The 72089-nt window shown below is 37.6% G+C and overlaps 4 protein-coding genes across 16 annotated transcripts; 2 read left to right on the forward strand and 2 right to left on the reverse strand.

Annotated features, from left to right (window-relative positions):
• Window positions 1-13440: 13440 nt before the first annotated feature.
• On the reverse strand, window positions 13441-15412 carry LOC140842963 (reticulon-like protein B2). Its single transcript, XM_073211175.1, has 6 exons — window positions 15373-15412; window positions 14946-15098; window positions 14370-14550; window positions 14053-14194; window positions 13908-13977; window positions 13441-13751 (listed from the first exon to the last, which is right to left on the reverse strand). The coding sequence occupies exons 1-6, from the start codon at window positions 15410-15412 to the stop codon at window positions 13579-13581; spliced, it is 759 nt and encodes a 252-aa protein (XP_073067276.1). The 3' UTR covers window positions 13441-13578.
• Window positions 15413-25174: 9762 nt separating this feature from the next.
• On the reverse strand, window positions 25175-27464 carry LOC140803185 (calcium uniporter protein 5, mitochondrial-like). Its single transcript, XM_073158904.1, has 2 exons — window positions 26904-27464; window positions 25175-25986 (listed from the first exon to the last, which is right to left on the reverse strand). Exons 1-2 carry the CDS (start codon window positions 27315-27317, stop codon window positions 25501-25503), a joined length of 900 nt encoding a protein of 299 aa, XP_073015005.1. The 5' UTR covers window positions 27318-27464; the 3' UTR covers window positions 25175-25500.
• A 1043-nt stretch (window positions 27465-28507) lies between these two features.
• Window positions 28508-29692, forward strand: LOC140842964 (uncharacterized). Its single transcript, XM_073211176.1, has one exon. The coding sequence runs from the start codon at window positions 28508-28510 to the stop codon at window positions 29690-29692; it is 1185 nt and encodes a 394-aa protein (XP_073067277.1).
• A 2278-nt stretch (window positions 29693-31970) lies between these two features.
• On the forward strand, window positions 31971-48072 carry LOC140803186 (uncharacterized). Of its 13 annotated transcripts, none has more exons than XR_012111794.1 (9): window positions 31971-32140; window positions 32259-32670; window positions 32749-32824; window positions 32923-33053; window positions 33156-33226; window positions 33326-33407; window positions 46362-46407; window positions 47525-47569; window positions 47690-48072. XR_012111794.1 is itself a non-coding variant. In XM_073158911.1 (8 exons), the coding sequence occupies exons 2-7, from the start codon at window positions 32365-32367 to the stop codon at window positions 46380-46382; spliced, it is 687 nt and encodes a 228-aa protein (XP_073015012.1). In that variant the 5' UTR covers window positions 31971-32140; window positions 32259-32364; the 3' UTR covers window positions 46383-46407; window positions 46984-48072. The 13 variants fall into 13 exon arrangements, 9 of the variants coding, with proteins under 9 accessions (XP_073015012.1, XP_073015014.1, XP_073015015.1 ...); XR_012111796.1 differs by having other exon boundaries at window positions 47794-48072; XR_012111793.1 differs by having other exon boundaries at window positions 46362-47569.
• The last annotated feature ends 24017 nt before the right edge of the window (window positions 48073-72089 follow it).

Consider the following 72089-nt stretch of genomic DNA (forward strand, 5'->3'; position numbering starts at 1 on the left):
CATTAGTTTGCTCCACTAACTGATTGTCAAGATTTGCTTCCAATTCAGCTGGTTGACCCAATATCTCAGGTTCAGGTGTATGAAAGATATTCTGATTATTACGACTTTCGTCTGAGTCATCATCTTCCAGACTGATATCTGTAAATAGATCAGCTAGCTCAACTTGATCAGTTGGCTTATCGATTAGTGCAGTTTCATCAAAATCAACATGTGCAGATTCTTCAACATTTAAGGTTTTCTTATTAAATACTCTGTAAGCTATGCTAACTGATGAATATCCAAGGAATATTCCTTCTGCTGATTTGACATCGAATGCTTTTAGATAATTTTTACCATTGTTATGAATAAAACATCTACAGCCAAATATTTTGAAGTAAGTGATTATGCTTTTTCTTCCATGCCAGATCTCATATGGTGTTTTCATGTGATTTTTATTAATCATTGATCTGTTCTGAGTGTAGCATGCAGTGTTTACTGCTTCAGCCCAAAATCTTTGAGAAATACCAGAATCAGCAAGCATTGTTCTAGCAGCTTCTTTAAGAGTCCGATTCCTTCTCTCAGCTACACCGTTTTGTTGAGGTGTTCTTGCTGCTGAGAGCTCATGCTTGATTCCAGTATTTTCTAAAAAGTTTGAAAGTGTTTGATTGATGAATTCAATTCCTCGATCAGATCTGATTCGATCAATCCCAACTGATTTTTCATTTAAAAGTCTTTTGAAGAGTTTAATCAGTTGTGCAGCAGTATGGTCTTTGGATTTGAGAAATATAACCCAAGTAAATCTTGAAAAGTCATCAACGACCACCAAGGTGTATTTCATTCCCCCTAAGCTCATGACTGGTATTGGACCAAAGAGATCCATGTGCAATAATTCTAAGCATCGGGATGAAGATTTACAGCCTTTGTTTTTGAAAGAGGATCGAACTTGTTTTCCATACTGACATGCTGAACAAAGTTTTTCTTTTGAAAAATTTATTTTGGGCAAACCAGTTACAAGTTCATGCTTACTCAGATAGGCAAGAGATTTAAAATTTAAATGATTTAACCTTTTATGCCACAACCAGTTTTGAGATGATTTAGAGGCAATAAAACATACTGGTTTATAAGGTTGATCATTCCAGCTGACTTTGTAAGTGTTTCCACACCTTTTGCCAGTTAGAATAATCTCTTCAGTTGAGTTTTTGACTGAACAAGAGTGTTTGTCAAACTGAACTGAGAATCCATTATCGCATAACTGACTAATGCTTATCAGATTATACTTAAGATTTTCGACTAATAAAATATCATTAATGGTGAAGTTACCATGGATAAGCTTACCCTTACCCACAGTTTTACCTTTGGAATTATCCCCAAAACTGATGTTTGGACCAGTGTATTTGACCAGTTGAGATAATAAATTTGAATCTCCTGTCATGTGTCGTGAACATCCACTGTCCAGATACCATATTGAACCAATGCTTGTACCTACTATCTGCATTTAAACACAAAATAAGATTTTGGTACCCTTTTCTATTTGGGTCCAAAGTTGATTAGTCCTTTAGGAATCCAGACTTGAATCAGTCTAACTGACCGTCCTGTTGCTGTATTCCATATGGTCCTTCCCTGTCTGTGTGTGCTTGGTGTATGGTGTGTGGATGATACGACATGTGTTTTGTCCTTTTTCAACTGATTGTTCAGCCGATATCTTTTCTGAACTGGTTTACTGTTGTAGTAGTTTGAGTAGCCATATGAATATTTTCTGCTGAGAGTTTTTGGTTGTTGATTCCATGAGTCAGTCTTACCCTTCGGATTATACCCAATCCCACATCTCATGCCTTTATTCATATTCTGAGATGGTTGTTCAATCAGTTTACTCGACTCTTTTTGATCTTGTACCATAACTGATTTTACAAAGTGAATATATTTCCCTTTGTTCATATTCAGTTTTGGTTGAGTATCTTGGGAGGACGAATCATCTTTACTACAGAATCCTAAACCAGTTTTATCATCAACTGATTTCTGAGAGTTCTGTATATTAGTTAAAGCTTTAGATGATTTGTTCCAAACTTGAATAAGCTCATTGAGCTTTGTATTTTCAAGCGACAAATTCTGAATCATTAATTGATTCCTGCTTCTTTCAATACTGAGTTCAGCAATCTCCCTTCTCAGACTCAACATTTCAACTGATTCATCAGTTTTTGTTTTATCGTCTTTGGGATCATCTTGCTTTGCTCTGTATTTTTCAAATGATAAAGCAAGCTTTTGATACTCACTGATCATGTCATGAAGAGTTGAGATGAGTTCTTCTCTTGTAAAATCAATTGAGCTAAAATCAAATACCTGCTCATAGCTTGATTGATCTTCTATGTTATCAGCCATTAGACATGTTACTTATTCCTCATCCTCACTTGAACTGCAAGAACTTTCTGGTTCTGACTCTTCGCTGTCAGTTTCTGCCCATTTGGCTTTGCTATCTTCAGCTAGGAGTACTTCATGTTTCTTTCTGTAAGGCTTCTTTTCGTCCTTAGATCTCCTCTTGTGCTCATACACTTTCTTCTTTCTTTTAGTTGAGATTTGATTGTCCTTTTTAGGCTTGGGACAGTTAGCAATAAAGTGACCAGATTTGCCACAGTTGAAACATACATTAGACTCTTCTTTGGAGTTGTTTCTTTGATAATTCTTCTGAAAATTTCCTTGATTTTTCCTCATGAATCTTCCAAATTTCTTAATGAATAGTGACATGGCATCGTTGCTCAGTTGATCAGCAGTTTTCTCAACTGAACCAGTTGATTCATTTCTAATAGCAGTCAAAGCAGTAGTTGCTGCTGGGGTAGATGGTTCTCCTTCTCGAGTTTGAAGTTCAAACTCATATGCTTTTAGATCAGCAAATAAATCATGAAGTTCAACTTTGTTAAGATCTTTGGATTCCCTCATTGCCATAGTTTTGACATCCCATTCTTTGGGAAGTCCTCTGATTACTTTCAACCCTACTTCTTTATTTGTATACACTTTCCCAAGTGCATTCAGTTCGTTGATGATACAGCTGGTTCTTTCATCATATTCATGCATTGTTTCTCCCATCTTCATTCTGATGTTGTCGAACTTCTGCACAGCAACTGAAAGTTTGTTTTCTTTGGTTTGTTCATTGCCTTCGCAAAGTTGAATTAACTTCTCCCAAATTTCTTTGTCGGTTTTGCACATTTTGATCTTACTGAACGTTACTTTGTCCAGTGTCTTATACAATATGTCTTTTGCAACGTTGTCTAGATTTGCCTTTCTCTTGTCCTCTGTAGTCCACTCATCTCTAGGCTTTTCAATTCGGTGAGGTGCCCCTTCAGTGATAGCAACAGCTGTGTTTGCTTTCAAAATTTTCATGGGTCCGTCAGTTATAACCTACCACATGTCATCGTCTTGTGCAGCTAGATGAGCCTGCATTCTGATTTTCCAATCATCAAAATCTTCTCTGGAGAACTTTGGAATCTTATTGAATGAGGACATAGTGATTAGATTGAGTATAGATAGTCTTTGATAGGATATGCCTCGCTCTGATACCACTTGTTAGGATCGGTTATTGACTAAGGAGTGTTTAGAAGGGGGGGTTGAATAAACACTTCTAGGAATTTAAATGTTCTTCGAAAAAGGTAGTTCAGCTTTGTTACAAACTGAACTAAGTATCCCGTCGGTCAATATCAATCAGTTAAACTGAATAAGCAGTTGTGGAAAATAAACTGATTGAAAGATAGAATATCTAACTGAAAATGAAAAGCTGAAGTAAAGACAACACAATCTGTTTCTGGATGTTCGGAGAATTGAATAACTCCTACGTCACCCCTTATATCTCAAGGATAGGATATTCACTAAAAGACTTTGATCGAGTACAACACTTGTACAGACCCTCTTCAGTTAGGACTTATCTATTGCCTGAACTGAAACTCTTAGTATAATACAATGATCTCTGTAAGTAACTGAACTTAGCACTTATTAAATTATCAATATTACAGAGTGCTAGTTTGCTCAACGTGTAGCCTTGATTGCTACGAATAGATCTAATAAGTGTAGGCTGAGATTTTGACAGAGTAATAGCAAGTTTGAGATTAATGGATCGTGTCTTCTGTCAACTGCTCTTTAGTCATATTTATAGACTTATCTTTCAACGGTAATTTTGAATTTTCGTATCCGTTGATTGCCACCTCATCATTTCTTAGACAATGTTCTTGATTGCCGCTTCTTCATTGATTGTAAGACGGCGTATTAATCTCAATAGCCGAAATACGTTGTTCTATGTAGTGCGGCTTTCCATATTCAGTTGCTGTCTGATATTTCTATCTGTCTATTGAATGATCTTTCCTGAGGTATCTTCAGTTGAGAAGCTTTAATGCTTTCGGCTGAATGTTTTAACTGATCAGTTCTCAACTGATCAGTTTGTGTCAACTGATTTCAGTTGAATGTCCAGCTGCCGAATTTGCTTTCATGTATTAGTTGATTTAATCGATTGATTTATGTTTTGTCAAACTCCAGAATTTAGTTTCCAACAAAATACTTATTTTGAGATTTATGCGATATTGCTTGTGGTCAATTCACTATGATGGGAGCATTATTTTATACGGTCGCCAGTGACCGATCAGTTCAGTTTGGTACCACCCGGTCGCCAGTGACCGGCCAACTCAGTTCAGTTTTACACTCCCCGGTAGCCAGTTACCGACCAGTTTGCATGATTATTTTAAAGTTATTTCTTTGAAGTTAATTATTTTATTATTATTATTTCATGCAGTAGTTTGATTTTTAGCATTTAAGTTATTTCAATGAGGCCGGACTGGAGTTGGAGCTTTGAGATAGAATTTAAGATTTGATAAATATTTCCTGACTTTATTTTAGCTAGCAAGTAAGTTCATTTAAGTTCAAAATGGATTTTAAAGAATTATTTAAGTTACTTGAGGTGAATAAGAAATAAGCTCATTTAAGTTACTTAATTAAGGGGTTAGCTCACTAAATTAATTAAAGGATAAGTGAGGCTTTTAAGGATTATAAATTTACTAGCTAGATAACATTTTTCCCTTCCCTTTAATTGTTAAATTTCGGCCACCCCTTTGTTGATCAAATAATTCATTTGCCAACTCATCCTTTGACCAATTCTTTGTCATCTTCTAGTATGCTAACCTTTTCAATTAGTAATCAACCTTAATTAATTAATGTTAAAACATTATCCTAGTCTAGATGAGCATGTAGAATCGGTCATTGCACCACCATAATCCCTCCAAGGATATTTGATAGCAAACCACAATTCAAATTTCAAAATGAGGGAGACTTGGTCTTTATTTGTCCCTTATATTTTGCACCCATCACCCTCACTCCCCTAACCATTTCCCCACCTCCCTAATCTCGAAAATTCAGAGTGTTTTCAGAGTAAAAAACGTGAGAATTCAGTGGGTGGTAGGAGAGAAAAATCGAGTGCAAGAAAGATAGAAAAGAAAGCGTTCCACTCCTCCGCTCCGTGTCGTCGTCGTTTCGTTCGTTTTCTTTCGAAACGAAACCAGGCATGTCTAGATTTCTTTCAAACCTCAATCAAGTCATATTATCAATTATTTTTCAGTATATGATCATGTTTTATCAAGCAAAAACCGAGATACATGTCAAAACATTTTGAAACAACACATGCAGAATTTTCGATTTTTCCTTGGCAAGCTTCACGGTTTCTTTTGGTTTGTGAGTTTCAGGTATTGGATCGACTCCAGGCTCCCAAGGCGACTTATATACATGTAATAGGATGCATTAGGACCACATTTGTCCATCGGTTTCACCCCATGCTCGCTGGAAAGCAAGAAATGACAGCAACACCATTTGTGTCCCTTTTTGAGTTCGAAAATTCAGTTTGGTTGTCAAGGAGGAAGGATCTGACCTTGGCTGCCCCAAGGGCATATAGCCATGGTTAGATCACTTCCCTAGCATGTCTAAGACGTGACCAAGTTGCCCTTTTGGTGGCTTGGTCCATGGCTCATCGGTTTTTACGCAAAACATCAAAACAGTCCAGTCCCCTTCTCGCCCCTTCGGTTGGACAGCACTTGTGCTTCGGGTTTGGTTGGTTTGGTATGGATCTTGTTCGGTCTATGGCCCTTAGCCACGGTTCATACCATGCCCCTAGATGTCTAGATTGTGCCATGGTCAACCAAATGGCCACTGGAATGACGCAAGACATCGATCTAAGCAAAACACTACACACGCATGCACGTTGGTTCTCGGTTGGAGTTTCGGTTGAGTTGGCTGGCCTAGGGCCCTTAGCCATGGTTCAAATCACTCCTTGGGATCTTGGTAAGAGTCTCTGGTCAGTGGTTCACGCCCCCAATGGCCGGTAGTCTCGCAAACAACACAAGTTACACGATTGTACAGTTGCTGGAATTTTACAGCAAGTTGCTGTGTCGGTTCGGTGGCTTGTTCGAGTTCTCGTTTGGCTTTTAGCCTATGGCCTTGGACTGGACAGTGTCCCTTTGAGTTGGGAAGGTCGTGTTTTTGACCGTTCGCGATTGGGATCATTTTTGAGGTCGTACGAGAATTTACGGTGCGATGTGCCAAATTGACTCTCGAAAGAGCGTTTCATGTTTTGGCCTCCATTCCACCTAGATTTCGACCCTATCATTTTAGGAGCATTATTTTATGATTTTCAGCGTATTTTAATCATGACTATACTTCGGTTCAGTGTCGGTTCAGGTTGGCTCGGAGTCATGATTAAATACGAAGTCATTAGGCATCATATTCGCATCTTTTGAACGTAAATTGCATAGTTGGTCAAGTTTAGGCTATTGCATATTTTTCATGGCACAGTTAGGTTGCAACGAGCCTGGAGACGATCCAATCCAATCCAGTTGGTAACATATACAGGAATTTTCATTATGCCAGTTAATTATTTTACGTGCATTAAATAGAAAATGATTATTTTTGAGATTTATGCGATATGGCTTGTGGTTCATTCACTATGTGGCAGTATTATTTTATACGGTCGCCAGTGACCGATTAGTAAAGTTTGGTACCACCCGGTCGCCAGTGACCGGCCAGCTCAGTTCAGTTTCAGACTCCCCGGTAGCCAGTTACCGATCAGTTCAGCTTAGTGCAGGGGCCACAGGCGTAAAACATAATCTCAACAAAAAATTTTACCAGTATTTCAGTACAGGGCTCCAAGGAGCAAACATTTTTACTGTGATTTTCAGTTCAGTTATGCACGTATTATAATTGCTCAGTACAGATTATTTTCAGCATGCCTCATGACATGATATTTTATCCCATGCATATTTTACTTCAGTTTTTACTCGTTACCTGCAATATTTGCATGCTGAGTCTTTAGGCTCACTAGACTTGATTGTTGTAGGTACTGATGAGGCCAGGGCCGAGGGCGGGGACCAGTGAGCCAGCTTGGGTCGGCAGTAGTGGCACCCTAGGACCTCAGCGCAGCAGTTGTTATTTTTCCGCAAACAATTTTATCAGCCGTTGGATATTTTTAAATTGGCATTGTTGGCAAACTTTATTTTCTTCCGCTGCAACATTTTGAAACATTGAACTTGATTTTTAGTGATTTTATGAATAAGGCCATTTAAGTTCTTTTAAAAAGAAAATTTTTAATTTTCCGCAAATTTTCAAGCTAGCAGTTTTAGGGCCTTTACAGTTACCGAAGTAGGTTTTAACTCGCCTAGATTGAGTTCTTGATAAACTGAATATGGAAGTAAATTTACACTAGCTCCAAGGTCAAGCAATGCTTTTTTAATTTTTCGTTCTCCAATAATACAAGAAATAGTAGGACAACCAGGTTCTTTGTATTTCAAAGTATTATTATTTTGAATGATTGCACTTACTTGTTCGGCTAAAAATGCTTTTTTTTTCACATTCAATTTTCTTTTCACAGTGCACAAGTCTTTCAAAAATTTGACATATGATGGTACCTGTTTTATTGCATCTAATAAAGGAATATTAACTTTTACTTGTTTAAAAATATAATATATATATCAGAATTCGAATTTGATTTTTTTGTATTTTTCAATGCATGAGGGAATGGTGGTGACACAGTCTGCTGAACCTCCTCTTCGCAAGTTATGGGTTCCACTTCCTTACCCTTTGAAGTTGATTTATCATCATCTTCACAAGGTTCAAGAATGGATTTTTCCACAACCTTACCACTTCGAAGGGTAATAACAGATTTTACCTGATCCATCGGTTGAGTTCCAGAAGTTCCAGTTTGTGAATGATGATCCTTGGGATTAGGCAGAGGTTGTGAAGGAAATTTACCTTTTTCATGAACATTAAGTGCAGATGCAAATTTAGCAAGAGTATCTTTCAAATCTGTCATGGTTTGAGCAGTTTGAGTATTGATAGACTCTTCCTTTGCAATGAAAGAATTCAATGTTTCTTCCAAATTTCTTTTAGGTGGAGGAACATAAGGTGTATAATTTTGAAAATTTTGTTGATTTTGGAAATGTGGTTGTGAAAATTGTGCAGCATTATCAGTCCTCCAACTAAAATTTGGATGATTTCGCCAACGTGGATTGTAATTTTGAGAAAATGGTTCAAAATTTGGCCTTTTGAAATTGTTCAAAACATTGGCTTGTTCATGGAGACATTCTTTAAAAGAGGGCAAAGTGGGACAATTTTTTGTAAAATGATCACTTGTATCACAGATGTGACACGCAATTTCTTGAATAGATTTTAATTGACCATTCTTTTTCAATTCAAGTGCCTCAACTTTTCTTGCCAAAGAGGTAAATCTAGCTTGAAGATCAGGTTCATCTTTGAGAGTGTACATACCTCCACCAGATGTAGGAGATTGAATCTTGTTTGATGGTTCGATTGTGCCTATAGTGTTCCAATTTTGAGCATTTTCAGCTAATGAATCGAGATACTCAATTGCCTCGTTTGGATCTTTATCTTCAAATGTTCTATTACACATAAATTCAACCATTTGCCTATCTTTAGGTGTTAAGCCTTCATAAAATTGAGAAACAACCCTCCAAATTTCAAAACCATGATGTGGACAAAGATTAAGCAATTCTTTGTATATATCCCAACACTGATAAAAAGTTTCTCCTTGTTTTTGAGTGAAAGTGATGATTTGCCTTTTGAAAGAATTTGTTCTATGCGATGGAAAAAACTTTTTCAAAAATTGTTGTTGCAATTCATCCCAAGTTCGAATGGATCCTGATCTAAGATTTTGTAGCCAAGTTTTAGCTTTATCTTTTAAACAAAAAGGAAAAAGCTTAAGTCGAATGGTGTTCATGCTACAATTTAGATCATTATATGTGTTGCACACTTATTCAAACTCTCGTAAATGCATGTATGAATTTTCAGAATCTAAGCCATGAAAGTTGGGTAAAAGTTGGATAATACCAGGCTTAAAATTGAAATGAGATGCATCAGGGGGAAAAACTAGACATGAAGGTGCACTAGTACGTGTAGGATTCATGTGATCTCTAAGTGTTCTTCGTCTATCATGATCATGTTGAGATTGAATTTCATCTTCATTTTCTTAGATGGGTTCTTCCGCCATGTTTTGTAAAAATAAAGGGTTATTTCGAATGAGTCGACCACTAAGTGTACGTGACCAAATGCTCATGCAAATGCAAAAGAATAAAAACACATAAAAGCAATAAAAATTCAAATAAAGAAAAATAAACTATAAAGGAAATTAAATAGACTTGAAATTAAATTATACTTCCCCGGCAACAGCGCCAAAAACTTGTTGCGACTTTGATTGTTGCACTCCCAAGAGCAGGTTGTCCACAAGTAGTATAATTCGATGAGTCCGAATATCGTATCCACAGGGAAGCTAAGGTAATTACAAGTCCACTACAATGTCTTTTTGTTTTTGTTTTTTATTTCTTTTAATGGTTTGAATCTTTAATTGTTCAAATTTTAATTTAAGTAGTTGAGATTAAAAGATCCACTCTTGGTATTTTAATAAAGTTAACATTAACGAACAATATTGAAATTCATTTAATAAAATGGTTCCAATATATTAAATAATCATATTTATATTATGTTATATATTATTATCTTATAAGTATATAATAAATACCAAAACTTATAAATGTTGTCAAGTATTTATTGTGCTATATATATATATATATATATATATATATATATATATATATATATATATATATATATATATATATATATATATATATATATATATATATATATATATAAACACTAAATCAAGGTTTCCACTTTAAATGGTTGGTAAAACCAAACTAACATTTAAATGGTACCAAGAAAATATTATTGTGATATATTTATATATAGTAAATCAAGGAATTCAAGTTAAATGGTTGGTAAAACCAAACAAACATTTAAATGGTTCCAAGAATTTAATATTATAATATATTTATATATAATAAATCAAGGCATCCACTTTAAATGGTTGGTAATACCAAACTAACATTTAAATGGTTCCAAGAATTTAGTGTAACATATAGCAACAATAAATCAAAACTCCCACTTATAAGTAGGGTATAAAAATTCTTAAAGAAATAAATATAACATAAACAATAAATAATGATTAAATAATATAAAACATAGATTCTTACCTTTTAATAACCTTATTATCATGCCAAGAGTTTCACCTTATCATCTCAACTTTAGGAAATTAGCTATTCATTATTCAAAGTGTAAAACTTTGAATATGAAATTAACATGCTAATTGTATTTAAATGAAGAAATAAAGGAAAAATATAGAGAGAAATATTATGAACTCAAAGGTTTGTTCATACAATGAGGGATATCCCAATACATTACAATGCACCCTTATTTATAGCCAAATTTGGGGAGACAACCACAAATAAAATATTATTTTTTTACACATAAGTCTTCATTGGTGTTCCAAGATATTATATTATATTACACATCACTTTTGAAGGTCTTCTTCTCCGAATTTGCTTCTTCACATAAAAAGAAACATGTGGTTAATTGAGTTGTCTAGTTGTGGTATTTTTTTCAGATCATTTGACCAAGTAATTTGAGAGATATGGTCAAAATACTAGAGCATGGTAAAACAGCCACTCCTTTGGTAACTTTATTTGTTGCTTAATTTGATCCCAATTGTGAGAGGATTTTTATCTCATGCTTGCCATCAATATTGTAGATATTAACATCAACTTTCTACAGGTCCAAGAATCATCTTAATCCCATTTGCAATGCCAAGTTTATTCTTGTTTTATCGAACCTGTAAAAATAGTAAAAAATTATAATTACACAACAACTTATATTTTATACAATTTATTATAAAACATATAATATTTAAATATTTAATAAAACAAAAACTATATATTTATATTATAAAACATTTAATTAATGTACAATTTTTATGTTTATCACAGACCAAGTGCCTCTCCTTGGGGAGATTCAATCTTATTGGTACAGAAGAATGGTGAAAGTACAAAATAATGTGTCATTCTACAAAGAACTCGATAAGATCAAGAACAAATGTCATCTTTCAAGAATAGATGACCTTTTCAATCAGTTAAAAAGAGCTAAGATCTTTTCAAAGCTTTAACTAAGGTCAGACTACCACAATTGAAGGCCAAGGCAGAGAATATTCTTAAAACAACCTTAAAAAGAAAAAGGACATGGACACTATGAGTTCATAATAATTTCTTTTGACCAATTCTCCAACAACATTCATAGAACTCATGAACAGAGTGTTAAAGAAATTTTTCGACAAGTTTGTGGTAGCATTTATTGATGACATTCTTGAATATTCAACAAGCGAGGAAGACCGCAAAGAAGATCTTCGTCCTGCTCTACAGATGCTATGAGAAAAATAACTATATACTAAATTTAGAAATATGAATTTTCACTAAAAAGCGTCATATTCTATGGTCATATAATATCTTGAATAGACATATCAGTGGGCCACAAGAAGGTGGAAACAATAAGGAATTGACCTTGATCGAATACTGGAATAGAAATTCGAAGTTTTTGGGATTAGTTGGCTAACAAGAAAATGTGTTGAAAAATTTTCTTCCGCTCGCCAAACTCATTCAGAATAACTCCAAATTCAATTAGAGTGAAGAATGCGAGAAGAGTTTTTAGATCTTGGAAAAAAAATCGTTTCTACGCTAGTATTAGTACTTCTCGAAGAAGGCAATAATTTCACAATGATACATCAAATGAGGATCGTGATGTGTTCTCATTCAAGAGGGGCAAGTAATTGTCTATGCATCAAGGAAATCTGAACGAGGAACAGAAGTATGAAGAAGTTCCTATTCAAATAGTGGACACTAAATACCAAGTGCTGAGATGTCGAACAATTCTATATGTCAAGATACAATGGTCAAATCATATGAAACGAGAAGCAACTTGGGAATTTGAAGAACATATGCGCACTCGGCACCCTCACCTCTTTAAAGATTTAGCTAACTCAAGTTTTGACGACGAAACTTCTAATAAGGAGGGTGGGATGTGAGAACTCGAATTTTTCGAAGCAAAGCACCTCAAAAAGCTCGTGAAGTAGCTCGAAAAGAAGCCGAGACAATGCAAAACCTTGAGAATTGAGGGTACGTCACTCGGAAGAGGAAACCCTTAGCTCACAAGCTAAAACCCTCAGCTCAAGGAAGCTCCAAGATTCGTGGACAAAAAAACCCTCAGCTCACCAGCTAAAACCCTCATCTCAAGGAAGCTCATTCTTTCTTGTCCTAAAAGAACAAGAAAAATGGAGCTAGGAGAAGATCTATAGTATTGGACAAATTTAATGACCCTTGAGTAAACCAAGGAGAAGAGCTAAAGGATTGGACATATTTATGACCATTGAGTTAACTAAAGAAAGAAATTAAGCAAGTGATGACTATGGAGTTAACCAAGAAAGGGAGCTAAGGGAAGAGCTAAGAGGCTTGGACCAATTTATTGTGCAAGAATGGACTCTTTAGTAAACCAAGGCGACGTTTGATGCTTGAGTTAACCTTGACCACATTGATGGCTTGCTTGGGCTCCAAGATTTCGGCCATGGGAGGGGAAAAGAACATCCTTCACCTATAAATACCACCTCAACATGCTAAAGAAATCACACCCAAAAATCAGCAAGAAACATCGGCTCCTTCCTCTCCAAAACCACCTCTCGGCTGTCGCTTGCAAGAAGAAAGAAGGAGGAGTTGTTCCGGCTTTTCAATGCTGTGATTTGCTATCCACATTGTTGTGAAGATCCGCTCAAGGTTTTGTCATCACTTGGCCGAAATTCAACAAGGCACCTACTCTAACACTAAGAAAAATGTTTTCACTAATCAAAATCCTTCTAATTTTACTTGTTAAGACAATTTTTATTTTATTCCTACGAGAAGTGATCATTTACATACTCTCAAGTCCTCTATCATCATCAATACCATTAAGCTTCTGTGTTCACTATAAAGTAAAAGATTAAAAAAATGTACACTATAAAGTAAAAGATTAAAAAAATTGCTTACAGGCAAGGATGAAACAAGTGACAGTAGGAAATAATAAGTTTATGGACTAATTAATTATTAACCGAAATGATGTCTTAGATGAACAAGTGATAAATACTGTCGTAAGAAGTAGCATAAGAATAAAGCATATAATATTCTAAAACACAAACAACTTTGTCATCATTTTTCTTCACTGCTGCTTACTGCCGGCTATGAAAGGAACTTTTGGCAACTTTTGAAGAACCTTTTCATCCAGTGTGCTGTATTGTCTCTTGAGTTTCGCCGTCGCCTTTTGAGCATAAGAATCGACTTGATCTTCGTTTCTCTCATAGAATAGAGGCATGGTCAACAGCATCACAAAGGCTGTATATGGATACAGAATGAAGAAAACTTTAATCAGTCCATATAATTAATGTCACTAATTAAGACAACACAAAAAGGCCCCCAAGCAGGTCCTATGTAACTCATAATTGATTATATTACTTGACGATCGAATTTGCGAGAGGAGGAGAGACTCACTCATATAGACAAGAGTCAAGAAGTCGAACAAGCTGCCTATGACAGATACCGCCCATAATCCTAGAATTGTCTGTCCTTTTTAAAGTCAGAACATGAAATATATATTGTATGAACAATAAGTGTATGACGAAATAAAAAATATTACATATAAGAATTTCTTTAAATCCTTTCCCAATGCTACTTCCCTAAAGAAGGAAAATGCCTTGTTGCAGCGGTCGCTTAGCAGTAGCGCAATGCTCGCGCACAATCCCTCAGGTAATGACATCTCAGGGAACTCAAAAGCAGACCTATCCAACAAACAAATGAAGTTTATATATATGAAGTTGATCTGACACAAAACACACTAAGAAGAAGGGGTTCCGCGGTGTAGCCTAGTTAGGTACAAGTCGAGGCACAATTAGGCTTCATGTTCAAGTACTGTCCATGCATGTTTTGGAAGATAAGCACGAATAGTGTATTAACTTCTTGACGAAAAAGGAGAGGTTGGACCACAAGAACAAAGTGGCGAGAGAGAATATCAGAGATTGACAAACAAATGGAATCAAATGATAGCCAATGTGTTCGAAGAGGAGCCATATGACAGTTGATCCAGCTAGCAAACCTCCCGATATTTGCTTGTTACGCCACAGTATAACATCTGCAGCTGTAATCAATAAAAAAAAAAAAAAAAAACTTTCAATTTTATTCATGTCTGTGTATCTTCAACATGCTTATTTTTTGCAATCATTCGTACGTAAGCACGTTAATTTTGTGAAGATTTTCCTAGTTTTGGATCGAGGAATCCATTTTCCAAAAGGATTTTGTCACAGGAATGACCAATAACATAATCAAAATATTTGATACATATAATATTGATATAAACTTGAAAGTTTTTTACATTTAAAGAAGAGCTGCTCTCTCTCTTTTGATCAGCGTCCGCGTGAGAAAAGACACTAACAACGAATTTAAAGTAAATTGGATCAAATATTTGGAAACATGAAACCAAAAATAATGCATGATTCTTGGGAATATTAAGAGCAAGATAAAAGAGAGACGTACGAATGCCACCACCAAGGGAGCTGTGCACAGGTTTCTGCCTCCCAAACAGGTGAAACTTTTCTTGATCCCCGTCTTCATTTCGAGCTCTTTCATCCGACGCTTCGGAATAATCCTGAACCCGACATCTTATATCAGTTTTTTTTCCTACGTACCCTGCAAAAATTTAATAACATTAACAGTCCCTAGTAAAGAATGCATATAGATTGCTCCTCATCCATAGATTAATTCAAAAAAGCAATAACTTAGATGCATGAAAGAAATGCATCAATCTTTTCAATTACAATAGAAAACCGAAATGCTGACAATTCAGAACGTACGAATCTTGATTACTTTTGAATCTGATTTGGTAAGAGACGTGTGGCGGATTGATTTAGATTAGTAAGGAAAGTATATTGTTCTTGAGTGTGAAATATTCAATGAGCCTAACCAAAAACGAGCATCTTATGGTGGCAGTCTTTCGTAACCATATGTCTCCCGAAATTGTCGGGATGCTTTAATTCATTTCCTCTTTTTGCATGAAATTAAAATAGTGATTGAAGAGCCGATGGTTTATAACTCATCCCATGAATATCTCAAGTTTAAAATGATATCACATACTATACAGTAAAACCTTTATAAATTATTAATGTTGGGATAATGAAATTTTATAATTAGAGATGTTGATAAATTAGTAACTTATTATTTTATATAGCATTGGTAGGATGGAATATGTGTTTAGAGAGTGAGTGAATAACACTTTAAAATATCATGCTACTTTTTGCGAACTTTAAGTTGTGTGAATAGCTAATGTTGATTTTCCAATCAAACTTAGTACATAGAGAAACTAATTGGTATAGTGTAGAACAACTCAATATACAATTTGAATAATATACTCATATCAGATTAGTAAATGACTGGCCCGATCATGATCTCTGCCCGCCTAGAACTAGTACAAAGTAGTATATATTTTACTAACTATAAATTCATCGACCCGAGTAGGACCTCTGCCCGGGGAATAGCCAAGAACAAGTAAAAAGAATTAAAATTTTACTAATTATAAATTCATCGACTCGAGCAAGACTTTTACTTGGGAATAGCCAAGAACAAGTAAAAATTATTAAATTTTTTACTAAGTATAAATTTTGACCAATTACACAGAGCTATTATTTAAAATGCCAAGTTGGTCAGGCTTCTGTGATCCGTCAAGCTAGTTAGACTTATGAAATGTGTCAGGTTGTGCTGGGCTTTAAAGTGACAAGTTGGTGGGGCTTTGTGGATGGCCAAGCTCCGTTGGACTTATGAAATGTGCCAGGCTATTATGTGATGGGCTTTAAATTGTCGATCTGGTCGGGCGTTTTTGCTGGTCAACCTCTGTTGTACTTGTGAAATATGCTAGATTGTGTTGGGCTTTAAAGTGTATAGCTGGCCGGGATTTACGTTAATCCAATCTTTGTTACACTTATGAAATGTGTCAGGCTGTGCTGAGATTTAAAGTTCCAAGTTGGCCGGGATTTGTGGTCGGTCAAGCTCCATTGGACTTACGAAATGTGCCAAGCTGTTCTGGGCTTTCAAGTGACAAACTGATTGGGATTTTTGGTCGGCCACCTCCATTGGACCTACGAAATGTGTCTGGCTGTGTTGGACTTTAAAGTGTCAAGCTGGTTGGGCTTTGTGGTTGACAAAGCTCCATTGGACTTTCGAAATCACTACAAGACGAGCAAGACTTTGCTCAGCGAATAGCCAAGAACAAGTAAAAAGTACTAAATTTTTACTAAGTATAAATTTTGCCCGATTAGATAGAGCTATTATTTAAAATGCCAAGTTGGTCAGGATTTTGTGATCCGTCAAGCTAGTTGGACTTACGAAATATGTCAGGTTGTCCTGGGATTTGAAGTGACAAGTTGGTCGGACTTTGTGGACGGCCAAGCTCCGTTGGACTTATGAAATGTGCCAGGCTATTCCGTGATGGGCTTTAAAGTGTCGATCTGGTCGGGCTTTTTCGCCGGTCAACCTCTGTTGTACTTGTGAAATATGCTAGATTGTGATGGGCTTTAAAGTGTCTAGCTGGCCGGGATTTGCGATAATCCAATCTCCGTTACACTTACAAAATTTGTCGGGCTATGCTGAGATTTAAAGTTCCAAGTTGGCAGGGCTTTGTGGTCGGTCAAGCTCCATTGGACTTACGAAATGTGCCAAGCTGTCCTGGGCTTTACAGTGACAAACTGATTGGGGTTTTTGGTCGGCCAGCTCCATTGGACCTAAGAAATTTGTCTGGCTGTGTTTGACTTTAAAGTGTCAAGCTGGTTGGGCTTTGTGGTTGACAAAGCTCCGTTGGACATACGAAATCACTACAAGAATTTTGGCATACAACAACATACATACGACAACGGTTTTTCACTAAAACAGTTATCGTATGCTTTTTAACAACAGTTTTTACTAAAACCTTTGTCGTATGTGCATTTTTTTAAGAAAAAGACAACGGTCTAAAAACCGTTGTCGTATGTGCGTTTTTTGGGGGTCAAAGACAACAGTTTTTAGAAAACCGTTGTCTTTGAGCATTATTTTAAGGTCAAAGACAACGGTTCTATGAACTATTGTCTTTGAGCGTTTTTTTCTAAAACCGTTGTCAATTAGCGTGTTGTTTGGACAAACAACAACGGTTTTTTAAATTGTGGCTATATTTAGTGACGGTTTTGCTAAAATCGTCGAAGGTTTAAATCATTGCCATATGACTTAAAGCTTCAATTATTCAAACCCTCTAAACTCAAGAATATAGAATCATTACCTTGGAGGTTGGAAATTTAGTAGAAGAAACTAAGAATTCTCCTAGAACCCATGAACTTGAAGTGGAGAAATGATTCTACTTCATTTCCATTGATATAGCTATGTTGAAATGAGCCTATGTGTAAGAAATGCCTCCCAAAAGAAAAAGCACTGAAGGGGATGATAGGACCCCTACTACTAATAAGACTGTGAAAGTTGTGAACGAATTCAGTAAGCTATTAAAAGAACAAGCGAAGGTCCATGATGAAAAGATTCGGAAATTATTGAGCATGCACACTTCGACTCAGGGTCGTGACCATGGAAGGGGTCAAGGTAGAACAAAAAACACTGAAGATGGTTCTTATGATCGATTCAGGCGGATGAACCCTCCTGAATTTATCGGTGGTACTAATCCACTAGTGGCTCTTGAGTGGGCCAAGTCATTGGAAGCCATATTTGATTATCTGAAGTTCACTGATCGAGATAAAGTTAGTTGTGCTATTTTTATGCTAGTGAAAGCGGCCCGTATTTGGTGGGAAGCCACCAAGGTTACTGTCAATACTCGTGAACTAAAGTGGAATGAGTTCAAAGATTTATTCTATGCCAAGTATTTTTCAAATGAAGTCAAAGCCAAAAAGGTAAAATTAATTTCTTGAATTGCGACAAGGTTCCATGAATGTCAATGAGTATACTCTCAAATTAAAGAAGGATACGTCTTTGTTCCCTTTACTGCCGAAAATGATAAAGATAAGGGAGAGAATTTTCTTCGTGGATTGAGGCCAGAGATTAGGAGGGATATTCACATGTCAAAAGAGGTCGTATATCAAGATCTTGTTGAGAGAGCATTGCTTGCTGAACTTGATGAACATGAGATCGAGAAGGAGTGGTAATTAAGGAGACAAACTTTCCAAGTGAGAGATCAAGGGGCGAGTGCTCATGTTCGAGGCGGCCACAAAGGAAAAGGTAAGATGGAGTGGCGTAACAAAGCTCCGTTGTCTTCCTCTGATCCTGAGAGACAATTGTGTCCTAAGTGTGGCAAGCCGCACAAAAGATAATATTTGATTGGAAATGGCTGATGTTACAGATGGAAAGAACTGGGACACACGGCGCAGAAGTGTCCTCTTTCTTCGGATAAAGGAAAAGTACAGGGTAGGATTTTTGCAATGACAAAAAAAGGTGCTAATCCTGATTCTTCGGTAATATCAGGTAATATTTTAATATCCGGCAAGGAAGCACATACATTAATTGACACCGGTGCGACTCATTCCTTTATGTATGAAGTGTTTATGCACTCTTTATGTAGAGCCCAAAATCAGTATACGTATAACCCATGCATATATTTAATTGTTAATTAATTTATTTAATTTAAAATGAGTTTAGGGATGCATAATTTGCGAAAGTTGCATTATTTTAAATTATTTATGTTTATGCGATACACGGTTAAAATATTTCACGAGTTTTATGTTTTAGGCGATTACTCGATGCGGGATCGAGGAATAGAGACCGGTGACGATTTTGATAATTTTAAAACTTGGTACTTTATTTTAAGTTAATGATGGGGTATTTTAAATAATTTATTTAGTTTCAGCAATTTTAAAGCCTAAAATATTTATTTAGGAATTTTAGAGTTTTAAAACTTTTAAAGTTTGGTTACTGTGCAATTTATTTTAAATTATGGGATTTAACAAAATTTAGAGGAGGGTTAGTATTTTTAATTAGTTTTTAATTATTAATTAAGCAAATTTTTCTCCTAATTAACACTAATCACACGCGCACACACTTTTACACCCACTAAAGATCGGTACAAACACACACACACACTTCACTATTCAGATTTTTTATTATTTTTGAAAAGAGAAAACCTAAGGTTCTTGAGAAACTCAGCAGCCGCCCCTCCTTTCAAAGAATTTCAGCAGTTTTCGGTGATTTTATTTCAAGAAAATCGAGCCGCAAGTCGTCCCGGATTGTCTCTCGCATCCTTCTCGCGTCGGTATCGCCGTTTCGGTATTTTTAATCATCATAAGTCACATATATTCTCTCGTTTATGCAGAGATCTCGTCATATTATGCGTTGTATTGTTATTTATGCGTAAAAATATATGTGTGATGTGTTGATGTTTGGATCAATTTTGAAATGGTTTTTGGATCACAAATCTCGGTTTTTCTGTCATTTTTAAAACTACGATTTTTGAGAAAACTTTCAACATGAAAATTGTAGAACTTTTTGATACCTTCAATTTGACAGTAAATTCGAATTATTTGGATAAAAAGTGAGGGATTTATGCCGTTTTTAGTGGGACTCCTCAAATTGTGTTTTCTGAAAAATATGTTCATAAATGCGTTCTTAAAGTTTTATTGTTGCAGGCTTCGTTGGGGATCGATGGGTGATCATTGCTGCTTATAGGTATGTTTAGTATGATGTTGGGATGGTATTTGGTATGCCGGTTAGCGTCGATAGACAATTGAATTCATTAGAAGTCATAAGAAACAATTTGGTGTCAAATTCTATGTTTTGGGTTGTATTGTATCGTAGGTTGGATATCGTCGTTTCGAGGTGTTTTACAGGTGGTATTAATATAGTAGCAACCTAGAATGGGTCTCGAGGCATCGGTCCATAGTCCGTACAATTAGCAGCACATGTACAGAAATTTCGTGGGTTTTCTCCTACCGTGGCTACACGGACCCTTACACGGGGTACGTGCCTTTGTTTTCTTCGAAGTGCCATTTTACAGAGTCTACACGGACCCTTATACGGACCCTGACACGGGGTGCGTGTCACCCTTTTTCTGCACGACAAATTTTACAGTACCTACACGGACTCGGAGCCGGACCTGGGCACGGGGTCCGTGTACCACCTGTTTTGGGAAAAAAATGTATTGTGTTCTTTGGAGTTTCATGTCATGGCTTAGTATGATGATTAAATGAGGTCAATTCCCGAGTGTTTTAGAATGTCTTGGGTTTTTACTGAATTCGGTGGTGAGCACGAATACCTACGTCTAAGTTATGCAAGTCAAGTATTTAAATTCATGCTAGTATGTTGCAGCAGCGGCCCCAAGCGAGATCCAACGAATCCCTCAACGCCAAGTAAGTATGTTTGACGTGCAAAGAAAATATTTTCAAGTTTTTGAGGTATGCTAAATGTCTTGTGACCAATTTATGTATGGGGTTGGAAAGCGTTAAAGCATGAACGGGGACAAATCCACCCGTTAAAGCATAAACGAGGATCTCATGTATGTGGCAGTGGATTCTTCCTTGTCAGCCCATTACTGTGGTTGAGTCTGATCAGGCGATTTATGTTATGGGTCAGTTGCTCTGAAACATGCCTCTACGCAAAATTGTTAAGTTCATGTATGTTCAAGTTTTTACAAGTATGCAAGCATGTTTATGAAAATTTTTCACGTTATGGCACGTCTATGTTACGTATGTATGCTCAAGTTTATGGCAAGTTCAAGTTTCAGGTATGTATACGCTATTTTGAAGTTGCATGTGGCTTTATTATGTATTATTCGTTACTTTCAGTTTATATGTGTTGAGTTTTTTGACTCACTAGACTTGATCGATGCAGGTGAGGAGGTTTTCGAGGAGATGAGAGGTGGGGACCAAGGAGCCGGCTTGGAGTGAGCAGGAGGCTAGACCCGAGGACCGCCCAGTTTAAGTTTTATGAAATGTTTAAAAATACTCTGAATTCTTGTTATTGGTTATGAGATTTTTAGCAAATATTTTGATGAACGGTTTACATTATCAGGATTTTGAAGGTCCACTTTTTATTTAAGAAATTTTTAATATTTTCCGCAAATTTTAAGTAACAAAAAGTACGGTATGTTACACTTTATCCGTTGAACCTATTGTCATGCCTTTATATTTCAATATTGTGTTACCTTCTGGAGATGAAATTTGGCCAACTTGTATATTTAAGGCCTATTTGGTACAAATGGGTACGAGATTATTGTTTGCTGATTTAATAGTTATTCCAATGGTTTCCTTTGATGTCATACTGGGTATGGATTGGTTGTCTGCTTACCGTGCAATGATTGACTGTGTGGACAAGACAGTAAAGTTTTTAGCTGATGATCATAAGAGTGAAGTGTTTGTTGGTGTAGGTTCTTCGCAAATTTCTTGTTTGCAAGCTACTAAATTGTTGCACAAGGGATGTATTGGTTTTCTAGCTTCGGTTTTGGATGCGAGAAAAGAAAGTAATATGCAATTGCAGGATATTGATGTAGTTCAGGATTATCCTGATGTGTTTATTGAGGAGGTGCCTGGATTATCACCTGATGAAGAGGTAGAGTTTGTTATTGACTTAATTCTAGGCACAACTCCAATTTCTAAGGCTCCGTATAGAATGGCTCTGACAGAAATGAAAGAATTGAAGAATCAATTACAAGAGCTATTAGATAAAGGTTTTATCCGTCCTAGTTCCTCTCCATGGGGAGCTCCAGTTTATTTGTGAAAAAGAAAAATGGGTCGTTGAGATTATGTATTGACTATCGAGAAATGAATAAGGTAACTGTTAAAAACAAATATCCTTTGTCGCGGATTGATGATCTTTTTGATCAATTGCAAGGAGCAACAGTGTTCTAGAAAATTGATCTCCGGTCAGGGTACCAACAATTGAAGGTGAAGAAGGAGGATATACAAAAGACTGCGTTTAGAACGAGGTATGGTCATTATGAATTTTTGGTGATGTCATTTGGACTAACCAATGCTCCTTCAGTTTTCATGGATTTAATGGATAGTGTCTTTAAGCCTTATTTGGATAACTTTGTCATTGTTTTTATTGATGACATTTTATCTACTCTAAGACATGAGAACTTCATCATAAGCACTTGGGAACTGTGTTGCAGCTTTTGAGGGATAAGCAATTATATGCTAAGTTGAAGAAATACGAATTCTGGTTGGAGCAGGTTGCGTTTTTGGGCTATATTGTTTCGAAAGAGGGAATAACATTGGATCCATCCAAAATTGAGTCTATTAAGCAATGATCCATTTCAAAAACAGTTTCAGAGGTAAGAAGTTCTCTTGGTTTTGCAGGATATTACAGACGGTTCATAGAAGATTTTCAAATATAGCATTACCACTGACGAGGTTAACAAAGAAGTCTATCAAGTCAAGTTTGAATGGACCATAGAGTGTCAACAAGCATTCCAAGCACTGAAAGATAAGTTGACTTATGCACCTGTTTTAGTACTTCCTTGTGGTACTGAGGATTTTGGGGTGTATAAAGATGCTTCAAAGCAGGGGTTAGGTGCCATACTGATGCAACGTGGGAAAGTGATAGCTTATGCTTCTCGTCAATTGAAGGACTACGAGAAAAATTATCCACTCGTGATTTGGAATTGGCAGCTATGGTTTTTGACTTAAAAATTTGGTGGCACTATCTTTATGGTGAGAGGTGTGAAATTTTAACGGATCACAAAAGTTTGAGTTATTTGTTTTCATAGAAAGAATTGAATATGCGGCTGCGGAGATGGTTGGAACTGGTAAAGGACTATGATTGCACCATTAGCTATCATCCTGGTAAAGCTAATGTGTCTGCGGATGCTTTGAGTCGCAAATCGAGTTCTTTATTGGGTTCCATGATTCAAAAACCATTGGTGCTTCATTTGCAAAGAAATGAGATAACTATGGTATCTGCAGGTACAGTAGCTCGATTATCTGCGTTGGTTATCCGCTCAACTTTGTTTGATAGAATTTTTAAGGAACATTAATTTGATAACCAGTTATTGGAATTGAAGAGAAAGAGTGATTTATCAGGAGTTTCTGAGTTTGGGTTGAATTGTGATGGTTTGTTGAATTTTCAAGGTAGGATATGTGTTCCTTTGGGTGATGACATTCGAAGAGATGTACTTATTGAAGCACATACCACGCCATATTCAATACACACTGGAAGTACCAAGATGTACAAAGATCTTCGACGTTTTTATTGGTGGCCAGGTATGAAGAAAGATATCATGTTATTTGTTTCTGAATGTCTAATCTGTCAGCAGGTTAAGATTGAGAATTAGAGGCCGGCGGGATTGTTGCAATCTTTACCTATACCGCAATGGAAATGGGAACACATTACCATGGATTTTGTTGTTGGGTTGCCAAGGACTCAGAAGGGATTTAATTCTATTTGGGTGATCGTGGATCGATTGACCAAGTCATCACATTTTCTCCCTGTTAAGACGACATATTCTATGAATCAATATGTTGAGGCTTATGTTCAGGATATTGTGAGACTTCATGGGATACCAATGTCGATAGTTTCAGATCATGATCTAAGGTTTACATCTGAGTTTTGGAGGAGTTTACATAGAGCATTGGGAACAAAGCTAGCCTTTAGTACGGCTTATCATCCGCAAAGCGACGATCAATCAGAAGGGGTTATTCAAATTCTTGAGGATATGTTGAGGGCATGTATAATTGATTTTCCTGGTAGTTGGGATTCAAAGCTACCATTTGTCGAGTTCACATATAATAACAGCTACCGGTCTTCAATCGGCATGATGAAGCTTTATATGGAATGAAGTGCCGATCTTCTTTGTATTGGGATGAAGTAGGTGAAAGCAAGATGTTGGGCCCAGAGTTGGTTCAACAAACAACAGATGTTGTGGCATTGATCCAAGAGAGAATGAAGACCGCACAGTCTAGATAGAAAAGTTATGCCGATATAAGACGACTGGCCTTTGGCATTCGAGGTTGGTGACCATGTTTTCATTAAAATAGCTCATCTCAAGGGAGTTATGCGATTTGACAAGAAAGGTAAACTCAGTCTTCGTTACATTGGACCGTTTGAGATTCCTGATAAGATTGGAGACCGAGCCTATCTTCTTGCATTACCACCGGACCTGAGATCGAGTTCACAATGTATTCCATGTTTCTATACTCCGCAAGTATCTTTGTAACGATCATGGGCCATTAGGCTGAACCAAAAAAGGCCTCGGCCCATATCCACACACCACTACTGGTTATGGGTCGTTAGGATGGTCCAGCATGGGCGTCGGCCCATGCCCATGCACCGCCACTCATAGAATATCCACTCCTGTTGTTTCTTTCACCTCCCCCAACACTTGAATCCAGGACCTCCAGGCATAAGTACCTAGATTCTTAAAGTGTGGGTACCAGTTGGGCCTGGTAAAATGTAAGGCTTCTGCGCATGTTTAAAAGTTTTTAATTTTCCCTTTAAACTGAGGATTTTGTGAATGGTTATGTTTAAAAGTTTGTTATTTTTCCCTTTAAAATGTAAGGCTTCCGCACATGTTATTTTTTAAATGTTATTGTCATGGGAGTGGGGTGTTTCAACATTCAAATGCGCAAGTTCAGACCTTTTATTAAAAGCTCAATCCATTCTTTTAAATAATCTCCCTATTCAAATGCGCGAGTTCAGACCTTTTATTATAAGCTCAATCCATTGTTGGTGAGCACAAGGATATGGTGTGATGAGAAATGTGGACTTATTATTTAAGTCGTAATGACAAGATATAGAGCCAAAATTTCTTAGACGGGTGGTGTGATCTACTTGTGCAATGAACTTGAAGTAAAGCATGGCCAATTTGATCATATGAATTCGTAATATACTAAAATAATATAGGTGACATTGGTATCTCAGATACAAAATATGTTGTAGCAAATGGTAAGAAGCGTAGGAAAGAACTACCGTATGGTTTACCTTTCAAATTTTCATTTCTTCTAGAAAGAAGGGGAAAAAAGGAAAACTTTACCTGAGGCGGCCAGCAAGAACTTTGGCATATACCCTCAGAAATTTAGGAGATATAAGTCAAATGCAAATAAATCATTTATAAGCTGAAAGAAAACAGGTTATTTCTGCAATATTAGTGACCGTGTAACAGGTCATCAGGTTCTACTTCCACACCAGTTCTCCTCTTGATTGATGCACATGAATCCACATTCAATTTGCATTTGTTCTGCAATTCCATAAACCTATGAATATCAAAATTTTGCTTCTTGATCAGCTTCCTCTGTCTTGAGAGAAAGAGCCTTTTAAGCAGATCTTGGTAACTAGGATCTCTTGAAGTGACCAAAAAGTAAGCATAGCCAATGACAATCCCAGTCGTCGTCGTGAAAAATGCAATAGGTTCCATCACATCCCAAGAAAATTCCCAGAACGTAAGACGGAAGAAGAGTCCGACCTGCACCACAGCAAGCCCCAATCCAGTCCACAAGATGCGGCGGACTTGCTTGTGAGCAAGAATATCGATTTCTTCCTTCTTCTCCTGGAGATTCTTGAGCTCATCCTTACATGGGTCATCCTCGGGTAGAAGAGCAAGGGGAACCGCTCTCCTAACAAGATCAACTACCTAAATGTAAAACGACAGAAAGAGAAGTGAGGCGTATTCTCGATCATAAATTTGAAATGTAAGAACATTCGAAACAAAACTATAACACAATTCAACTACATCATGTTTTCATATCTATGAATCATGGAAAGCCTTGCATTGTTTCTTGGTGTTAAATACCTAAAGAACACCCTCTTACTAACTCATAATCACCACTTTTTCACATTGTAATTACATATTTTAAGATTATCTAGATGAAAGGCTTTCTTATCTAGCATTTTCCAAATTCAAAACGAAACAAAACAATGGTTGAACATAAGCTCCATTTTTGCACGCGCTCAAAATATATTTCCCTATCAGTATTCAGTAGCATTAACTTTCACCTACGAATATCAAAACATATACAAAGTTATTCTTAGGCAACCAAATCACATCGAACAGAATATTTATCCTCTTACATCAGAAAACATGAGATCAATCAATCTTTGCACAGAAAAATTTAAAAACTGTCTTGCCAACAATCTATGAATTTTAGGATTCCTTAACCCAAATCCAGGTGAACATATCATCAAAGTAAAATCAAGCTTGCCTCAAAGCAACAGAGTGACACTTTCTTTGAAATTTTGGAAAGAAAGAAACAAACGGATTTTTTAGTGAACACAGGGGTTTCAAATATCTATGAGAAATGCTATTGGAAATTTGTCTAAGTAATGACAATCCATCTTGAACTACGATCTATTTATGTCACAGACTAGGCATCCAATTGGATGTTATTTTATATTTTCTGTCAGAGGATAAATCCTTAAGTCTGTTTTTTTTTTAAAATTTATTGACGAGATTTATTTCATCAAAAATATATAGAATCTGAATCAAACCAAAGAAGTAAAATGTAACACCCAAATCCACAGTTGAGTTAACGCAAAAAGGAGTTTTGAAACCTTGTCAGGATGAAGATACACTTTGTCTCGGAACAGCAAAACTACGCCGGCCTCATCCAGTATCCGAGCAAATGCAGCGGCTTCCGTCTCCGACTTTGCGACACCTAAGCTCTCACAGACATTCAAGAGGTCTTCGTAGGAGATCACCTCTTTCTCCTCCCTTCCAAGCTTCTCTTTCAAATCCCCAACATTCACCAGCCTCATCAGCCTCTTCGCCTCCGCATATGTCATCGTATTTTCATTAACGCCGCCGCTGTTCGGGCTCCCACCTCTGATCACGGCCGAGCTGCAGAAGCAATGAAATGATGAACCCATTAACCCGGTAAATTGACTGATGAAACAGAAAGCGGGTCCACGTCGGGAGCAACAAAAAGATGAGGTAAAGGCCTGTTTGAAAATATTCCCTCCAGGCATTCCTCCACATGTTTAACATCGCCGCGAGATTTCCGTTTGTTTAATCACTTTCTGTGTGAATATTTCTAGTGTCTTAATAGCTAGATTATGTCATCGGCCATTGATGGATAAAAAAGAAAAGCGCAGAAGAAAACGGTAGAATGGATCTGAAGGGGCATTTAGTTTTATAACCTCCACTGGAAAGCTAATTTGGTTATTGACCTTAAATATTTTTTATTTAGGTAAATTACCTTCCTTCTATATTTTCAATTAATTAATTCCCTTAAAATACCTAATTATAATCCATTAATCAAGGAAAATTTGGTTGGGATCTTTTGTTATATCGGCTCATAAAATCAAATCATCGTATTACTCCAATTTTTACGTGGGAAAATTTTTAGGTGGGAAATTTTTGCTTTGCAGAATAACCAACCAAGGCTGATAAAAGTGCTCTTATTCTACCGACATCGGATATCAAGATGCAGATTTCTCCCAATTTTATGTGTTTGAATGTGAGTTTATTTAGTTTAATCATCTGGTTTGCCACACTATTTTCGGGTTTCACAGAGAAATTTTTTTGGAATCTTTATTTTATCTAAACCTCGTATCAATCGCCGTGAACATAATTTCTGTCACTGAAAACTTAACATCTCTCGTCTCTTACGTATTATCGATCGCTGTTCATGTCATACTTCTTTCAAAAACTTTTCCCAGCTATATAGTTTTTTTTGTTGTTGATTGATTCCAGTAATATGTTTCTGATTATTTTATTTTGTTTTATACAGGTAATGGAATTAACTAATGTTCTACTTCAATATAATGGTGAGTGGAGAATAGATGAACAAGGCATTTGTACGTGGTGTCAAGGCTCTAGTTCTAAATGGGCAGCAATCACTTTGGATAAGAATAATTGTTCATGTGAAGAAGTGGTGAATTTGATAAGTAAAGTTTTGGAATTGAATACAGATGAATCGAAAATGAGATTAAGTTATTTGCCATGTGTACGTGATTGCAATCCTCTTCCTATTTATATTAACAATGCGATAGGTGTGAAGACATATTTATGTTTTGGGATTCACAGAATAGGCCTGTGCTTCATGTGGAATTATCGAAGAATAGTGATGTTGAAATCGATATGATTGTAGATGCTGGAAGGATCTAGAACATCAAAGATAAATTTGTTGATGTGAATGATGAAATATTATCGTGTGATGGTAGTTGATCATAATGAGAAAGAGAAAGAGCTGGATGATGGATATTTTGATCGGGTTTTTATCCTAGACGATGCCTCTAAAATGCAAGAAGCAAATGATGAAGTCAATGACGACACTGTTGCAAGAGCTACTGATGAAGTCACTCCGACAGATACTCTAAGTCATTATGTTGAACATGAGCCTATTGAGGATGAACAAAATATGTTACTTGCTGTTGACAATGGATACTGTTTCCAAGATGGATCAAATTTAGCAATTGGCCAAGAGTTTGATACCAAAGAAGAGGTAAAAAATGTATTGTCCAAACTTGCAATTAGTGCCTCTTTTGAATTTAATGTTGTGAAATCAACTAAATCACTTTACTCGATCAAATGTGTAAGTGATAAGTGCAGTTGGAGAGTACGTGTTTCCAAAACAAAGAAGTCTACCCGATTCTCCATTCGAAAGTATTGTAATACACACACTTGTGATCTAGCTGACAGACGTAAAAGACATCGCCAGGCGAGTGCTGAAGTAGTATCGAACATGTTGCTAGAGAATTTTAGAGGGCAACAGGTCACCCCAACACCTAAAACAATAATGACGATGATGCAAAATAGGGGTATTAATATCACATATTACAAGGCTTGGAAAGGCAAAGAATTTGCACTTAATAAGCTAAGAGGTGATCCTGATGAGAGTTTCCATATGTTGCCTTCATATTTGAACATGGTCAAGCAGGTAAATCCAGGTAGTATCACACATCTCGTTGTTGATGATAGCAATAGGTTTAGATACATGTTTTTAGCATATGGTTCTTGTATAAGTGGATATAAATTCATGCGAAAAGTAGTTGCAGTTGATGTCACTTTTCTAAAGGACAAGTACAATGGTGTTTTGCTTGTTGCTACAACACAAGATGGTGAATTTCACCAATTTCCTATTGCATGGGGTGTTGTCGACTCCGAGACCGTGGAGTCATGGACATGGTTTATGTTGAGGTTGCAGGAAGTGGTACCAGATGATGAAGAACTAGTAATAATTTCAGACAGACACCAGGATATAATTTCTGCTGTAGCAAATGTGTACAAACAAGCACATCATGGTTATTGTGTGTGGCAATTGTCACAAAATATAAAAACTAGGAGTAAACAAAAAGGTGCTACAGAGTTGTTCATGCATATAGCATATGCATACAAATAAAGTGAGTTTGATTCATTGTATAGTGATATGAGAAAAAGGTACCCACAAGTTGCGAAATATTTAGAAGAGCACACTTCTCCAGACAAAAGGTCTAGATCTTGTTGCCCAAGAACACGATACAATATAATGACAACCAATGGAATGGAGTCAATAAATTCTAGATTGCGTGCTGAAAGGGATCTTCCAATTGTTTCATTGTTAGATGCACTTCAAAAACTGACTTCATGTTGGTTTAGCCGATATCGTAATGCCGCGGCAGCATCTACGACTATAGAAACTCCGGCTGTTGAGTCAATTCTTCGTGAAAGGTTCAATGCTTCTCAAAAACATCATGTCTATGAATTAAATAGCTTGCAGTATCATGTTTACACCAAGACGACCATGAAACTGTTGATTTTGCAACTAATTCATGTAGTTGTAGAGTATATGATTTCGATAGAATTCCGTGTTTGGATGCCATTGCAGCTAGCTATGCAGCAAAATTGGGAATTTATGACTTATGCTCGGAGTACTATACTACTCGTACATGGACGCTTGCTTACTCTTGTACTATATATCATGTGCCTCAATGTAGCGAATGGACGATGACAACCGGTCCATCGGAACGAAAGTTGCTGCCACCTAATGTGAAAAGAAAGCGTGGAAGGAGAAAAGTGAACAGAAATCCATCTATTGGTGAGTTTGGGAAACGCTAAAATTGACTACTAGTTTGATGTTTGGAGGTGACCTGTCATATGTTAGGTTAGTTTTGGCTTTCAACTTTTTTTACATGTGTAGTGGAACAATGATGTTATTTGACAATCGACTTTCATAATTTTCACTTTCATGATCATTTAAATTAAAGAGCTACTTTATGGCTACTTATTTTCATGTTCATGGCAATTGTTTCCATGTTCATGGCTACTGAGCATGGAAACCACTTTTATGTTGAAGCTAATTTTTGAAATGAGCATATCAAAATTGATTGTATTAGACATACGGTTGTAAGAATGATCATGTTATGTTATTTAACCATGCAACAAGCATACGAAGCCAAACTATATTTGAAAATCGAGCCACATTTATTGGGTAATCAATATAATGATATATTGTTCACAACATCAAGGATAATTTTCGCAATTGATGTGTATTTTCATTATTTTTTAAAAACTATATTTTCATTAAAAAAACAATGCGAGTGCAATGAAAGTTACAATCGGAGTGCCTAATTCTTGACAATTGTGTCTTTAGTCACTGTAAGCAAAGTTTTTTGAATCCAGAAAAGAGAAAATGGGTCTTGATGTTAGAAATTGCAAGGGGAGAGAACATGGGTGTAGAGAGAATATTGATAATATGGGTTAATATGGATATTGTTAAAGATTTTTATTGACCTGCTTCTTACTCTCTCTTTTTTGACCCATATAAGTAAATAAATTAATTATTTAAATATAAATATAATAGTTTAATTTTGGATATACATGGTCAATTTTGGTATTTCATACCAATTTAAAAGAAGTGGTCAATTTTAAAAATTTGGTGTCAGGAGGTCATATAGCTAAATATGATACACGAGGTCAATTTTGGCATTTCATACCAATTTAAAAGAAGTGGTCAATTTTTTAAAAATTTGGTCTGAGGAGGTCATACAGCTAAATATCCCGGATCTGAAGGAAGAAAAAAGCGCGAAAGAAGAGGAAATAATGTTGGATTTTGAAGACCGTTTCGCATGCAGAAGTCGAAGAAAGAGACAAGGAAAAGGAAAAGGAGTGGGAGGGGCCACCAAGAACAAGAAGAGGAGACGATTGAACAGCAGCTGAGCTGAGGTATGGGTCGGGCGGCTACCGTGTGCGCGTACGTACCTTATCACCCGTAGGGTTTCTGCATTCTGATTGGGAGACTGAAAACTGAACTTTTTTCTCATAAAACATTCTTGAACTATTAATTTCATCAAAATCGAATGTAATAGATAGAATAAATTGAAAAAATCAGAGGTCGGAATCTTATTTTTATTCCAAAAGTGGTTCAGACAGATGAATTCCATCCAATTAACACCCATCCAACTATAAAAATAACAATATAAGAAATTATATTATAAAATAACCCCAAATAATTTCAGTGGCTCACTCCGAACTAAGACATGTAAATATAGTAGAAACTATGAAAATATAGGAAATAGAATTTCAAAAACCACTGAGTTATGTAAATGATTTTGTACTAAATAAAATTATGTTTTTTTTGTATATTATATTATTAAATTACAAAGGTATATTTATTTATATATTGAACATCATGGGCCACAAAATATCGTGCTCTAAAAATATAGGGTCTTCTGTGTGAACCCAATGGAATTAGTGCAGATCTCTTCCCTACCGAAACGTCCCTTCGGGTCGAACTTCCTCACCTCCGCCCCTGAACAGCTATCAATCCACCAACTGTTGTCGCCGCCTGAGGATTTGGTATTTCTCAGAGGTCAGCTGTAGATGATGAACATTTTACTTGTTTAATTGAATTGTCCTTGCTTCATTTTTAATTGTACATTCATAATAAAGGACTGTGGATTGATTTGTTCCTGCTCGACTCAATCCAGATGTCTTGTTCGATTCTGAGATCGTTGTTGAGATCCCCAAGTTGTAGTATTTGTGGTTTTACGAAGCCTATTTCGACAAGTTCTTGGTGGAATCGTTATAACGGTTATGAAAATTATACGAGGATCCTCTTTCTGCAGAAAGCAAATGGAAAGGGGTGGCCAGGAATCAGGACTTGTCCACGAGGATATAATTTGGTGTTATCCTCTAATCTGCAGCACTGTTTCTTCAAGTGGTAATGACAGTAGCTTAAACGCAAGTGGAGGCAGAGAGTATCTAATAATGAGCGATGAGCAGCTTATGAGCCATTGTGAGATGGATACTTTTAAAGCATCAGGCCCAGGGGGACAGCACCGGAACAAACGTGAGTCTGCTGTGCGTCTGAAGCATATTCCAACCGGCATTATTTCTCAGGTTTTTGCTCAATATCCTGGACTCTTGTATCCTCATTTTGTTTGGGTGCATATACATTTACATGTTTCCATGGGACAGGCCGTTGAAGATAGATCGCAGCACAAAAATCGAGAGTCGGCCCTCGGTCGATTGCGTAAGATTTTAGCTATTAAAGGTGTACATTTCTTTTTGAAATATATTTTGTTTTATTCTGATTATTTTCTTTAGTGTTTGAGTTGAGGACTTTAACAAATATATTTTTCTTCTGACCAGTGAGGAACTCGGTGGAACTTGATACATATGTACCTCCTTTGGAACTCATTCAAATCCTTCCTGCCAAGTCCTCTTTGCGAGGATCTGAAAATGGTCCTCAGATTGGACCAAATAATCCCAAATTTGCTTTGGTTGGCTTCTATTCCTGTCCGTGACATTTTTTGTTGACTGAATGAAATGTTGCGATTCAACTCTTACACCACAGCCTTGGCCCTACCTTACTTAATATACAGGGAATGCAGGCTTTGCTCGACCTGATTTTTGCAGTCGAGGGCTCAGTTTCAGATGCTGCAAAGAAATTAGGGTGCATTACACAAGTTTCAAATCTTATTTATAATTGCTTGTTCAATAATACATGTGCTTAATACAAGTGCTTATACACTTTCTGACTAACAAGTTACAGGTTGAGCACGGGGGCTTTATCACGTTTGATATTATCTGACGACTCTCTACGAATGGCTGTCAATGAGTTCAGAGTTTCCAAGGTATTCAAATACATCAAACATCTACTTTTTATGTGGAATCAGTGCTAGACCAATGTTGGAAATTGAAAGACATCTATTAGCTGTAAAATCTGACCTCAAACGAAAACATAATAGTGAGCATAAAGGGACATGCTTCAAACATATTGCTCTGAGATGACATGCATGTAGAACTTGAGAAGGGCGTTTGAGTTGGATAAAATACAACTCATAATTGCACAGATACAAGTCAAAACAAATTCGGATACTCTGAGCGCATACGACTCTCTAACTCCCAAGACGCCTTTGCAATACCTCGGTGTTGCCATTGCTCTAGAAGAAATGGAATGGTCTTGTTTCTGAGCTTCTTCTCTTTCTTACCCAGGATTAGGAGCGGCTGCTCGACACAAGTCTGGTCTTCTTCAATTTGTACATATGTCGGATAAAGAACGTGCGATTCATATGCAACATACCGTCGTAGCAACGATACACGAAAGACATTATGAATGCTAGACAGTTACAGCGGTAAAACCAATCGATACGCCAAATTTCAAACATATTCCAATATCTTGAAAGGTCTGATGAATCTTGAGCTAATTTTCCCTCGAGTCCAAATCTCTTCACTCTACGGAATGGTGAAACTTTAAGAAAAACTTTTTCCTTTGGCTGAAACTGTAAGGGTCTAGGCTTGGTATTCGCGTAACTCGATTGACGATCTTGTGCAGTTTTAATTCTCTTCTTAATCAGTTCCACTTAGTCAATCGCTTGTTGTACTAATTCAGTTCCTTGCACTTGTCATTTTCCTATTTCGTCCCAAAACAATGGAGTACGACAACATCTACCATACAATGCTTCGAACGAAGCCATACCGATGCTACTGTGGTAGCTATTATTATATGCAAACTCCACAAGCGACAAATTATCATGTCATTCCGGTCCAAAATCCATAGCACAAGCACATAACATGTGCTCGAGTGTTTGAATTGTCCTCTCAGATTGACCATCGGTCTCTGGATGACGGGCATTACTCAGACTCAATGACGTTCCCAAAGCTTTTTGAAAACTTCCTCAGAACCTTAAATTAAAGCGTGGGTCTTTGTTACTAACTATACATGTTGGCACAACATGTTATTTGAGAATCTCTAGGATGTATAGTCTTGCTGTGCGATCGAAACTATACTACCGACTATACGGAATGAAACGTGCTGACTTAGTCAGTCGGTGTACAATTGTCTAAATGACATCACAATTCTTAGAAGAAAACGACAAGTCGGTGACAAAATTCATCGTTACATGCTCCTACTTCCATTCAAGGATAAGAAGATTATGAAGTAATCTCCTGGTCGTCGATGTTTAGCCTTCACTTGTCGACAAACCGAACACTCGACTACAAACTAGTAAACCCTTTTCTTCAAACCTTTCCACCAAAACCTGGTTTTGAAATCCTTATACATTTTCATGCTTCTTGGGTGGATACTCAACTTACTCCTATAGGCTTGAGATAAAATCTCGTCTCTTAAATTAAAATATTCTGGAACTACGATTTTCCGCGACAAACACAAGGTTCCATCTGTTTGAAACGCGAAGCCAGATGTGTTGTCTATTTTAGCTAACCTTGCTAACTTTTTTACCTTCAGGTAAAAAAAATGAGCTTATCTGATTTTGACATACAACGTTGGTTCATATAAAATGCTCGTTACTCGAATATTTTCCATTCTTTTCTTACGACGGAAGTGAAATCCCAGATAACAACAATCTTGGATTACACTTGAGATCAAACTTGTCTAAAGTGCATATAATCTCACTTTGCGGCTAAAATCATCAGCTATAAGATTCGCTGTTCCTGAATGATACTTGATTTTGCAATCATAATCTTTTAACAAATTCATCCATCTTTTTTGGCGCATATTTAATTCTGTTTGAGTGAAGATATACTTCAAGCTCTTGTGATCCGTAAAAATATCAAATCTCTCTCCATGGAGATAAAGTCAGTCAAATTTTCAAAGCAAACACAATCGCTGCTAATTCCAAATCATGAACTGGATAATTCTTTTCTTGCTTATGTCTGGATGTATATGCAATCACATGATCATTCTGAGTTAAAACACATGAAGTCCTTGAAGTGATGCATCATTGTACACAATGTACCCTCCTGATCCAGATTGCAAAGCTAAAACTGGTGCAATTGTCAAACGTTGAGGTAGATTGAAACTATTTTCAATATCATGTTTCCATTCGAACTGCACATCCTTACATGTCAGTTGTGTCAATGGCTTGACAATTTGAGAAAATCCCGAGATGAATCTCCGGTAATAACCTGCCAAACCTAGAAAACTTCTTATCTCTTGAGCTGATTCTTGTCGTGCCCAACTCAACACTGTTTCGATCTTGCTTGGATTCACTGATATCCTATCTTTAGTTATAACATATCCCAAGCAGACAACTCTATCGAGCCAAAACTCGCATTTTTTCAACTTAACAGCATATAGTTGGTGATTGCTTAAGGTTAGTAACACAATCCTTAAATGATGCGCATGCTCTTTAAGAGTAAGAGAGTATACCAGTGTGTCATCAATAAAGACAATGACGAACTTGTTAAGATACTCCTGAAATACTCGGTTCATTAAATCCATAAATACTGCTAGAGCATTCGTCAAACCAAACGCCATCACTATAAATTCGTAATGTCCATATCTTGTTCGAAATGCAGTCTTGGGTATATCACATTGATGAACTCGAAGTTGGTGATATTCAGACCGTAAATCTATGTTAGAGTAAACTGAAGTCCCTTGCAGTCGATCAAACAAATCATCGATTCGTGGTAACCGATATTTATTATTGATTGTTACTCGTTCAACTGTCGATAATTTATACAAAGCCGGATAGACCCATCTTTCTTTTTAACGAACAACTCTGGTGTTCCCCAAGGAGAAACACTGGATCTAGTGTACCCCTTGTCAAGAATATCTTGTTACTGTTGTTTAAACTATTTCGATTGTGCCAATCTATAAGACGCTCTGGAGATAGGTGTGGTTCCTTGTACCAATTCCATCTCGACTTCCACTTTCCTCATCGGAGGAAATCTAGGAATTTCACCGGGAAAACATCAGGAAATTCATCGACAGCTGGAATGTTTTTCACGTCTATTACATCCTTCGATACGTCCACAACATAAATTAGGCATCCCTCTCCTTCTTTCGTTAAAGCCCGTTGTGCCTTTACGACAAACACTACTGGCATTGGAGGTCTAACTCCCTCACCGAAGAAGAACCAATTATTGTCTCATTTTGGACGAATCTGAATGAGACGTTGATAACAATCTATGGTCGTTCTATACTTAGTCAATTGGTCGATTTCTATAATACAATTGAAATCTTCCATAACCAATACCATTAAATTAGCAGTCATGTATTTTCCATCAAACTCTATCAAACTGTCTACTAGAAGTCGCTTAGCTAAAACCTCTTGTCCTATAGGTGTAGACACCGATATTAAAACATCTAATGACACGTAGGGTAATTTATGTTTCTTAATAAACATTGATGCTATGAATGAATGTGATGCCCCCGTGTCAATTAATACATATGCAGGGATACCACGTAAAAGAAAATTACCTGCAATGATACTCTCGTTTTGCTCCTCAGCTTGCTCTTGGTTTAAGGCAAACACTTGCCCCTAAACTCGTGGGCGTTACTGAGATCCTTGCAATATCCCTCCACGACTGGAACGTTGAGCTGGAAAACCTTTTTGCTTCCCAGTGGCCTCAGACTGTTTTCCACTGTAAGACCCTACCATATAACCTCTGCCTCTTCTCTGATCCTCCAAGTTAGGTCAATCTCTATTAATGTGACCAAAACCACCACAATTGAAACAAGCACCTGTCATTCTTCGACATTTCTCCGTCTGGTGATTGCTTCCGAAGTGGCCTGTTACGTGCCTGCGTTTGGGATCGTGTTATGGGTCGTTGGACAGTGAAATCTTTTCGTTCGGAGTAGAATTCCTGTCTTTTTGATTTACGCCCTTGACGACCTATGATTAGTTGAAGAGTTGGGGTTCGAGAGAACAAGAGAACCACCCGATCTTGAAAAATAAACTTTTATTGATAATATTTTTTTGATAAGCATTTCTTTCTCCCAAATCCCTACATATACTAATGATGCAATCCCCCACAACTGAAAGAAAAATCCTACCAAATTTAAAAGATATGCTGAAATCTCAAAAACAAGGAAATAGTAAAACAAGGAAATAATTATCTTTGCTAACTAGGGAAAAAATCTTGTTGCTCCTCAACTTTTAACCCTAAATTTCCCATGTGTGAATCGTGATACCTCTTGGGCTCGTCCTCCTCATTCATGGGCTCTTTCTCCACATTGTTGTCCACAGCCCCTTCTCGGCCCACGTCGTCTTCGCGGCTCGTGACATTGCCGTCCCCTTGAGATGCAAGTTTGTCCTCAAACTTGAAAGAAGGGAATTGGGCTGTGAAGGCTGAAACCGCTTCCCAAGAAGCCTCAGATGGTGCCAGCCCTTGCCAATGAACTAAAAACTCGTGGCCGCCATTGCGTATGCGTGTATCAAGGATGGCCTGCGGTTGTCTGTTCTCCTCTTCTAGGGGAAAATGCGGAAGTACGGGGTCTGCCTCCTGATTGCCCTTGAACTTCTTGAGTGATGAAACATGGAAAACTGGATGGATCTTGGATGATTCTGGGAGTTGAAGTTTGTATGCGACGGAGCCAATGCGACTAACTACCGAAAATGGACCATAGTAACGGGGGCCGAGTTTCTGATTTTTGCGATAAGCTACGGATTTCTGACGATATGGTTGTAGTTTGAGCAGTACCTTGTCCCCCACGTCGAACTGGAGTTCCCGATGAGTAGCATCATATTGCGTCTTCATGGAGTTTTGTGCTTGCAAGAGTCTGTTTTTTAATTCCCCAAGAACTTGATCACGAGTTTGCAATTCTTTATCCACAGAATCAATGCGTGAGAGACCGGGGCAGTATGACAACAGGCGTGGTGGGGGGCGCCCATATACGGCTTCAAAGGGTGTAGTGCGAAGAGAAGAGTGAAAACTGGTGTTGTAGCAATACTCAGACCATGACAGCCAACCTACCCATTTCTTCGGATAATCCCCTGTAAAGCAGCGCAAATACATTTCCACGATGCGATTAACAGCCTCGGTTTGACCATCGGATTGTGGGTGATATGCCGACGTAAAGCATAATTGTGAACCACTCAGGCGAAAAAGTTCCTTCCAAAAAGAGCTTGTAAAAGTGACATCCCGATCAGTAACAATTGTCTCTGGTAGCCCATGCAATTTAAATACGTGATCAAAGAAAATGCGAGCGACGTGCACGGCAGTATACGGATGGGAGAGGGCCAAAAAATGAGCATATTTAGAGAGGCGATCGACGACGACCAACAGCACACTTTTGCCTTGTGACACCGGAAGCCCTTCAACAAAATCCATGGAAATATCGGCCCATATATGCTGAGGTATCGGTAGGGGTTGGAGTAACCCTGCAGGTTTTAAAAGTTCCACCTTATTACGTTGACATATGAGACACGTAGCCACATACTCTTGGACTTGGCGTTTCATTCCTGTCCAAAAGAAATCACGGGAAATGCGGTGAACAGTTTTCTGGAAGCCCTCATGGTAGGCATTATGGGTACCCGAAATGATACTGGCAATGGAGGGCGAGATCTTCGGCAAATAAATACGCTGGCGATACCATATAAGACCATCCCGGAATTCCCAAGGCCCTATAGCTTCACCTTGCTGGATTTTTTGGATAAGGGGTTGAAGCTCGGCCATGTCCCTATGTTCCTCCCGAATGATGCTGAAAATGGCGGATTGCGGCAGGGAGATAGCTTGTAAACTGCCCTCCGCATCATCACGTCTAGACAGCGCATCCGCCACCACGTTGGTGCTGCCGGCTTTGTATTCCACATGAAAATCAAAACCCAGAAGCTTGCTAACCCAATGCTGCTGTGGTGAAGTCGTAATCCGCTGTTCCAGTAAATATTTAAGGCTATAATGATCGGTGCGAACCACAAAAGTGTTGCCCCAAAAATAAGGTCGCCAATGGCGCACCGCTTTAGCTAACCCAATCAACTCTTTTTCATATGCAGGAAGCTTTTTGTGTCGTTGTGGTAAGGGTTGGCTAAAGAAAGCAAGGGGACGCCCATTTTGATGCAAAACTGCACCAATCCCAGTATCAGAAGCGTCGCACTCGACCACAAAGTGTGCTGAAAAATCCGGCAAGGCAAGAACAGGGGTTGTCGTCATAACAGTTTTTAATAGGGCAAACGCACGAGAAGCCTCGTCGCTCCACTTGAAGGAGTTCTTTTTTAATAGCTGCGTAAGGGGAGCTGCGATGGAGCCATAATCCTTGACGAATTTGCGATAATAACCGGTGAGCCCCAAAAATCCTCGCAACCCCTTAACTGTGTTTGGGGCTGGCCATTGTGTGATTGCCTTAATCTTGTCCTCATCAACCTTAACACCCGTTTGATTGACGACGTGCCCTAGATAGGCCACCTCTTTTTTGGCAAAGACACACTTAGATCGTTTCAAGACAAATTGTTGTTGCCGTAATATCGAAAAAACTGTGCTAATATGACACAAGTGGTCGTCCCACGTTGGGCTGTAGATCAAGATATCATCAAAGAAAACCAAAATAAATTGCCTCAAATATCGCCCAAAGACCGAATTCATGATGGATTGGAAGGTAGAAGGGGCGTTGGTAAGGCCAAAGGGCATTACGACAAACTCAAAGTGGCCGTGGTGGGTGCGGAAGGCTGTCATGTGAACGCAACTAGGATCCATAAGAATCTGGTGGTATCCGGCCCGTAAATCCAGCTTTGAAAAATATTTCGCACCATGAAGCTCCTCCAAAAGCTCGTCTATGACCGGGATCGGGAATTTATCCTTGATAGTTTTTGCATTAAGAGCCCGATAGTCGACACAAAACCTCCAAGTGTCGTCACTTTTCTTGACTAGAAGTACTGGGGATGAAAATGGCGAGTTGCTGGGCCGAATGAGACCCTTCGCGAGCATATCAGCGCATTGTCGCTCAATTTCGTCTTTTTGTGCATGAGGATATCGATATGGGCATACCACGACGGGATTGGCACCATGTTCCAATATGATTTTGTGATTGGCGCTGCGAGAAGGCGGAAGTCCCCCTGGTTCGGCAAAGATATCAGAAAATTCTTCCAAAATATTTGATAACTGTCCCTGGGAGTCTTCTTTATTGTTACACAACGTAGATAAATGCAGGCTAGTTGTAGTGCCGCCTTTTTGTACACCGTATAATGCAATTGTTGTGCCCCCTTGCAAGAATCTCATCGACATATCCTTGAAGTTCCATGTGATAGGACCCAGTGTTTTGAGCCAATTCACGCCCAAGACGGCTCCAAATTCACCCAATGAGAAAATGAAAAATTCCACACAGAAGGAATGTCGCTCCAGTTGGATGTTTATGTTACGACAAACTCCAGCGCATGATAATTTTTTTCCACTGGCCACTGTCACCCAAAGGGCTGCTGGATTTTCTATTGGCAATTTCAATTTTTCGGCCAAGTTGGTGTCCAAGAAGCAATGTGTGCTGCCCGAATCTATGAGTACCAAGACCGGAACACCATTAATAGCCCCTTTAATTTTCATTGTTTGCGCTTCTGAGGACCCCGAAATAGCGTGTATGGTCAGCCCCAAGTCGTGTGCTTCCTCTGATTCACCTTGTTCTTCATCGGTTAATTCTAACCAAAATAATTTTTTGCATCGATGACCGGGGACATACATTTCATCACAGTTAAAACAGAGCCCCCGTGATCGGCGCTCCTCCATCTCCGCTCGATTCAATTTCTTAACAAACGGCGGTGGACTTGGATTAACCCCCGGTTTGCGCGGTGCTTGAGTCCCTTCTTTTCGCTCGAATAGGCGAGCAAGGCTCATTGCGCTTGCTAAATCCTTGGGCTGCTGGATTTCCACCTCAATTGCAATTTGTTCCCTTAACCCGCTGATGAATATTTCTACTTCTTGTTCGCTGGTGAGAGCACAGGCATGGGCAGCCAGTTGTTCGAATCGGCGCTGATATTCCCCTACGGTTCCTGTTTGGCGTAACTTAGATAATTCTCCCAATTTATTGCTGCGGATAGTCGGGCCAAATCGGAGATTGCATTGGTTCTTGAACTCTTCCCACTGTAAGTTTGGTCTATCTCTTTCCAATTTGAGGAACCATACTTGCGCTTCTTCTTCTAGGTGGAAGGATGCTAACTCCACCTTTTCCTCTTCCGGTGTATGTTGATGTCGAAAAAAATGTTCGCACCGATGGATCCATCCCAACGGGTCTCCCTGGCCATTGTAACTAGGAAAATCTAGTTTTGAGTATTTTGGAATATACCTACGGCCTTCTCCTTCGTCGACGCGCTTCAAGTCCTCACGGCGTGGAATGCGCGAGTCCCTGTAGCTACTTTCCCCGTGGTGCCCTCCTGAATTTTCAGAACGTGTGTTTGTCAAGTTCAGTGAAAGCTCCTGCAATTGTGCGGCCATCTCCTGCTGCCGCTGTTCGGTTGCACGTTTATCCTCCTGATACATGTTCATGAATGCCGCAAATTGTTGTTCCAGCTTGCTGATATCCCCCATAACGGCTGGCTCTGATACCAATATGTTACGTGCCTGCGTTTGGGATCGTGTTATGGGTCGTTGGACAGTGAAATCTTTTCGTTCGGAGTAGAATTCCTGTCTTTTTGATTTACGCCCTTGACGACCTATGATTAGTTGAAGAGTTGGGGCTCGAGAGAACAAGAGAACCACCCGATCTTGAAAAATAAACTTTTATTGATAATATTTTTTTGATAAGCATTTCTTTCTCCCAAATCCCTACATATACTAATGATGCAATCCCCCACAACTGAAAGAAAAATCCTACCAAATTTAAAAGATATGCTGAAATCTCAAAAACAAGGAAATAGTAAAACAAGGAAATAATTATCTTTGCTAACTAGGGAAAAAATCTTGTTGCTCCTCAACTTTTAACCCTAAATTTCCCATGTGTGAATCGTTGATACCTCTTGGGCTCGTCCTCCTCATTCATGGGCTCTTTCTCCACATTGTTGTCCACAGCCCCTTCTCGGCCCACGTCGTCTTCGCGGCTCGTGACATGGCCACATTGCAGCTTTTTCTTACCAAAACTGTGCACCCCTCCAGAACCGGAAGAAGAAGATACAGACTTCTTGAAAGACTTGACTCCTCAGTCCCAACAAACTAGAACTTTTGCTAGCTTGCATAATCTTCCTCCTTGCAATACTGATCTCGGCTTGATGACAATGATTCACTAATCCTTCGTACGAAGTCGGATCGTCATATACAGAAACCCGATAAAATATCTCTTGGTTCAAATCTTTCAAAAAATGAGAATATTTTGCTGCAGAATTCTCACTGATGTGAGAAGCTTATGACAACAGATCCGTGAAACCTTTTTGGTAATCCTCAATGCTCGAATTTCCTTGTTCAATGGTCAACAGTTCCATCTTTTTCGCCTGACGACGATCTGGCGGAAAATAATGATTGATGAAGGCCTGATAGAAATGTTCCCAACGAATCCGATCCGTCCAAGCTGCTGAACTAGAATGGCAAAAATAGATTTCCACCATTTCCATACTTTTCCTTTGATCATGAAATCGGCTACCTCCATTTTCTCGTACTCATTATAGTGCAGCACTCGAGAACACTGTTCCATGATAACGACCCAAGCTTCAGTAAAATTTGCATTCTCATTTCATGTCAACGGTGGAGGACCAATCTTCATGAACTCCATATTGTTGACGTGTTTCGAACGTCTTCTTTCATCATTGTCTCGGTGACGTCTTCCATCACGAATCGTCGCCATAACAACAATGTCCCACTGTAGCGCCCTTACCCGAGCCACTACTGAACAAACTAATAAACATGCAACATTAAACTTAATAACAACAATTAAACAGCGGAAACCAAATACTTAATCATCTTACAACCCAAACGAAAACAAAACAATAACAGCAGTCTTAAACATTAATACAACCATAGCAAAAACATAATTCTGAACGAGAAAACGATAAACCACATAAAACCTCCACTGGATCACCACCGAAAACTTAACTGCTCTAGTCACTGCCCTGGTCGTCCGAACCGTCCAACCTAAGACCCGTGGAATGGGGTTCCCAAGATGAAAACAAGGACGTGAGCGACAATCGCCCAATACGAGAATGTACGAGTAAACAAACTGATATGATGCATGCGAAATGCAATATGCTTGGATATCAAGGATCAAGACAAGAATCTCATGCTCAGTCTAGAGGCGTCTGAGTGTATAGTCTCTGATCTGCCCTTGGGATGTTTTGGCTCCCACACTCATCATCAAGACGTCGACCTACAATGTCCAGGTCATCAGAGCCCGCGAGTCCCGTCGGGCACTGTAGCTCTTGATGCCCCATCGTCCACAATACAGAATAGGGCTGAGCGGCCTCAACAAACGAGGTATATCTCAAAAGATATCAGGCTCAATAATGATATGTCATGCATAAATATGCCAAAGCAGTAAAACATATATCATGCAACAGATAAATATGTAACATATAAGTGTGTATAGTACGCTTGGATATCTCAATCACTACATCACATACCTCACTAAAACAATCTGACAGAAAGCTCTGAACCTAGACAATACCAACATAATGAAATCACTAACAAACCAGATCAAACATGCTACAAGGTCTCCCTAATGATCCTTAAATAACTATCCAAGGATTTAGGATTATACCTGCGTCCGACGTCAGCCCGCTGATGATGTATCGATCTCAGTTCACCGATACTCCTCGAGTCGACACTAGCTCCGAAACTTCTCGACACCAAAATGCCCTAGAAACTGATTAAAAACTAAGGTATAACTAGAACTCTCTCTGAAGGATGCAGTGTAGGAAACAAAAAAATCAGCTTCCATTTATAGGCTGCGTTCGGGCTATTTCAGAAAATCCGAATCAATCTTATCTGCCATGTATTAGAATCTCATTTGGATTTCTCGAGATAATGAAATCTGAAGTAGATTGGGTTATCCCTTTTTAAATTCGATGGATCCCAACAGATTCATCCCAAATTATCAATTCCTTAATAATACTTAATTAACAACTCATTAATTATCTCTCAATTAATAGTTCATTCAAAACAAGGATTCGGGTCATCACACCTACACTTCCGTGACTGCTTCCATCTCTTGACATCTGAAATGAAACCAAAATCAACCTTTAAATCCTCGAAATAAAATTATTAATGTCCCAAAAATCTTTGCATACTCTGATACCACCAATGGTAGTGCTCTTACCCGAGCCACTAATAAACAAAATAACAAGCATGCAAAATTTAAACTTGATAACAAAAATTAAATAGCGGATACCAAATAACTTAATCTTACAACCCAACTGAAAACAGAACAATAATATCAGTACTAAACGTTAATACAAAGATATCGATAATATAATCCTACAAGAGAATACGAGAAACCAAATAAAACCCCCATTGGATCACCACCGAAAACCCAACTGCTCCGGCCACTGCAATAACCGTCCGAACCGTCTAATCTAAGACCTGCTCCATGGAATAGGGTGCCCAAGATGAAAAAAAGAAGTGAGCGACAATCACCCAATACGAGAATGTACGAGTATACAAATGATATGATGTATGTGAAATGCAATATGCTCGGATATCAAGGATCAAGCCAAAAATCTCATGCTTAGTCTAGAAGCGCCTGAGTTAGTAGTCTCTGATTTGCCCTAAGCATGTTTTTGCTCCCACACTCATCATCAAGACGTGGACCTACAATGTCCAGGATCATCAGAACCCATGGGTCCCGTCGGACACCGTAGCTCTCGATGCTTAACCGCCCCCAATACAGAATAGGTTTGACTGGCCCCATCAAACGAGGTTCATCTCAAAAGATATCAGGTCCAACGTGATATTTCATGCATAATATGTTAAAGCAATAGAACATGTATAATGCAACAGATAAATATGCAGCATATAAGTGTGTATACTACACGCTTGGATATCTCAGTTAGTACATCACGTACCTCACTAAAACAATCTGACAGAAAGCTTAATCGTCTGAACCTAGACAATAACAACATAATGAAATCATTATTGAGCCTGATTATGAATTACCGAACATGTTTCAAAGTTCTTCCTATTGATCCTTAAATAACTATTTAGAGCTTTAGGATTATACCTGCGTCCGTACTCAGCCCGTTGATGATGTCTCGAGATCGATCCCTTCTCGAGTCAACACTAGCTCCGAAGCTTCCCGACACTAAACTGCCCTAGAAACTGGTTAGAAAACCTAAGGTGTGGCTGGAAATCGAGAGAGAGCAGCTGAAAAAAGCGGTACAGGAAACAAATGAAATCAATTTTCGTTTATAGGCTGCATCCGTACTAGTTCAGAAGTTCCGAAATCAATTTTATCTGACACGTGCTATATCTCATTCGCCTAGTTTGATTTCTCGGGATAATGTAATTTTAAGTTGATTGGGTTATGCATTTTAAATTCGGTAGATTTCGATTAGGTTGATCCTGAATTATCAATTCCTTAATAATGTTTATTTAACAACTCTTAATCATATCTTACTTATAGTTCATTCAAAATGAGGATTCGGTTCATTACAGAAGTTCTTGTGGGAAGACCTAGAATTCAAACCTTATGCCAAGATCCACATCCAAGAAGAAAACATATGCTATTTATGTACGATCTAACATCCCCCAATCTTGGTTGGAGCAAACTCCAAAACTAGGGTTCCAAAACTTTCTTGAGATTAATATGCTGTCAAGCACTTTAAGTTAGCAATCCTACGACCCATTGCAACTTGCTATTATTATGTTATTTTTCTTGTGGTAACTGGAAATGAAAATAACTCTATTCCAAGTAATTGTATCCTTTCATTTAAATTGCACAGGGTCTGAAGCGACTCAAGTAGATTTTTCTGAAGACAGATATATCAGGTACTGATTGCTATTAATGTAATTTTTCTTTTAATGATGTTGCGATCTCATTTTAATTATTAATGTGCTCATGAAATACCAAAACAATGCCTAGTAACCATCAGCTTAACAGCTACTTTTATGGTGAGGCCACTTGTACTACTTGAATCTGCTATCAAACATTTCTATCCCATGTTTGGTTTCGCATGTGCTTGTGGTAGCCCACACATAATAGAAAACAATCATGGACATAAAGACATTATTTAATCAGCATGTTGCTTACCTTTGTTTGTATATTGAGATATACTAAATTTATTCCTCACATAATTCCCCTACTCTGTTGAACTAATAACCTGAATGACTGGCTATAAGTCCTTTGTTCGTGCTGTGCTTCCTGCACATGCAAGTTGCATATATGCATTTGCAGGATTTGGTTAGACTTTGTGAAAGACAAAACTGTGATAATTTTTTCAACGTGAGAATTATTAGTTTAATGATTGTATGAAACTTATTTTTGAATACGAGTCACTATTTTTGTTCTATCTTGATTAGTTCCTTTAACTTTTGTGCTAAATTGCTGGCTGTTTGCACTTTCAGTTTATAAAATTTGGAGATAATGTTGAGCTGGCGTTTTTGGGAATAAATAACAACTGAAGAATGTTTGATGCTTTTGAAAATGGTAAACGATAACGATGTCCCGCATCTGCTTTTGGCATTACTCCGCTGAACGGTCTGAATTACACTATTTAAATAAAGGGCAGCTACCAAAATTTTTTTCTTTGCCTTTTATGGGTTTCAGTAGATAAAGTAAGCCTTACAAATTCTAGATATTTTGATTTGTCTTGAAAATCTTAAAATCTGTGTGCAAACAGAACTGTTATTATTATTTAAAAACTCAAACTGGAGTTCTATTATGATTTGCTTTATGGATTTATTATTCTTATCGTATGTATTAATGAATGGTGTCAATGTGTATTCTAAAAATTTACATTAACACCCAATTGCTCGATACCCCAACTAAGTTACTGTTATTTTGGTGAATGCAGCATGATGCATGAGAAACAGATTGTTATTTCAGGCAAAATGTTTTTTCTCTCTAATAATATAGATGAACTGGCTGGTTTCTCTGTTATTGCAGCTATCACAAGATGTTTTTTGCAAGGAGAAAGGAAGTTCGCGCAAGGTTAAATAGAACTAAACTCTATTGACAATAGATACTGTTAGTAGGTTGACAAATCATAGTTAAGTTCTTCATTTCACGCGGAGTTGAAATGATGGCATACTTATGTGATTTTCTTTTTAGTGAAAGGCTTTTCTTCAGCTATTATTGACGGCGCAACTAAGTCTCGATGACTCCTAACACGCAGCATAGTCTGATGATTCCTTTGGACTGTCATTTGTTTACAGCTGTCAAAGAGTGTTCATGAAATACAAGTTTAGCATGGAATTGTGAGTAATTTCTCCCATTGAATGACGCCGACAGACTGAGGTCGAAGCGCCAGAACTATGAGATAGAAATTTCAAGAAGCTGAATGCAGATATGGATATTGGTTGTACTTAATAAACAATAGATGTCCGGCATATGGCATTACACATTGTGTTCTCTTATGTTTAATATTTTGGTACAAGAAAGAATTTGAGAAATATTAGTCCTTCTGGCACATGCATTATATGTGCTTACGTTTATTTTAGTTTGGAAATTTAATTTTAGTCGTATAGAATTTCAGAAGAGCAAGTTGGTTAGAAACAACCAATATGTACCTGATTTTGGGAAAGTAAAACTTGGTATACCGGAATGAAGTAAAATTTTCTTTTGTCGATTTACTGTTTTGGCTGCTGCTCGTTCTCGCGGGTGCATAATGCCATAATCATTTTAAGATAAAACTTCATCAATCGTGGCTCATTTGATTTTAAGATTTACAAAATTTACCAGCTTCTAAACGAATGTGATAAATTTAAATAATAAAATTTAAAAATCTTTAAGATTTCAAATATTTAATTCCAAGTAAATGATTCATCTAAGTATCAAGACATTATTTGGTCTTTCTTGACACTACTAAAAGATGTAGACACGTTAAATGTATTATTATTATTTTTAATTTGATTAAATAATATTAAATAATTAATACGAAATTATTTTCAATTTAGAAGAGTTGTTCGATTTAAAAAAAAAATTTTGTTTAGATTTTTTTCTATCTAAAATATAGAGTGACGAGAGAAGGTTTTTAGTGGGGTAAGAAACATAATTATAAAATTAAATATTTTGATGCTCTCTAAGATAGTTAATATGATGACCACGCTTTTAATATAGTAATATATATATAAATCCTTTTCATAGAGCATCATCAACTACTCGAGTGGTTTGGATATACTTTTATATGAATATATTTTTATATTGGACACCAAAAGAAATATATATATATAAATAAATTATCAATTAACGTAGGGAAAATGCAGAAATAAATAAATCATATAATAATTTAATTCACACACATAAATTCATTCTTCTAAATTCTGCATTTATATATATATATATATATATATATATATATATATATATATATATATATATTTAAAAGAATGAATTTAAGTGTGTGAATTAAATTGTAGAATTTAAATGAATCTTTAAAAATTTGAGGTTCTTTTAATTTCTGATTGTATACCATCTTTGAGAGATTATATGTAGAGCATATTTTGTAAAAAACACTACTAAATCTCTCTCTCTCTCTCTCTCTATATATATATATATATAGACACACACACACACGACCCTTTACTTAAAATAATACTACTTTAATATTTGTGTAAGGTTAAAAATTTTCTTACTACATAATAGACATAGCTCTTAAAATAAAATAATGATCACCACGTATTCTAAAAAAATTATTAATAAAACTCCAACATTAGAATACAACAATCGTCAAAATACAAGTTAATAAAAAGAAATTTAATTTTGAAAAAGTCTAACATAACATAATAAATTTCAATGTGTTTGTAACCAACTCTAATTAATAAAAAATCAAAGTAAATAGTTTTAAAAAGAGCATAATTAAAATGTCATGAACTGCAAGGTCCTTGGGTGTGTACTGCCACTGGTCATCACCCCTGTCTCCTCATCTAAGTCATATGCATCGATTAAGTCTAGCGAGTCAAAAGACTCAACATACAAAAACCGTGAATAAACAAGTAATACCTAATAAAAATTCATGCAATTTAAACATAGCTCGTATATAGCATAATATGATCATAATTATGTATAACGCGAATTTCCTGCATAAACATTTTCATAAAACCATATTTTCACGCTCGTCATACATATTCACAATCGTAAATCATTTTGCGTAGAGTTATGTTTAATGAAAGTGGTCATTGGTATAATTCATCTGATCAGACTAATCATAGTACTGGGCCGGTAGAGATCACCACAACACTTGGACTGGATGTCAACCCCCTAATGTATAGCATAATTCTTCCTGAAGAGGTTGGAGAGTTGCCCGGACACGTTTTCCGTCTTCCAAACCCATGACCATAATTTGCCATAAGACAAATCGCATACCTCAAAATAATTATTTTGTACGTCATACATACTTAAGAACATCGTGGACCTCGTTGAATCGTCCCCCAACATGCTGCCACAACATCATAAATTAATTAGCCAAAACAACCACAAAGATACATTCGGACTCATACGACTCCCGAATTAAATAAAACCACTTAGGATGTACCAATTGACTCGGGGTTAGAACCACACATGAAACAGTAACCTACTGGCCAAGGTCCTAAACCAGCCCCGAACCAAAACCGAACCCCTTAACCATGCACATAAACCTATCGAATGAAAACTATCCAAAGAGTGACATTATGACACATATGCACTCCGCACGGCTCCCTGCCGATAGCAACTTGAACAAGCCCTAGACTCGACCCTTAGACACTAATTAAGACCATGGTTCGCCCTTTTTCAGCCCAAGACTCGCGCTCAAGCCCCAAACACATCCTAGCCATGACCACCCTGCACGACTCCCCCCACACCCAGCTGCCCCGATTCGTTTCCAGCAACCTTGTTGTTCATCCAGACCATAAGAAACCATGTCCAGGCTTACCCCAGGACCCTAAGGCCCTGCCTAGACCCTAGCCGCAAACCTTGGTCCATCCCTTGCTGTGAACCAAGCGGCCAAAACAATGACAGCCCCCATCGCGTGCGTCAGTTGCGCAGCCCACTCCCCATGGCTTCTTGCTATACCAGCAGCCTACCAACCCATCACGGACCACCTACTAGCATCTAAACACACCCCATAACACAACCATATGCAGCATTATGGCTTCGGATAGGTCCAGCGATGCATGCGATCAAGAACCTCGAGAAAACGTGGAGTTCATGCATATTTTGTATCGAAAAATATATAAGCAACGATCTACCATTCATATGATTAAACTAACAAATTTTCATTCATATTTCATATCAAAATTATATATATAACGCGATCGATGAGTCAAAGAAGGGTTTAGAATATGACTTTGCGTTTTGAACGCACGAATTATTGATTACTGACGTGGGAGAAGACGTGGTCGATCGGATAATGATTGCTGCGGTTTTCTTACTTCAAAAGGGACGTAAATCTCCAAGAAAATAGGGTGAAGGTTTGGTGATGGTGGCTGCTAGGAGAGAAGGCCAAAACCCTAATCTCTAAGCTTATAAACTCAGGGCTGCTAGTGTATGTAGTTAATGTGCGTTTTGGGTGTGAGGTGTGAGTTTGTGTAGATAATTAGGGTTTATGTAAGGTCCGTGTAGCGCCCTTACCCGAGCCACTACTAAACAGACTAATAAATATGCAACATTAAACTTAGTAACAACAATTAAACAACGGAAACCAAATAACTTAATCATCTTACAACCCAAACGAAAACAGAACAGTAACAGTAGTATAAAACATTAATACAACCATAACGAAAACATAACTCTGAATGAGAAAACGATAAACCACATAAAACTTCCACTGGATCACCACCGGAAACCCAACTGCTCTAGCCACTGCTTTGGTCATCCGAACCGTCCAACCTAAGACCTGCCCCGTGGAATGGAGTGCCCAAAATGAAAACAAGGACGTGAGCGAGAATCGCCCGATAGGAGAATGTACGAGTATACAAACTGATATGATGCCTGCCAAATGCAATATGCTCGGATATCAGGGATCAACTCAAGAATTTCATGCTCAGTCTAGAGGCGCCTTAGTGTGTAGCCTCTGATCTGCCCTAGGCATGTTTTGGCTCCCACACTCATCATCAAGACGTGGACCTACAATGTCCAGGTCATCAGAGCCCGCGGGTCCCATCAGACACTGTAGCTCTCGATGTCCCATCGTCCACAATACAGAATAGGGCTGAGCGGCCCCAACAAACGAGGTATATCTCAAAGGATATCAGGCTCAACATGATATGACATGCATAATATGCCAAAGCAGTAAAACATGTATCATGCAACAGATAAATATGCAGCATATAAGTGTGTATACTACACTTGGATATCTCAGTCAGTACATCATGTACCTCATTAAAAAAATCTGACAGAAACTCTGAATCAAGACAATACCAACAAAATGAAATCACTAACAAACCAGATCAAACATGCTACAAGGTTCTCCCTAATGATCCTTAAATCACTATTTAAGGCTTTAGGATTATACCTGCGTCCGTCGTCAGCCCGTTAATGATGTCTCGATCTCAGTTCACCAACCCCTCCTTGAGTCGATACTAGCTCCGAAACTTCCCGTCACCAAAGTGCCCTAAAAACTGACTAGAAATTAAGGTACATGGCTAGAACTCTATCTGAAGAATGCGGTGCAGGAAATAAAAGAATTCAACTTCCATTTTTAGGCTGCATCCGGACTATTTCAGAAAATCGGAATCAATGTTATCTGCCACGTGTCAGAATCTCATTTTTCTAGTTGGATTTCTCAAGATAATGTAATATGAAGTAGATCGAGTTATCCCTTTTTAAATTCGGTGGATCCCAACAGCTTGATCCTGAATTATCAATTCCTTAATAATACTTAATAACAACTCATTAATTATCTCTTAATTAATATTTCATTCAAAACAAGGATTCGGGTCATTACATCCTCCCCTCCTTACAAAGATTCCGTCCTCGAAATCAAAATTGAAGTACAATACAACTGAATAAAATACAATTCAAAACAAATGTGGATACTCTGAGCGCATACGACTTTCTAACTCTCAAGACGCTTCTGCAGTACCTCGGGTTTCCATTGCACTAGAACAAGCGGAATAGTCTTGTTTATGAGCTTTTTCTCTTTCCTACCCAGGATTAAAAGCGGCTGCGCGACATAAGTAAAGTCTTCTTCAAGTTGAACATTTGTTGGACCAAGAACGTGTGATTCATCTACTATATACCGTCATAGAAACGATACATGAAAGATATTCTGAATGCTGGACAGATACAGCGGTAAAGCCAATCGATACGCAAAATTTCCAACCATTCCAAGATCTCAAAAGGTCCGAGAGTCCAAATCTCTTCACCCTGTGGAATGGTGAAACCTTAAGGAAAACTTTTTCCCCTGACTGAAATTGTAGAGGTCTATGCTTGGTATTCGCGTAACTCGATTGACGATCTTATGCAGTTTTAATTCTCTTCTTAATCAATTCCACTTGGTCAATCGCTTGTTGCACTAATCCAGGTCCTTGCACTTGTCGTTCTCCTACTTCGTCCCAAAAAAATGGAGTACGAAAACGCATACCATACATTGCTTCTAACGGAGCCATACCAATGTTGTTGAGGTAGCTATTGCCATATACAAACTCCACAAGCGGCATGTCTTCATGCCATGTTGGTCCAAAATCCAAAGTACAAGCACGAAACATGTCCTCAAGTGTCTGAATAGTCCTCTCAGACCGACCATCGGTCTCTGGATGATAGGCAGTACTCAGACTCTTCCCAAGGCTTTATGAAAAATTCCCCAGAACCTTGAGGTAAAGTGTGGATCTCTGTCACTGACTATACTTGTTGGCACACCATGATATTTAAGAATTTCTTGGATGTATAGTATTGCCATGCGATCGAAACTATATTCCTGACTATATGGAATGAAATGTGCTGACTTAGTCAGTCGGTCCAAAACAACCCAAATTGCATCACAATTCTTAGAAGACATCGGCAATTGGGTGACAAAATCCATCGTTACATGCTCCCCCTTCCACTCAGAGATAGGAAGATTCTGAAGTAATCCTTATGGTCGTCGATGTTCAGCTTTCACTTGCTGACAAACCAAACACTTGGCTACAAACTGGTAAACACTTTTCTTCATACCTTTCCACCAAAACTTGGTCTTCAAATCTTTACACATTTTCTTGCTTCTAGGGTGGATACTCAACTTACTCCTATGAGCCTGAGATAAATCTCGTCTCTCAATTTAGAATCTCCTGGAACTACGATTCTTCCTGACAGACACAAGGTTATATCTGTTTGGAACACAAAGCCAGATGTGTTGTTTCCGTTAGCTAACTTTGCTAACTTTTTCAACTTCAGATCAGAAAACTGAGCTTCTCTGATTTTTGCATACAACATCGGTTCAGATAAAATGCTCGTTACTCAAATGTGTTCCATTCCTTTCTTATGACGGAAGTGAAATCCCAGAGAACAATCTTGGATTACACTTGATATGAAACTTTTCTGAAGTGCAGATAATCTCACCTTGCGACTAAGAACATCAACTGTAAGATTCGTTGATCTTGGATGATACTTGATTTCGCAATCATAATCCTTTAACAAATCCATCCATATTCTTTGGCGCATATTCAACTCTTCTTGAGTGAAGATATACTTCAAACTCTTTTGATCTGTAAAGATCTCAAATCTCACTCCGTAGAGATAATGTCGCCAAATTTTCAAAACAAACACAATCGCTGCCAATTCCAGATCATGAATTGGATAATTCTCTTCATGCTTCTTCAACTGTCTGGATGCATATGCAATCACATGACCACTCTGGGTTAAAATGTACCCAAGTCCTTGAAGTTATGCATCAGTGTACACAATATACCCTCTTGATCCAGATGGCAGAGGTAAAACTGTTGCAGTTGTCAGACGTTGACGCAGTTCATTGAAACTATTTTTACAATCATGTGTCCATTTGAACTGCACATTCTTACACGTTAATTGTGTCAATGGTTTGTCAATCTGAGAAAATCCTGAGATGAATCTCCGGTAATAACCTGCCAAACCTAGAAAACTTCTTATCTCTTGAGTTGATTCCGGTCGTGCCCAACTCAACACTGCTTCGATCTTGCTAGGATCCACTGATATCCCATCTTTGGATAAAAAATGTCCCAAGAAGACAACTCCGTTTAGCCAAAACTCGCACTTATTCAACTTTGCATACAATTGGTGATTTCTTAAGGTTAACAACACAATCTTGAAATATTGTGCATGCACTTTAAGGCTACAAGAGTGTACCAATATTTCATCAATAAAGACAATGAAAAACTTTTCAAGATACTCTTGGAAAACTCGGTTCATCAAATCCATAAATACTGCTGGAGCATTCATCAAACCAAACGACATCACTAGAAACTCGTAATGTTCATACCTTGTTTGAAATGCAGTCTTAGGGATATCACGTTGATGAACTCGAAGTGGATGATACCAGACCGTAAATCTATCTTCGAGTACACTGAAGTCCCTTGCAGTTGATCAAACAAATCATCAATCCGTGGTAAAGGATATTTATTCTTGACTGTTACTCAGTTCAACTGTCTATAATCTATGCAAAATCGCATATACCCATCATTCTTTTTAACGAACAACACTAGTGCTCCCCAAGGAGACACATTGGGTCTAATGTACCCTGTTGAAACTTAATTTTGGTTGTTTGACAAACTAAGTGATAATTTATTGGACTAACTGATCGAGTAGCTTGAGTAACTGGACTACTTAAATCAACTGACAGTTGCCTAACTAAAGATTAATGCACAGTTTATCGAAGGCAACTGAAACCAACTAAACTGAACCTACGAAGACAACTGACTGATCAGTTGGAAATTAATCAGTTGAGATATTTAGTTGTGAGCCTACCAGCGATTGCTTATCAGCTGATCATTCAGCTGTACACGTCATCAGTTGTCGAAAAAGACATTCAACCGACAACAGTACAAAGCAGAATGCAACTCATAGTGGAACGCCGCATTTCAGTGTTTACAGTGTACGAATGTCAGAGGAATATTTACGTGGCAATCAACGGATATAAAGATTAAAATAACATTTAATGTTACCATTGAAGAGAAGCCTATAAATAGCTGAGAAGAGCAGTTAAGAAACTATCGATCTATCTATTCTCTTAAGCTTTATGTTACCCTGCTGAATTTATCGATCTTATTCAAGAATCAAAAAGCTCACACTTATCTGATTTATTTTTAGCATTTGAGGCTACTTTTCAAGCTTATAAGAAAAAAATGTTTATTGTTTATTTGATCTTTAACTAGATCGGTAGTGGTAAGTTCAGTCGAAGAACTGTGAGATATTTAGTAAACTAAGAGTTTCAGTTTTGGCAGTCTTAAGTCCAAACTGAAGTGGGTATGTACAAGTTTTGTATCGATCAAAGTCTTTTAGTGCATATCACATCCTTGTGATAGAAGGGGTGACGTAGGAGTAATTCAAATCTCCGAACATCAATAAATCTTTGTGTTATTACTTCAGTTATTTATTCTATCTTTCAGTCAGTTTATTTCCGCATTGCTATGAGTTAAACAGATTGCCATTGACTGACAAGATTCCTAGTTTCAGTTTGTCACAAAACTGATACTTCATTCGAAAAGATTATAAAATCGTGAGTGTTTATTCAACTCTCCCGTCTAAACACATCTCAACCTATCAACCGATCCTAACATGTGGTATCTGAGCAGTTGAATCTTGTCTCAGAATACTTTTATTCACAAAACTGATCAACATGTCTTCATTCAACAAAATACCGATGTTTTCCAGAGAATATTTTGACAACCGGAAAATCAGAATGCAAGCTCATTTAGCTGCACAAGATGACGACATGTGGTATGTAATTACTGATGGTCCCATGAAGATTTTAAAAGCAAATACAGCAGTTGCCATTACTGATGGGGCACCTCATCACATAGAAAAGCCCAGAGAAGAATGGACAACTGAGGACAAGAGGAAAGCCAACCTAGACAATGTGGCTAAGGATATCTTATACAAAACGCTGGATAAAGTCACTTTCAGAAAAATCAAAATGTGCAAAACTGGCAAAGAGATATGGGAGAAACTGATCCAGCTGTGTGAAGGAAATGAGCAAACAAAAGAGAACAAGCTATCAGTTGCTGTTCAGAAATTTGATAACATCAAGATGAAGGCTGGAGAATACATGCACGAATATGATGAGAGGATCAGTGGTATTATCAATGAGCTGAATGCACTTGGAAAGGTGTATTCGAACAAAGAAGTGGCACTGAAGGTGGTCATAGGTCTTCCCAAAGAATGGGATGTCAAGACCATGACAATGAGAGAATCAAAGGATCTTAACAAGGTCGAACTTCATGACTTGTTCGCTGATCTAAAGGGCTTACGAGTTTGAACTACAAACCAGAGAAGGAGAACCTTCTACACCAGCTGACACAACTACTTTAACTGCTGTGAGACTGGAACCAACTGGTTCAGTTGACAAATCTGCTGATCAACTGAGCAATGATGTTATGTCATTGTTTGTCAAGAAATTTGGAAGGTTTATGAGAAGGAATCAAGGAAACTTACAGAAGCAATATCATGAAAATCAGTTCAAAGAAGAATCCTATGTTTGCTACAATTGGCAAATCTGGTCATTTCATAGCAGACTGTCCTAAGCCAAAGAAGGACAGTCGAGGATCAACTGAAAAGGGAAGGAAGCCCTATGAGCACAAAAGAAGGACCAAGGATGACAAGAAATCAAACAAAAAGAAACATGAAGTGCTTTTGGCTGAAGAAAGTAAATCTAAGTGGACAGAAACTGTCAATGACGAGTCAGAACCACAAAGCCCAAGCAGTTCAAGTGAAGATGAAGTCAAGTGCTTAATGGCAGATAATGTTGAACTGGAGTCAGCAAGTGAACATGTATTTGACTTCAGCTCTACTAATTTCACTCGTGAGGAACTCATTATCACATTGCATGACATGGTAAATGAGTATCACAAACTTGCTCGATCATTTGAGAAGGTTAGAACTAAGCAAACTGATCCCAATGATAACAAGACAAAATCTAATGAGTCAGTGGAACTGCTTGAGTCGAAACTGTTATGACTGAACATGCAGTTTTTCAACAAACTGAAGAGGCTCAGATGCACTCAGTTTCAACTGAAGAAGTGCCAGCTGAAGAGCCAATTAATCAACCAACTGTAGAACCAGTTTTGGAATCAACTGAAGAACTTTCTACTACCTTTGCTTTTCCAACTGTCTCTTCTCCTCCCCAGCCTCAATAGGAACTTACAACTGAAAATATTTCAGAAATAGTGACGAATGAAACAGAAGCAATTGGCGGTGCTATGGTTGTCTTTACTCAACAGGAAAGGGTGCAGATTCCAGAAACTTCCGGAGCCATGTCTCCTAGTATTTCAGATACTGATGCCCTATTTGAAGAACTTCAGACTGTTCAGTCCAACCTCGTCAGTATGATGAATGCTATTTCTGCAATATAGTCCACTCAGCTTGCACACTCTTTGAAGCTTAACTCTAACAATGAGTTTACCTCGAACAAACTAAATCAAATCAATCAGAGTGTGATTTCTCTCTTTCTACAGATGGAAGAAATCAAGAAAGATAGACTGTCGACTGAATCTCATTACCAAACTCAAGAATTATTCGGCAGACGCTTTGATTTTCTGGAGAGTACAATCACCAAAAGGATTGATATGCTGCAGAACATTGTGATGAATGATGTATCAGATATCGCAGCAGATGTTCGAATCTTATCCAAGAAATTTGATGTGCTTGACAAAAGAGGGAAATTAGAGAAACAGAAGAGTGAAAAGAAGACAAAGGAAAGAAGAAGAAATGAAGATCAACTGAATTTCATTATTGGTTGAAGACTAGGCAGGAAATCTTTATTCTTTTATTCTTTGTACGAATCTGTACATAGATAATTACCTAATTGTACGAATCTATACATTAGAAGAATTATTTTATCTACAATGAGTTCGAAGAATATTTTGAGTTCAGTTGATCAGTTCATAATTTACAAGTTTTTTCAAACACCAAAAAAGGGGAAATTGTTGGAATCTTAATTTCAGTTGTTTGACAAACTATGTGTTTAACTTATTGGACAAATTGATCAAGTAGCTTGAAGTAACTGAACTACTTAAATCAACTGACAGTTGCCTAACTGAAGATTAATGCGTAGTTTATCGAAGGCAACTTAAACCAGCCGAACTGAACTTATCAAGACAACTGACTAATCAGTTGGAAATTGATCACTTGTTATATTCAGTTGTGAGCCTACCAACGATTGCTTATCAGCTAATCATTCAGCTGAACACGTCATCAGTTGTCGAAAAAGACATTCAACCGACAACAGTACAAAGCAGACTGCAACTCGTATTGGAACGCCGCATTTCAGAGCTTACAGTGTATGAATGTCAGAGGAATATTGATGTGGCAATCAACGGGTATAAAGATTCAAATTATATTTAATGTTACCGTTGAAAAGAAGCCTATAAATAGGTGAGAAGAGCAGTTAATTAAAGAATCGATCCATTTATTCTCTTAAGCTTGCTGTTACCCTGCTCAAATTATCGCACTTACTCAAGAATCAAAAATCTCAAACTTATCAGATTTATTTGTAGCATTTGAGGCTAATTTTCAAGCATATAAGCACAAACTATTTTATTGTTTATTTGATCTTTAACTAAGATCAGTTGTGCTAAGTTCATTCGAAGAACTGTGAAATATTTAGTAAACTAAGATTTTCAGATTTGGCAGTGTTAAGTCCAAATTGAAGTGGGTATGTACAAGTTTTGTATCGATCAAAGTCTTTTAGTGCATATCCTATCCTTGTGATCGAAGGGATGACGTAAGAGTAATTAAATCTCCGAACATCCATAAATCTTTGTGTATTCTTGCTTCAGTTATTTATTCTATATTTCAGTCAGTTTATTTCCGCAACTGTTATCAGTTAAACTGATTGTCATTGACTGACAAGATTCCTAGTTTCAGTTTGTCACAAAGCGGACACTTCATTTGAAAAGATTCTAAAATCATGAGTGTTTATTCAACCCCCCCTTCTAAACACATCTCAACCAATCAACCGATCCTAACACTGAGTCATTAGACTCACTAGGTTTGAATGGTTTCAGGTAATGACAATGTTAAGTCGTGAGGTGCGGACTATCGAGTCATCCGGGAGACGCAGTTCATACCGAAGGACCTAGAAATTCCGCATATGTTAAAGATTTTTTGGCGATTTATGGATTATCGCTTTATTTATAGACTGTTAGGATACTAGAATTTATTGAGTTAAATTTTAGACTTTTATCATTTGTTTTACTTATTCCGCATAATGATTATGGATGACATGGAGTTTTGTTTATTTGATTATTAATGTTAATTTATTTATGATGAATTAATTATGCATGTGGTAAAAAAAACTAGTGAAAATTAAATTAATTTAGAATTAGGGTCGTTTCAAAATTGATGTTAAATAATTTTTGCCATTGTTATGAACAAAGCATTTGCAACCAAATATTTTGAAATAAGATATCACGTTTTTCTTTCCATGTCATATCTCATATGGCGTGTTTACTGCTTCGGCCCAAATTAAGTGAGATATACCGGGATCATCAAGCATTGTTATAGCTGCTTCTTTAAGAGTTCAATTCCTTCGTTCATCCATACGATTTTGTTGAGGTGTTCTAGCTGTTGAGAACTCATGCTTAATTCCAGTATTTTCTAAACATTGAGAAAGATTTTGATTGACAAATTCAGTCCCTCGATCAAACCTTATTCTGTCAACTTCCAACTGATTTTTCATTTAAAAGTCTTTTGAAAAGTTTAATCAGTTGTGCAGCAGTTTAGTCTTTTGATTTGAGAAAAATGACCCAAGTAAATCTGGAAAAATCACCGACAATCACTAGAGTGTATTTCATTCTCGTAAACTCGTGACAAGTATAGGACCAAATAGATCCATATGCATCAGTTCTAAAAATCTGGATATTTCATTCCTGTAAACTCGTGACTAGTATAGGACCAAACAGATCCATATACATCAGTTCTAAACATCTGGAGGAAGATATACTTCCCTTGTTTTAAAAGAAGATCTTACTTATTTACCAAACTGACATGCTGAACAGAATTTTTCTTTTGAAAATTCAATCTTAGGCAGACCCATTATAACATCATGACTACTCAGATGAGTGATGGATTTGAAATTCAAGTGGTTCAACCTTTTATGACATAACCAGTTCTTTGAAGAATTGGAAGCTATAAAGCAAATTAGTTCATTTGGTTCATCAGTCCAACTTACTTTGTAAGTGTTACCACACTGATTTCCTATCATGATGATATTATCATTTGAGTTCTTGATTGTGCAAGTGTGCTTATTGAACTGAACGGAAAAATTATTATCACAAAATTGACTGATGATAATCAAATTATATTTTAAATTTTCCACAAGTAGAACATTGTCAATTATAATGTTACCATGGATAAGCTTACCCTTACCCATGGTTGTACCTTTTGAGTCATCTCCAATAATGATTCTTGGACCATAATATTTGACCAGTTGGGAAAAGAAATCAGCAACCCCTGTCATGTGTCTTGAACATCCGCTGTCCAGGTACTAGATTGAATCTTTAGTTGACGTACATGTCACCTTCAGTCACACATAATGAATAATTTTGGTACTCACATCTAATTGGATCCTAAAATGATTAGACCTTTAGAACCCAGACTTGGACCAGTCTAACTAACTTTCTAGTTGTTGTGTTCCTAGATAATTTTCCCGTCTAATTGTGCGTGCTTGATGTGTTTTGAGTAGATGAAACAATAAGCGTTTTAGACTTGTTTACCATGTTGTTCATCTGATATCTTTTCTGAACATGCTTACTATTATAATGACCATTTCTAGAGTTCTAATTTTCATAGCTGAATCTTTTAGGTGACCATCTTCGTGAATCATATGAACTCTAATGACTATATCTAATTCCATACCTCTTAGCCTTATTCTCATTGTCAATCATTTGTTCAACTGCTTTACTTAGCTCTTATTGTTCATGTACCATAACTGATTTTACAAAGTGAATATACTTTCCTTTGCACATATTCAGTTCTGGCTTGGTACCACTGATTATAGATTCATCTTGGCTATTAAAGCCTAAACCAGTTTTGTCAGTAACTGATTTTTGTAGACCTTGAATGAAACATCTACTGCTTAAACTACTATTAAAATGATTTTTTTTTAGAAAAACTCTTCTAGGAAATGCTCAAACACATGCATGCGAATAAAAGCATTTAATTAAATCTTAAAATGAAATCAATCAGCTAGTCACTGTTTTAAAAGAGAAGCTCGTACAGATACCGAAAGTCAAACGAATCAACAACTTATAACAAGATTAAAAAACATTTAAAAATATTTCTTAAACCCATGACTCATAATCATGTTAAGCGGAAGAAATGCAAGGTCCTCGGTTTTTCACGTGCACCCCCAGCTCAGCCTATTCAGTATAGGAAGTACATATACATCACATGCAACAGTGAAAAGTACTGTAATTAAAATACCTTTCATGATCTTAGCATTAGCTTAAACATAACGTGCCAAAGCATAAACAGGTCCAAAACATATCTCATCATTAAACATATACGTGTTCATTTTCTTTATTTGAATTCAGATCATTAGTTGTGACTTTCGTATCAGCTCTAGTTGATGGATCCATCTACATATAACTACAGTACCCGGCGGCGGGGACATAAGCGACAGTATTACCCATCCACTGAGCCTTGGCCTTACATGTTCGTGTTCGTCACAACCAACTCTCATCCTTCAAAATATATCATCATATTCATCACTTATAAAAATCATGCATATTCATAAATTTCCTTAAAATCAAGCATGCAACGTATTTTCCATTTTTTCTTAAAAATTCATGTTCATAATAAACATATACATTTTAAAACATGTAATTTTTGGTTATCAAGGCACTGCCACGACTACTAACTCGATTCGGGTATAAAATGACCATTTTTACCCTAAAAACCCTAATTGACCGCTTTACCTCAAGACCTCAAACTTAGACCCGAAGCCAACCAGACTTATTAAAACACCTCAAAACATATTTATAATCATTTTCTAGACGTAAACTGGAGCCCTTGCAAGAGCTTCTATAATTTGTTTTAAAACATGGATCGGGGTCTCAGTTTTAATCCAAATTAACCAAAAACTCGACCAAACATTCCCTAACTTAAACCGTGACTTAACCAAACATAACCGGCTCTTAAAACACATAGTTCAGACCACCTAAGACCTTCAAACACAATGGGACAGCTGCTGAAATACTCTACACACGGCAGCCGATACACTATGAAACGTCTAATAATTTAAAAGTGCGAAAATATATATTTTTTTTAAAAAGCTCCCATTTGCAAAATAACATCTAAAAGTTTGGCATACATGCGCTCTACAAAAAAATATTACATAAAAAATGATCTTAAATATTTGATAGTAAAAATGGTAGAATTTAAAATAACCAAACTCATCTAAAATTATACAAAAATATAAACAAAATAAAATCATAAAACCATCAACATATAAAAATTTTCATATCTTCTCAAATCTCATAAATCATAAAGCGGAAAACATGCGGTCCTCGGGTCGTCTCACCCCACTAGCTCTGCTTACTCAGAGTTCGGCACCTCTAGTCCCCTCAATATCAAGCCCTCCTGCATCAAACACGCCTAGTGAGTCTAAAAAATCAACACACCTATACCAGAAATAACAAGTACATATACATCGCACACAGCGGTGAAAAATACCATACTCAATATATATTTAATGAACTTAAAAGCATGGACATAAACGAGTCGTATAAACTCAAATGTGTCAAAGCATGTCTCAACATGTCATCATATACGTATAAATTTTCTATTAATTGAATTCAGTTAATTAGTTGTGACGTTCGTATCAGCTCTATTCGATGGATCCATCTATAAAACCGTGGTACCCGGCGGCGGGGACATCAGCGACAACATTACCCATCCAGTGAGCCTTGGCCTCAGCTCTTAATATCTCATGTCATCGTATACATATACATCGTCAGTCACAACCAACTTCCATCCTTCAAAAACATCATCATTAACATCACTTAATAAAAACATGCATATACGTAAATTTTTCCTTAAAACCAATCATGCACCGTATTTTCGTAATTACGTAAGAATCTTAAACATGATGCATAAACATTTAAAACAAATAAAATGTGCTCAGTCCGCTTCCAGGACCGAAATTTCACCCCGAGCCCAAAATGACCATTTTGCCCCTGGAAACCCAAAATGACCATTTTACCCATGGACCTCTTAAATTTGACCCGAAGCTTACCAAACTCCTTAAAACATCCCAAAATATGTTGAATGTATTCCTTAGATGTAAACTCGAACCTGTTTAAAAACTTAATCGATTCGTTTTAAAACTTGGTCCGGAGTCTCGGTTTTAACTCGAACCGACTCGAAATTTAATCAAAATTTTCAAACCTTTTACCACACCTTATAAACATCTAAAAGGCCCTGAAACCATCAAGACCATACCCACTAACCTCTTGAACAGACCCTGAAGGCTGCTGGAAAATTCTGCAAGATTCCATTCAAAATCCTAATTGCCACACATTCCTCATTATCGATCCTAGCCTACAACAAATGGAACCATCTACTCAACCACCTCACCTAGACAAACCTAGGACCCCTCAGGACCTACTGAAACCCACGGCCACAGCCTCAACCAGCTTGTAACTTCCCTATACCCGCTAGCCACCAAAAGACACATTTTAAGGCCCGAGATTTTATCATTGTAATCCGAGATTGTTTAATTTATGAATTGATGTGATCATGGAAGGACACGCTCCAAGGAAGACATGGGAAAGCATGGGATACGTGTGGAGGCTAGAAGACCTCGCGCACATGCGTGGAGACGAGGCGTGCATATGCGCGAGCAGCCAAACGCCAAGACATAAAGTCTGGCGCATATGCGTGAGATGAGGCGTTCATATGCGCGAGCAGGTGTAATTCTAAGCGCCGAGACAGGAAGCCTCGTGCATATGCGCACACATTGGACGCGTATATGCGCGAGAAATACTGAATGAGAAATGTGACACATGTCTTGCAATGCATATTAACATGTAAACAACCCTCCATCCACTTCAAAATGTGAGCAGCAAGAATCGAGACATCCATGCTTAAAAATCCTCAAGCTTCTTCATATCTTAGAATTTTGATTGTGCAAGATTCGGTCATCCGATTTTCGATCCGAGCACAGTTTCGTGCTTCTCTCGTCAAGAGCTTCGAAGGGATGTAAGTCTTACTACTTTCATGCATGGTTCGAAATTTAGGTGTTGGAGAAATCATAATTTGACTGATGTTATATATTCCTGAGATTATGATAAGCATATAATCGAAATCGGATCTAAGAACGGACATGGTATGCAATTGTTATCAATTTTCCAGCCTATGTGCGGATGGAGTTGTGCAGATTTTGGAATTGTAGTTTGTATTTGTTGATGGTTATGAATGGTTGATATTCATCTATTGTTGTTTGAGTTGCCGAGTATCTCGAAATTGCGCCGTTATGCCAGCGAAACGTAATTGGATTGAGATTGATCATACCATGTCTTGCTTTGAGTTGTAAGTTGATATTTGCCTCTCGAAAATGTCATTCTAGATTTGGTATTGAAGGCTTCGAACTCGAGAATTCAACTTCAAAACCGTTAGAAGAACGAGCAAAGAAAGATTGAGTTTGGTTGCGTCAAACCAAAAACTGAGAAAAGAAAGGTATAAATCAATGTTAAACCGGGATAGATAACTCGAGTAAGATATGACTTGAGTTCCCAAAACCACATACTAAATTGTTATGGCTTTGATGTGTTCGAAATTCTTGATATTAATATGCTTAGTCTATTGAGTTATAGAAAAGCATGTATTATGAGATAGACATCTTGGATGAGTCTTTGGTAGAGGTGCCAAGTCACTGGATGTTTTGTTTTTATCGATGCGCTTAGGAGAAAGATCGACTCCTATAGTAGACACTCAATATAGTGTGCCGAAGTCCGGGAATAGGGACGTACCACCACCTCAAATGGGAGAGTAGGTGGGAGACTTGTTACATTCTTATTCAAACCGGGATCCCTAGATAAGAGTTGAGTCAAAGAATAATAGTTAAAGAGTTTGATTTAAAGTTTTGTATCGAATTATGTTTTCTTAGACTACGATATATGTTGTTTGACAAATGCTTTATGCTTTTGTATATGCTTGTATGAAATACATGTATACATTGTTTATACTGGAAAATATATTTCTCACCGGAGTTATCCGGCTGTTGTTGTGTTTGTATGTGTGCATGGAAACAGGTGGGACAGGATCAGGGTCGAGAAGAGCATGAAAGATCGAGATTAGTATCTGCTTTGTCTATGACTCGATTATTGCAGAAGGGAGCAGAGGGATTCCTTGTGTATTCAGTAGATGTACTGAAGTTGAACCCTTCATTGGTAGATTTTCTAGTGGTATGTGAGTTTGCTGACGTCTTCCTAGATGAAATTCCGGGTTTGCCTCCAGTCCGAGAAATTGACTTCAACATTGAACTAACACCAGGTACAGTACCTATTTCTAAAGCTCCATACAGAATGGCACCAGTTGAACTGAAAGAAGTGAAAGATCAGCTAGAGGATTTACTAGCCAAGGGTTACATCAGACCGAGTGTTTCTCCTTAGGGCGCTCCAGTACTGTTTGTCAGAAAGAACGGTTCAATGAGACTCCGCATTGACTATCGGCAATTGAATAAAGCTACTATAAAGAATAAATACCTTTTGCCTCGTATTGATTACCTATTTGATCAGTTGCAGGGTTCTTCTATTTATTCCAAGATCGATCTAAGATCTGGATATCATCAGTTGAGAGTCAAAGATTCTGATATCACTACAAGAAAAGCTTCAATCAACAACACTCATACAACAACGGTTTTTATTAAAACCGTTGTCTTTTTTCTTTTAACAACGGTTTTAACAAAAACCGTTGTCGTAGCCTAAAAAACCCCGCTTATAGACAACGGTTTTTAAAAAACCGTTGTCTTTTATGTGTCTACGATAACGGTTTTTCAAACCCGTTGTCTTTGATGTGTCTACGACAACGGTTTTTAAAAAACCGTTGTCTATGAGCGTTTCTTTTTGTTACAACAACGGTTTTTAAAAACTGTTGTCTAAGAGTTTTTTTTTTTGCCTACAACAACGGTTGTTACAACCGTTGTCTATGAGCGCTTTTTTTAGACTACAACAACGATTTTTAAAAACCTTTATCTTTTGGATGGTTTTTTTGGGCTACAACAACGTTTTTTCAAAAACCGTTGTCTATATAAGATTCTGTCAAGGGTCAAAGACAACGGTTTGTGTAAACCGTTGTCTTTAATATGGTTTTTTAACTACGACAACGGTTTTTTAAAACGTTGTCGTTTCTTAGTGTTTTATTTGGTTAAAGACAGCGGTTTTTGAAAAAACGTTGTCGTAGTTTCTAATTTTTTTAAAAAAATCTGTTGATAAGTTTTATCAAACCGTCGCCGATTTACTTTAGCGACGGTTTAAGCGAAAACCGTCGCTATTTTTTTCGTAAAATAAAAAAAAAATAGGGGTTATAATTGGATAAACCTAACAAAATAAACTAACAATCTTACTGAATTAATATATTTATAATCTTTAACTTAAAATTTAAGTTTAAGGAAAATCGTAAACAAAACGTGGAAGAAAAAAAATTTGAGAAGTGAAACTAACTAAAGAAATGACTTTGAGGTGTGAAGAAAAACCGTCTCTAATTAGCGACGGTGATCATAATATAAACCGTCGCTAATGAGCGACGGACAAGCAAAACCGTCGCTAGTAGCGACGGAATTGTTTAGAAAAACCGTCGCAATATTTTTGTTTTACAACGATTTTTCAATGCTACGACAACGGTTTTTCACCGTCGTCTTTAGACGTCTACAACAACAGTTTTTCACCGTTGTCTTTGAGCGCACCCTTTTAACCAAAGTGGCTTTAACAACGGTTTTACAAGACCTACGACAACAGTTTTTCACCGTTGTCTTTTATGTCTGCGACAACGGTTTTTCACCGTTGTCTTTGAGCGCACCATTTAACAACAGTGGCTTTAACAACAGTTTTTTTGACCTACGAAAACGGTTAAAACCGTTGTCTTTCGCCTTTTTTCTTGTAGTGTATATGGAAGACAGCTTTCAGAACCATGTATGACCACTATGAGTTTATAGTCATGCCGTTTGGTTTAACGAATGCTCCAACTGTATTTATGGGTTTGATGAACAGTATATTTCAGAAATATCTTGATGACTTTATGATTATCTTTATTGACGATATTCTGATTTATTCGAAGAATCTTATTGATCATGTTGAGCATATGAGAATTGTATTGAAGACTCTGAGACCCGAGAAACTGTATGCAAAGCTATCGAAATGTGAGTTTTGGCTGAAACAAGTTGTATTTCTGGGGCACATTATATCTGGAGATGGTATTTCTGTCGATCTCAGCATAGTTGAGGCTGTGATCAATTGGCATAGATCGACATCAGTGCCAGAGATACGCAGTTTCATGGATTTAACGGGCTATTATCATCGATTCATCAAAGATTTCTCTAGTATTGCTAAACCGATTACTCAGCTAACCCAAAAAATGCCTCTTTTGTTTGGTTAGAGGCGTGTGAATCCAGTTCTTGGAGTTGAAAAAGAGATTAACTAGTGCTCCGGTGTTGACTATTCCGTCAGGTACTGGTGATTTTTTTGTTTATTGTGTGTTTTGATGCAGCGAGGACATGTTATTGCTTATGCCTCGAGAAAATTTAAAATCACATGAGACTCGCTACCCGATTCATGATCTTGAATTGGCTGCCATCGTGTTTGATTTGAAAATCTGGCGACACTATTTATATGTTGAGAAGTTTGAAATTTATTCGGATCACAAGAGTTTGAAATATCTATTTTCACAGTCAGAACTGAATATGAGACAACGTAGATGGCTTGATTTGCTGAAAGGTTTTGATTGTGAAATCAAATACTACCCGGGGAAATCAAATGATGTGATACCCTTGTCCTACATCGAAAAAATCAAAAATTTAAAATGAGTTCATAATGGCTTACAATGGACTTCTATAGGAACTTGGGTTAATCATTTTCGTAAAGCAAGGACGAATACCAATTAGTTGCTATAGGAGCCCATTGTGCAGTCACGTAGGCGCGGGCCCGAGCTCGGGGCATGACAGAAAGGTATCAGAGCCGGTCACCGGCATGGAACACCGGGAATTAGTGCTATGCGGGGCAAAGTGCTACGTGCATGGGAGCCACCTCCTAAACCTGCGGGGCAAAGTGCTACATGACGGGAGCCACCTCTTGAACCTGTAGGAGCCACCTCTAGATGCTCGGTGCTGGTGGATCGAGGGTTCAGGCCGCGACGAGGACGTCGGTTTCTGAAGGAGGGGTGATTGTGATACCCTTGTCCCACATTGAAAAAATCAAAAATTTAAATGAGTTTATAATGGCTTACAATGGACTTCTATAGCAACTTGGGTTAATCATTTTCGTAAAGCGAGGACGAATACGAAGTATTTGCTATAGGGGCCCATTGTGCAGTCACACAAGCGCGGGCCCGGGCTCGGGGCATGACAAATGCAGCAGCTGATGCACTGAGTCGAAAAGTATGTTCTTTATCCCTATCGATGTTTGGTGTCTAGAATTTGATTGAAGATTGTTGTCTTTCGGGATTAGTATTTGAGACAGATTGTAAACCTCTGAGACTTTGTACCATTCAAGCTGAACCAGAGTTGATTTTAAGAATCAAAGAAACACAGAAATTCGATCAGAATATTCAAAATTCGATTGCAATGGTCAGATCAGGGCATGAATCCGAATATCAGGTTCGTGATAATGTGTTATATGTGAATAATAATCTTATTGTGCCAGATGTTTCAGACTTGAGACAACAGAGTTTAACAGAAGCTCACTGTAGTCGTTTTAGTATTCATCCTGGTAGCAGAAAGATGTACAATGATCTAAAGAAACAGTTTTGGTGGAAACAGATGAAATAAGATATCGCAGATTTTGTGTCCAAATGCTTGAATTGACAACAGCTGAAAGAAGAAAGGAAGAAACCAGGAGGTCTACTGCATAGTTTACCTATTCTAGAATGGAAATGAGATCACATTTCCATGGATTTTGTTACGAAGCTACCACGATCCTCCCGAGGTTGTGATGCGATTTGGGTCGTTATTGACAGATTAACCAAATCAGCGTGTTTTATTCCTTACCGAATGACATACAGACAAGATCAGATTGCAGAAATTTATGTCATAGAAGTGGTTAGATTGCATGGAGTTCCAAGTCCATCGTATCAGATCGTGACCCTCGATTTACTTTACACTTTTGGCACAGTTTGCAACAAGCTCTAGGTACGAAATTACACCTGAGTACAGCATATCATCCTCAGACTAATGGAGAATCAGAAAGGACTATCCAGACATTAGAGGATATGATTAGAGATGTAGTGCTTGACTTTGGCACTAGTTGGCAAGATTCATTACCACTTTTTGAATTCTCATACAACAATAGCTATCAGACGAGTATAGAGATGGCTCTGTTTGAAGTTTTGTACGGCAAGAAGTGCAGATCTCCTCTCTACTGGATGATATCTCAGAGGCACCTGAAATTGGGCCTGACATGATTCGTGAAATGACTGAAAAGTAAAGCTGATTCAGCAGAGAATGAAGACATCTCAGGATAGACATGCCAAATATGTAAATATTCGAAGTCGATCTTTAGATTTCGAGCAAGGAGACAGACTATTTCTGAAAATTTCTCCTTTCAGAGGCATTGTCAGATTTGGCAAGAGAGGGAAGTTGTCTCCACGATATATCGGTCCATATAAGATTATTGAGAAGATAGGTAATTGTGCCTGGGATACATGACGTCTTTCATGTATCTATGCTACGGAAATATCTTCCTGATGCTTCTCATTTTCTTCAGTCTGATGAGGCCGAACTCGATGAAACTCTGAGTTATTTTGAAAAGCCACTTCAGATACTTGATCGTAAAGAAAAAAAGCTCATAAAGAAGACTATTCCGCTTGTGAAAGTTCATGGAGTCGTCATGACATTGAAGAAGCTACCTGGGAAACTGAATCAGATATGAGACAGAAATTTCCAGAGTTTTTAACTAATGTGCGTTTAATATTTAGCTTCTGTTATATATTCTTATCTTATGTGATTTGACTGCCTGCGATTTCGAGGACAAAATCATGTCTAAGAGCGGGAGAATTTTAAGACCAGAGATTTTATCATTGTAATCCGAGATTATTTAATTGATGAATTGATGTGATCATGGAAGGACAAGCTCAAAGGAAGACACGGGAAAGCATGGGATACATGTTGAGGCCAGAATACCTCGCCCACATGCGTGTAGATGAGGCGCGCATATGCGTGAGCATGTATAATTCTAAGCGCCGAGACAAGAAGTCTCGCGCATATGCGCCCACATTGGACGCGCATATGCGCGAGAAGTACTGAATGAAAAATGTGACACATGTCTTGCCATGCATATTAACATGTAAACAACCCTCCATCCAATTCAGAATGTGAGCAGCAAGAATCGAGACCTCCATGCTTAGAAATCCTCAAGCTTTTTCATATCTTAGAATTTTTATTGTGCAAGATTCGGCCATCCGATTTTCGATCCGAGCATAGTTCCGTGCTTATCTTGTTTAGAGCTTAGAAAGGATGTAAGTCTTACTACCTTCTTGCATGGTTCGAAATTTAGGTGTTGGAGAAATCATAATTTGATTGATGTTATATATTCCTGAGATTATGATAAGCATATAATCGAAACCGGATCGAAGAACGGACAGGGTATGCAATTGTTATCATTTTTCCAGCCTATGTGTGGATGGAGTTGTGCAGATTTTGGAATTGTAGTTTGTATTTGTTGATGGTTATGAGTGGTTGATATTCATCTATTGTTGTTTGAGTTGCCGAGTATCTCAAAATTGCGCCGTTATGCCGGTGGAACGCAATTAAATTGAGATTGATCATACCATGTCTTGCTTTGAGTTGTAAGTTGATATTGTGCCTCTCGAAAATGTCATTCCAGATTTGGTATTGAAGGCTTCGAACTCGAGAATTCAACTTCGAAACCGGTAGAAGAACGAGCAAAGAAAGATTGAGTTTGGTTGCGTCATACCAAAAACCGAGAATAGAAAAGTATAAATCAATGTTAAACCGGGATAGATAACTCAAGTAAGATATGTGTAAAGGCCCGTATTTCGTACTGTAAAGGCCCGTATTTCGTATTCATAATTTTGCGGAATTATTAAAATTTTTCTAAATAAATAATTATCTTGTCTTATTCAATTAAAATAAACATGTAAATAATTTTAACTTTAAAATAACAGCGGAAGAAAATATTGTTTTCAACCAACA

Source organism: Primulina eburnea, chromosome 10 (assembly GCF_022965805.1).
Source record: "Primulina eburnea isolate SZY01 chromosome 10, ASM2296580v1, whole genome shotgun sequence".
Classification (NCBI taxonomy): Eukaryota; Viridiplantae; Streptophyta; class Magnoliopsida; order Lamiales; family Gesneriaceae; genus Primulina; species Primulina eburnea.

What these genes read in the sequence shown, in the direction of transcription:
- LOC140842963 (XM_073211175.1), bottom strand. Translation starts at nt 15,412, where the DNA reads ATGGTTACGAAAGACTGCCACCATAAGATGCTCGTTTTTG. An exon ending in CTCCCTTGGTGGTGGCATTC is followed by an intron (nt 14,551 to 14,945) that starts GTACGTCTCTCT and finishes TATTGATTACAG; the next exon opens with CTGCAGATGTTATACTGTGG. An exon ending in CTCTCCTTTTTCGTCAAGAA is followed by an intron (nt 14,195 to 14,369) that starts GTTAATACACTA and finishes TTTGTTGGATAG; the next exon opens with GTCTGCTTTTGAGTTCCCTG.
- LOC140803185 (XM_073158904.1), bottom strand. Translation starts at nt 27,317, where the DNA reads ATGCCTGGAGGGAATATTTTCAAACAGGCCTTTACCTCATCTTTTTGT. An exon ending in TGTATCTTCATCCTGACAAG is followed by an intron (nt 25,987 to 26,903) that starts GTTTCAAAACTC and finishes TTTTACATTTAG; the next exon opens with GTAGTTGATCTTGTTAGGAG.
- LOC140803186 (XM_073158905.1), top strand. Translation starts at nt 32,365, where the DNA reads ATGAAAATTATACGAGGATCCTCTTTCTGCAGAAAGCAAATGGAAAGG. An exon ending in ATAATCCCAAATTTGCTTTG is followed by an intron (nt 33,054 to 33,155) that starts GTTGGCTTCTAT and finishes CTTAATATACAG; the next exon opens with GGAATGCAGGCTTTGCTCGA. An exon ending in GATGCTGCAAAGAAATTAGG is followed by an intron (nt 33,227 to 33,325) that starts GTGCATTACACA and finishes AACAAGTTACAG; the next exon opens with GTTGAGCACGGGGGCTTTAT.
- LOC140842964 (XM_073211176.1), top strand. Translation starts at nt 28,508, where the DNA reads ATGGTAGTTGATCATAATGAGAAAGAGAAAGAGCTGGATGATGGATAT.